A 60,169-nucleotide genomic window follows, 5' to 3' on the forward strand; every position below is an offset into this window, starting at 1 on the left:
GAAAAATTTTTCAACTATTGAATTGACTCAAGCTTGATCAAATTAAAATTAAACTGAAATTAAAATTAGAATTGAAACCTTACAGTTGGATTTAAGACCCTGAATTCTACGGATCAAAATTGGCCCATGACTAAAACCACTTGTAACTCTAATAATACTAAATTAAAATTCATTAGTTAGTATCGGTGATACATTAGCAAAGAAATGAAGAGATTTTAGAATTTTGTATTATATATGGTTTAACACGTGACGCCCCTTATCCGTCTATTGTATAGCCGAGCAAGAAGTGCCACATTTGGTGCCAGAGCATCCTATCTTGTCTTGTCATATCTATTGTAAATTTTAATGTCATTTAAATCAGGTAATTTATGTGTAGAATTTTTTTTTATATATATCTTATTTCTGTGGAGACCCGGACAGATCCTCCTCTGTTTTATTAGCATCTGGCGGGTTCCACTATCACGTGTTAATATATTCATAGTCATCTCACATATTTTCATATCATATTCTCTTTTATCATATCATTCACAACTATTTATGAGATCTCAAAATGAAGTGTCATCTATTGCGTTCATATGGAAATTCATAGATAATAAATTATAAGTTTTCATTTCAAGTCCAAAATAAAATACATCATAAACTAGTAATTACATCATGACTAGACATAATGAACCAAAATACTAGTCTACACATGGGCCCTACCAAAATACAAAAGACTGGTGAGGTGACTCTGATCGGTGGCAGATCTGGTCCGAACTCTGTCCGAATACTACTGTGGCGACTGCTGATCTTCAGTACCTACGCGATGGAAAACCAACGTGCTAAGCATAACGCTTAGTGGTGCATAATTTATTATAACAATAATTAAACAATTAAATTAATATACACAAATCATAAATTATGGGTCTTTTACATTTTTTTTATTACACTTTGGAAACAATTAAAATTATTAGGATTTTTCCTATTTACTTACTGTATATTCAGTATTAATTAATTATTATCAATGCCCAAGAAACCTATAACAAATTATAAAAGCTGGATACACGGGAGTATACGGGTTAAACTGCCATATGTCTACCCTGTATACATCTGTCAGGCATGAGGCAAGCTGTCGGGCACGAGACCATTGTCGCACGAGACGCCGGGCACGAGGCCCGTCGAACACGAGACTACCGCCGCTTGTAAAGCCGAAATAAATTAGGCACAATGTAAAGTAAGTAGGCATATAGCCTGTAGAACAATCATACCAGACATATATTGTCAGTTCATGATTTGCTCTGTAAGCAGTACTGCTATCTGTGGTCCCTAATTGGTATACCAATTTATCCAAACTAAATAAATAAGTCTAGGTATACTATGGAAAATTAAATATTTTTAATTATTTTAGCACTATTCACTGTTACTATTTTCTGATACTGTTCATTGGTACCATTAATTTCATATTAATAGGACATTAGTCCCAATTTATATATTCATATCTTTTTTAATATTTAATTATCCTTATGAGTATTTTAATTATCATATATAGCATTTTTCCCATGAACCTTTCTTTATGTTCATGTTGATGTGTTATCTTTATCTAGGAATTTGACTAGGTTAGGATGTCTATTTAGTCACACTTCCCTTATAACAATTGCTTCTCTATGTTTAAACTTGAATTTTAGTTTTTGATTCACTGAATTTGGGGTTATAGAACTCAAGTTATGGTCAAAATACCATAACTGGTCAGTTTGCCTCTAAGCTGTCCAGAATTTATAATTCCTGGTCAATAAACTTTGACCAGTCATTTGATTATTTTATGGTCATTTTTAGACTTAGGTTCCTTCACAAGATATGTTCCTCTATGTCTTAGGAACTCCCAGGTACAATTTCATAAATTTTTAAGCTTGGTATAGTGAGTTATGGTCAATGTATTAACCTGAACTCTCAGTTCTATAAGGGCAAAAACTAACTTCAGGGTCGTATGTTTGACCCTCTTTTTAGGGTCTTTACACTTAGAATTTAGCAAAGGTGTCTAAATCAATGTTATAGCCCTAAGTATCATGTTTCCAGATCATATTGGCATATCTCAAATGAAATTTCCTAGTGGGAGTTATGGCCAAATGAACACACAGGTATCGAATGACATTCTGGGTTCAACTTAACATTTTCTAGATTTCAATTCCTAACTTTGGCTAATATTTTCCCTAGGATACAATGGTTTCTAGAGCTTGGTCAAAACATAAAAATTGTTGTGCTATGTCTTATAAAACTTTTGGCACTAGTTTCACTCAATTTGCAGCTTTGGAGACCAAGTTATGGCATTTTTGCCAAAACTGGTCAAGCATACCAAAGGAACAGTATTTTTGGACAATTTCTGGGTTGGCAGTTTTAGTGACTCAATTTGTGCTAATAATTTGATTTGGTTAAAAGTAAAAATGGGTTAAGTGGTCTCCATGAAAAGTGTAGCCCTATGTCTAAACTTTACATTGATGAAATTTTAGGTCATTTGGACTAGTATAGAGAGAGTTACGACCAAATGAACATGTACTGTTCATTTGGTCATTTTCTGGGTTGGCAGTTTCAGTGACCCAATTTGTGCTAACAATTTGAATTGGTTAAAGGCAAAACTAGGTTAAGTGGTCCTCATGAAAAGCATAGCCCTATGTCTAGACTTTCCATTGATGAAATTTTAGGTCATTTGGACCAGTATAGAGAGAGTTATCACCAAATGAACACGTACTGTTCATTTGGTCATTTTCTGGGTTAGCAGTTTTAGTGACCCAATTTGTGCTAACAATTTGATTTAGTTAAAGGCAAAACTGGGTCAAGTGGTTTCAAGAAAAGTGTAGCTCTATATTTAAGCTTTCTATTGATGAAATTTTAGGTCATTTGGACCAGTATAGAGAGAGTTATGACCAAATGAACACGTACTGTTCATTTGGTCATTTTCTAGGTTTGGTGCAGGGTAATCCGGATTTGGGTAGTATTTAGGTCAAGTTTTGGACAGAATTTAGGCATGGTTTCTTCATGGAAAATGGGTTATGTTGAGTCTAATTTCACCTCCAATTGGCCTCATACCAATTGGAGTTACACATTTTTAGTTATGGGTCAATAAACCCACTGGACTCAGTGAGTCCAAACCTACAGAAAATTGAACACTCCCAATATCTCAATTCCTCCAATTTCCTTACTTCAATTTGTATGCAATACACTTCTATAAGCAACAATCTCAACTCAATAGGTCAATTTCAACATTTTACACAAATTTCTCAATATTTACACAAACCCTAGTTTTCAAAGTTTCAAATTTACACAAACACTACACAATCAAACTCCCAACCATTTCAACTCATCACACATTCTCATGGAACCATTTTTCATCACTTAAAAGCAACAAACCTCAAGTTCCATGGATGCCAAAAATTCAAGGGTTCTTTGCTCAAGATTTTCTTTTTATTTCCATGGTATTTATACTTGGCTAAACATGCTTTTCATGTTTAATAATAAGATGAAGAGGGATTAGTGCACTAACCTTACTTGAGCTTCCCTAACTTCAAATTCCTTACTTCCAATGGGTGTCTATAGCTTCCTTAGGGTGTGGGGAGTATTTTTTGTGAAGTGGGCTATGGGTTTTGGTGTGTAAAAGCTTGGAAAATCAAGCTTGGAAGCTTGACAATAATGGAGGAAATGAGGGAAAGAGAGAGAGAAGAAATGGAGGAAGAAGATGGAAGGGGGTGGGAGTTTGTCCTCTAGTGCCTATTTATAATTCTTTTTTGAATTTTCCTAAGCTTTTTCTTTTCTTTTCTTTTCTTTTCCTTTCTTTTCTTTTCTTTTCTTTTCTCTTCTCATTTTCCTAATATATTTCATAAATTTTAATTAATGTTAATTATTTTATTCCCTAATTTTTTTTTTATTTTGACATTTAGGTCAAAATTCACCTTTTGGGGTGAAATGACCAAAATGCCCTTATTGGGTTATTTTTATTATTTTTGTATCAATTTATAAATTCTCTAAACTTTAATTTATTTTTTTTTCTCTACATTTTTCATATATTTTCTTAACATTTATTTCTTCAATTTATGCCTCCTCACTATAGTCTAGGTGTAGTTCCAGACATTTTAACTGTCCGAACAGACATTAGTCTTCAGAACAGTAAAATGTACGGACTACCTTTGGTGAGGGCGTTACATAAGACATCACATATGCAGGTACTAAAAGTGGCAAACGCAATATCCTGCCAACGTTTACAGGGCACATATACCAGACTGAATAGAGGAATTAAACATGTGGTGCGATTAGTTGAAATGTACCAGCCATACCTTTTCTTCCATGGAAAGTAAGTTGGTATTCAAAACCTATTTGCCATTGTGGTTCAAATCTGTTTTTTAGAAAAAATATCTCTTAAAATTATTTTAACAATTTCTAACCAATATATTTGTGATTATACTTTTTCAATAGCTGTTAAAACAATAAAACTTTATATTTTATATATTTTGCTTATTTTTATCTTGCATTTGACATTTGCAGTTTTGACGACTCTAACTTAGAGAAATTATGAATAGCAGCTGAAAAAAATTGTGAGGAGACAGACATATTTTTCGTAGATCCTAAATTCATCCATTGGGATGACTATTTCTTAAATATAAATTTTCCTGGAGTTGTGAAATATGTTTTCTAACTAGCTATAATTAAAATGGCAATTATGTGTATTGATATTTTGCAATTCGTTTTTTTTTTTTTTTTCATTAATAAAGGATTGCATGATCCTTATTTATGTCTAGTGTTTTTTTTTTCTTTATAAGCAAGGAATTTTATTGAAAATAAATCAGAAAAAAGAACAAAAGAAGAGATGAGCTCCATGCTATACCCATTCCAACAGGCACAAATACAGTATACAAAGATACTATTGAAATTCAAAAATTTATGAAAAAAACTACAAAATCTCTTTATGATACTACCCTTTCTTAGCCAAAGAGTCAGCTACAAAGTTGGCTTCTCTTCGAACAAGATGCCTGGACAACACGGATTGAGGAAGAGCTTGAAGGCTGCAGACAATAGAGTTGATAATTGAATTAAGTGGCCAAGGAGGAAAGGTAGGATTCAAGACCCATTTGGAATTAGATTAAATATGAATACCAAATGCCTCATTACGAAGATGAGCGAAGGGGATATAAGTGAAGCCCTTTACAGGTAGTCATTAGGCAATGTGAAAGCTTGTAAACTATAAAGAAATAAAACAAATATATAAAACAACAAAATTTATGTGGTTTACCCTCTTAACATAGGGCTACATCCACAGACAAGCTATCTTTCACTATTAATAAATAAATCATATAATTACAAGCTCAAAGATATCTATCCATCAACTCAATTACACCTAAGAGAACCCTCACTAAATGATTGCTCATAGTAAATGTATTAGTAAGTTCCTCTTATTCTTCTCTAGACATAACTCAGTATATTTACTACTTTAACTACATTATATATCACAGAGGGTGCTTTTAACTACATGAATAAGAACTCTATCACCAATGAACAAAAATTCTTTTCTCTAAAATTCTATATCCTTTCTCTACCTTAGTCTGAAGTCTTTCTCCCATCATAGGAGAGCAATCTAAAATGGGCGAAAGCCGCCTCTTCATGGGCAAAAAGCCACTCTGTTCAATGGGCCAAAAAACCATTATTCTCAATGGGCAAAAGCCCCTCTATCTACAATGGCGAAAGCCCCATTCTACAGTCTGAAAATCAAATAATCTCTCCACAATACTCCTATTTATAGTGTTAGCCCTTAATACTAATCTAATTAGGAATCCCATTTCAATTTAGGAATAACACTATAATAAGGGTTCTATTCTATATAGGAAATAATCCTCCATCCTATTGAGGAATATTTCTCCTATTCAAATTAGGAAAAAGTCTCCCCAAATCTTATAAGGATCTTGAGTCACAAATCTAACAATATCTACCTTTACTCATAATCCATTGTTACTTACCTCGAATCTAACAATTGCACTGCACCAAGTTTGTTATATTAAGACTTAAAATTTTGTCTCAAAGACTAATTTATTTATCTTCATATCTTTTTAGAAATAAATAAATATTTGTCTAATTTACTGCTATCTCTAATTTTTTTTTTTGATAAGCAAGTCCCTAAATGTAAATGAATTTATATCTCCCATAAGAAATACAGATTGGGGTTAATGTAGGATATGGGTTTTACACTTGCTAAACTTGCTCTGACTCCAATAATCCCAAATTACAAGCTGATGAGAGAGAATTGCTTGAAGACATTATGACATATTGATTGGGCACTTGATATATTTGGCTATATAGGAAGCCTAGATATTGCATTTGTTGTGCAATGTCTACGTTTGTCCATACAAAAGCGAATAGAACCCCTTTATGAAGCTGCATGTAGAATTCTCATATATCTTAATAGTACACCAGGGCAGAGGGTGTACTATTCTACAAAAAAAAAAAAATCATTGATTTTAAAAGGCTATTGTGATTTAGATTAGGCTAATTGTCCATCCACCAAAAGACCAATTTCGAGATACTGTATTTTTTTGGGAAATTCTTTAATTTTGTGGAAACCAAAAAAGCAACAAACAATTTCTAGATCATTCGCTTAAGCTAATATCGAGCCATGGCTAATGTTACTAGTGAATTAACTTGGCTCAAGAGATTGCTTGAAGATGTTTGATGGGCGTATCCGCAAGTATACGAGTCGTCTCAAGTAATAGAGTGATGAATTAAGTATCGTTTCCACGAGAATTTGTCGTTTGAGTACCAAACTATGAATGAAGCAATTATTTGGGCTAATGATTAGTGAATAAATGGTAAATGTAAATGAGCAAAGTAAATTGATTAATCTAATTGGAATAGGTAAAGTGCAAGCAAATAAATTCTAAATATAGATGCAATTGAACCAAATTAATAGTGGGTAATTTGAATCAAAGTCTAATTATATTTAAAGTGATTCCAGAGTTGGGGGTTTATGCATAAATTAATTGGGATTTGTCTTGGGCATTCCAATTTTTGGGGAAAAATAGAGTTTAAAGGTGATTGATTCTAAATTGCTTTGATATCTTTTTCAAGCAAATCAAAGTATGTTGTAAAATAGCCAAACCTACTTTCTTATGTTATTTGATTACTTTAAAACCAATTAAGTTTTGTAACCAATCATTAATTCCTCTCAAAATCCTAGTTTATTTCTAAATCTACGTAATTTTAAGTTCCAATCTTTGATTATCTATCAATGACTTTCACCTTTCGGTCCTTCAATCAATGATTAACACAATACCCAATGGGTACCAATATTAGGTAAGTAAATCAAGCACACAAGGAAGGAATCAAAACTCGTATTTATGTAAAATAAGGAAATACCCAGTCCAAATCCACAAATTAATCTAAAACATATTTTCCAACTCTGAAATCCAAAGAGTTTATTGATGCATGCATTTTATATCATCATTTAGGTATGATTTTTGCACATAATTTACCCTTGTTCATAGCTATTACTATAGATATTAGCATCTATTTAGTCAATTTTACAATTTTACACTTCTTAGTTTAACTTTTGGAATTTATTTGTTTTGTAGGTTAAATTTGGAGAAATTTGGTGTATTTTGATCAGAGCAGCCATTTGGAAGAAATTAGAGTTGAATTGCAAAAATTTTGAAGTTGAGTTAAAGAGGCCGAAAGTGACACAACGTGCAACACAACCGATTCAGCTTATGTCGCAGGTTGTGTCGATTGTCAGATACACAGTTTTTCTAGGGCAGCAGGTTTCATAACCTGCGACACAACTCACGACACAACCGATTCAGCTTGTGTCGTTTTACTGAAAATGGTTGACGTGGCATTTTCGTTCCTCTAATTTAATACCTCACTTTCTCTGGAATCTTCGACCTTTTTACCCATTCTAGGGCAGATATCTGAACCATATAAAAGCTCCTTTATCTATTTCTTTCCATAAGGAGAAAGAGGGAGAGATTTTCGGCAAGAAAGAAGGAAAGGAAGAGGAGCACAGGAACCATTTTTGCAGCAGCAACAGAGGACGTTTCTGCAACTCTCCAATAGTAGATTCATCAGCATTCTACTGGGTTTTTCTATTCCTTAGCTTAGATTTTCATTATTTTCTTCATTTCTATACTTGGGTTTGTCTTGAAACTATGATTTGTGAGTAGATATTTGAGATTCTAGAGATGGGTTTGTAAATATTGTTTTGTATTGTGGTTTTGAATTGATTTAGTCATTTAAATGAGATTTGTTGCATTTTGATTTATTGCTTATGAGCTTGTTGCCTTGCTTGATGAATAGGCCGTCATTAAGTTAAGTTTTAATCCTTGACAGATGGACTGAAAAGTGAATGTTTGGGATAGATAATCTTGCAATAAACTTAGTTTTCTTGGTGTTAGAGATAAGCTAAGAGGATTAAGGGGACTTTCCAAAATCAATTAGAGCTTTAATTAGGTTTTTGTTAGGTTTGAAATACCGTGAAAACAGGGTTTGATTTAATGAATACCAATTTTAAAATGCTTGAAAGAGGTTTCAAAGAACTAAGAATTGATTTCCCTCAAAATTGAAATTATTATGTGTTTGGCTAAATTAAGGATAAACCACATGCAAATAATATTGAAAATCCTATCTCTAGAATCACTTTAATTTTTATTGAATTTAGATTTAATTCCTCCCAATTTCATAAATAGAAATTTCAAATTAAATTTTGGTAATCTAGTTAAATTAATTTAGTTAATTGTTTGATTTAGTTTAAATTCCTCAAATAACAATTTTAATTTTAAATTTCATTTTTAATATCTTTAAATTTTACCATTCTAATTAGCTTACCGTTTTATTTCCAATTTAAGCACAATTCCCTATGGGAACGATATTATTTTTAAAACTATACTACTGTGACCCGTGCACTTGCGAAAGCACACATTAAGTTTTTGGCCTCGTTGTCGGGGAATTGTTTGTTTTTAAGTTGGATTTTAATTGTTTTAAGCTGATTAGAATTTTTATTTTCTTTTATTTTCACTGCTGTTCCTTGTGTTTTTCAGGTACTTTTCTTGTTTATGAGACGATCGAAAAGCACAAGAGATACTGAATTGTTATTCAATCCTAAAATTGAAAAATTCTGTCGAGCCAACAAAAAGGAATACAAGAGAAGAAAGGAAGCAGAAAAAGAAGAACAACAAAGATTTGAGCAAGAGGAGACAATTGAAAATATGGAGAATCAAAATAGAGCTATTGGTGGAGATAATGGAGGAAATGAGCAAAATAGGCAAAATGAAGTTGTTAATCAAAATGATAATCAGAGAAGATCCATGTTAGATTATGCTTTTCCTAGATGTGCAGATGTGAGAGATAACAGACCAATTAATGGAGCTAATCAATTTGAGTTAAAGACTGGTCTTATTCAAATGGTTCAGAATTCACAATTTGGAGGTAGTCCACTTGAAAATCCTCATTCTTATTTGAAGAAATTTTTGATGATATGTGGCACACAAAAGCAGCCTGGAGTTTCAGATGAAGTGATTCGGCTCACCTTATTTCCATTCTCTCTTCGGGATTCAGCATTAGAGTGGTATGACTCACTTCCACAAGCAACTATAGCTACTTGGGAGCAGCTATCTCAAGCTTTTCTATCTCAATTTTTCCCACCTGGGAAGACCACTCATTTGAGGAATTTGATGGTAGCTTTTAAGCCAAGGGATGATGAAACTTTTTATGAATCTTGGATGAGATTTAAGGAGCTTGAAAGGCAATGTCCTCATCATGAAATACCCAAATGGATGATTGTTCAGAATTTCTACACCAGAGTTACTCCAGCCATAAGAAACACAATTGATTCACAAGCAGGAGGAGATTTCATGAGAATGACAAGTGAAGAATGCTATGATTTATTAGAGAAGATTGCTCATAATATCCATTTATGGGGAAATCCTAGAGCACTTGAGCCAAAGAAAGCTGGGATTTATGAACTTGACTCAGTTAGCTACATGAATGCAAGATTTAACCAATTGACTCAGCTTCTTAGTGATTTTTGCACAAAGGCAACAACCTCAACTCCTACAACTATGCAACAAGTTGTCTTCACAGATGGAACTCAAAGTTGTGGAGTTGATTACTCTTCTTATGGTGATGATTATTTGCAAGAACAAGCTGCTTATGCAGGAGGTTATCAACAAAAACCTATGGGAATCTTACTCTAATGTGAACAACTCAACATGGAGACCACAAGCAACTTTTGCTCAACAAGGTCAAAGCTCAAATTATGCTCATAACCAGCAGTATATGTAGCAGAATAGGCCTTAGTTTTAGCCTCAATTTCAACCCACAAGGCAGCCACAACCTGGATATCAAGCAAGAGCACAACAATCCCTTCCACCTCATGAACCGAAGCCAACCTTGGAAAGCATTATGGAGAAATTTTTTGCTAAACAAAGCAAGATGAATAGCAAATTGGAGGAAGAAATGCAACACATGAGACAAACCATGGATCAATTACAAGTCCATAATCGTATGTTGGAGACTCAACTGGCTCAACAAGCAAGCTCAACGGGAAGCAAATCCTATGGGAAACTACCTAGCCAACCACAAAACTCTCATGAACAATGTAAGGTTGTGACCTTGAGAAGTGGTAAGAAAGTTGGTCAAGAGAGTGAAAACAAGAGAGAAGAAAAAGAGAGCACAAAAGAAGAAAATTTAGTTGAGAGCAAGAAAAATGAAAAAGAAGAAGAAAGCAAAAGTGAGCAAGATGAGGGAGAGAAACCATACATCCCACCTGAGCCTTACAAGCCCACCCTTCCCTACCCTCAAAGATTCATCAAACATAAGCTAGAAAAATAATTTGGCAAATTCCTTGAAGTGCTAAAGAAGTTGTATATCAATGTGCCATTCACTGAGGCACTATCCCAAATGCCAAGTTATGCCAAGTTTTTGAAGGAGATTCTTACCAACAAGAGAAGGCTAGAAGATTATGATACCATCAACTTGGGAGAGCAATGCAGTGCTATAATTCAGAAGAAGTTACCTCCCAAACTCAAAGATCCGAGTGTGTTTTCCATTCCTTGTCATATAGGTGATAATTGTGTGGCAAATGCCTTATGTGACCTTGGAGCTAGTGTCAGCCTAATGCCACTTTCAATATATGAGAAGTTGAATATGGGAGAGTTGAAGCCCACAAACATGTATCTTTCATTGGCTGACCGTTCAATTAAGTATCCAGAAGGCATTCTAGAAAATGTGCCTATCAAGGTTGGGAAATTCTACATTCCGGTGGACTTTGTCATTTTAGATATGGAAGAAGACACAAAAATTCCTATCTTATTGGAAAAACCCTTTTTGGCAACAGCTGGTGCATTAATTGATGTAAATGGTGAGAAATTGACACTTAGAGTGGGAGATGATCAAGTGATATTCAACATCAATCCAGCCATGAAAAGGAAACATGAAGAAGATGAGTCTTGTTTGTGGGTAGACATTATTGATGAGATTGTTCAAGAGCATTTCAGAAAAAGCTATTCTCAAGACCCACTTGAAAATTTCTTAGTCCATAGTGGGAGCATTGATGATGATAATCACAACATAGCTGCTTTTGCACAACACTTGGAGAGCTCTCCACCATATCCTGAAGCCACAAATTTTCAGCTTGAAGAAGTGCAAACTTTGGAGATTAAACCACCATCATTAAAGGTAGAGGATGCCCCAAAGGTAGATCTTAAACCTCTTCCTTCCAACCTTAGGTATGCTTTTCTTGGACCAAATGGAACATATCCTGTTATAATTAATGCATCTTTGACTGATATTGAGAATGAAAAATTATTGAGAGTTTTGAGAGAATATAGAAGAGTTTTGGGTTATGCAATTGATGATATAAAGGGAATTAGTCCAACAGTCTGTATGCATAGGATTTTCCTAGAGCCAAATAGTAAACCTTCCATTGAACACCAAAGAAGATTAAATCCTACAATGAAGGATGTTGTGAAAAAGGAAATCCTGAAATTACTAGCTGCTGGAATTATTTACCCCATTTCTGACAGTGAGTGGGTTAGTCCTGTGCATGTTGTACCAAAAAAAGGTGGGGTGACAGTTGTTAAAAATGAGAATAATGAATTGATACCCACTAGAACTGTTACAGGTTGGAGAATGTGCATAGACTATAGGAAGTTGAACAATGCTACAAGAAAAGACCATTTTCCCCTTCCTTTTATGGATCAAATGTTAGAGAGATTAGCAAAGCATTCTTTCTTTTGTTACTTAGATAGATATTCTGGTTTCTTTCAAATTCCAATCCATCCTGATGACCAAGAAAAAACTACCTTTACCTGTCCCCATGGCACCTTTGCATATCGAAGGATGCCATTCGGATTGTGTAATGCACCTGCCACCTTTCAAAGGTGCATGATGGCCATTTTTTCTAATTTTATTGAAGAAATTATGGAGGTCTTCATGGATGACTTTTTAGTATATGGCACTAATGTTGACTCATGCTTAACTAATTTGTCTAAAATCTTGCAAAGGTGTGCTGATAATGATCTGGTGTTGAATTGGGAGAAATGCCACTTTACGGTCCAAGAGGGGATCATTTTAGGGCATCTGATATCAAATAGGGGAATAGAAGTAGATAGAGCCAAAATAGAAATTATTGAAAAAATGCCCCCTCCAACCACTGTCAAAGGAGTGCGGAGTTTTCTTGGACATGCCGGATTTTACCGGCGATTTATTCAGGATTTTTCTAAACTTGCTAAACCCTTAACAAATCTCTTGAATCATGATGTTAAATTTGATTTTAATCAGGATTGTATGGTTGCTTTTTGCAGGTTAAAGACGGAATTAACAACAGCTCCTATCATGCAACCCCCGGATTGGACTTTGCCATTTGGAATCATGTGTGATGCAAGTGAGTTTGCTATTGGAGCTGTCCTCAGCCAGCGAAAAGATAGAAAACCTTATGCCATTTACTATGCAAGTCGAACCCTTGATGAAGCTCAAGTTAATTATGCTACAACTGAAAAAGAGTTCCTTGTGGTAGTATTTGCACTCAATAAGTTTTGTTCTTATTTGGTCAACTCAAAGGTAATAGTTTTCACTGATCATGCAGCAATAAGGTATTTAATGAGCAAGAAAGAAGCTAAATCTAGGTTGATTAGATGGATTTTGTTACTTCAAGAATTTGATTTAGAAATAAGAGATAAAAAAGGTGTTGAGAATGTGGTGGCTGATCACCTTTTTAGGATAAAAACTGAAAATAAAGATGATGATATTGTGCCAATTGATGAGTTTTTTTATGAATGAGCAGTTGAATTGTTTGATGTGTGGGGAATTGATTTCATGGGGCCATTTCCATCCTCTTATAGGAATAAATATATCTTAGTAGGGGTGGACTATGTATCTAAATGGGTAGAAGCTATTGCTACACCTACCAATGATGCAAAAGTTGTGGTAAAATTTCTAAAAAAATTTGTTTTGACCAGATTTGGTGCTCCACGTGCCATAATCAGTGATGGTGGTAGTCATTTTTGCAATCACCAATTTGAAAAATTGATGAGAAAGTATGGGGTAAAGCACAGGATTGCCACACCATATCACCCTCAAACAAATGGCCAAGTAGAAATCACAAATAAAGAGCTTAAGCAAATCTTAGAGAAAACTGTCAGCAAGTCTAGAAAAGATTAGTCCCTCAAATTAGATGATACTTTTTGGGCATATAGAATAGCCTTTAAAACCCCCATAGGAACTACACCTTATAGGTTAGTTTTTGGAAAATCATGCCATTTGCCCGTAGAGTTAGAACATAAAGCTTATTGGGCCATAAGAGCAATCAATTTTGATTTACAAGCTACTGGACACAAAAGACTTTTGCAACTTGATGAGTTAGAAGAATTGAGACTTAATGCTTATGAAAATGCTAGGATCTATAAAGAAAGAACTAAAAAATGGCATAATAAACATATCAAGAAAAAGGACTTTAAAGAAGGAGATTTGGTGCTCTTATTCAATTCAAGGTTGAAATTTTTTTCAGGAAAATTAAAATCAAGGTGGTCAGGTCCATTTAAAATTGTGAAAGTTTTCCCTCATGGTGCTGTGGAAATTTTTGGTGAAAAATCTGGTAATTTCAAGGTAAATGGGCAAAGGTTGAGGCATTATTCAATTGGTGAGCCAATTGAGAAGATAGCAACCTGCTATCTCTCTCATTCTCCATAAAATTTTGATTGAGTAAGGTCAAGCTAAAGACCTAAACTTAGCATTTCTGGGCATAACCCACAATTTTTCATTGATTCTTTATTTCTTTCATATATATTTGTTTTAAGTTTTTCTATACTCTTTATTCAGAGTTTGACATTGTTCTAATTTTCTTATGCAGATGGGATACAATTTATTGCAAGCAAATGAGCATTAAAAAAATTTATTTTAGTTCTAGTTTTAAATTTCAGCTTTAAATTTTAGTTTTAAATTTGTTCACTTATATTTTTCATCTTTCTATTGTTGAATATTTGCTGGTGGATCTTGCTGGATTCCTTGCTCTTTTTGTTAATTTTAAGAGAAAGTTTTTCCAAACTTTGTCATCTTGGTTAAACAAAAAAGACAATTATTTGAATGTGGATGTGTGAATTGGTGCTCTGAAAAAAAAAAAATTTTATGAGTATTTGATGAACCTAACAGGTTGAGCAATTAGAATTCATGTTATGAAGGTCTAATCATTTGAAATCTAATTTGTTTTAATTTTTCAGGTACTATGTAATTTAGTCAAATTTGGGCAACAGATTTCACAACCTGTGGCACAATTGGTTTTGGTTGTGTCGTAGCTTGTGTTCACTGGGCACAATTTGGACAGAATATTTCACAACCTACGGCACAATCGATTTTGGTTGTGTCGTAGCTTATGTTCACTGGGCGCAATTTGGGCAGAACATTTCACAACTTCCGGCACAACCTCCATCCTTGTGTTCTAACTTGTGTCGTTTATTTGGTTTTACAGGTTGACAACCCACTTCACCAGAATGGGCCCGCAACTAACCAAAGCCCAAAAAGCCCACTAACCCATTTTGATATAAAAAAAAAAACTAACTAAATAAAACCCATGGCCCGTAGACTAAACCCATACCCAACAGCCTTTACCTAATTACCAAAGCCCAAAGCCCATAGCCCATCACTTTTACTCTCTAACCGAAACCCATACCCTATAACCCCACTCCTTCCTTCTTCCTCTCGACATAACCTTCGACACAAGCCCACTCCTTCTTCTTTGCCACAACCTCCTCCACCCACGATCCAAACCAACATTTTTCTTCTTTCTTCTTCTACTTCTTTCCATTCTTCTTCTTTTTCGGTCCCTCTCTTCCATTTTCGCCATGCCTGATTCCCCTCTTTCCTTCGAAAACTCCCCTCCCCATTCCTTACACCCTACGCCGCAACCTCAACTCACCCAACCCACGGATGCTGACTCGCCAGCAACCCATTCTAGTGATGCCCCCATTGCTACATACACGAAGAAGAAAGCAAAGAGTATCAAGCCACACAAAACCACAAGCAGCACCAAGAGAAAGAAATCCGAACAGCCCACACAGCCTCAACTAGTCCAGCCGCCCACTTCTGTCATACTTGGTGCTCGCCTTAGAATCCCGAGATCAGTGGTAAAGCGCCCAGGGAAATCTAAAGGTAACTTCGCTATTCCTTCATCTATGCCTACTGCCAGACAATGGGTATTGCCTACTGCCGAAATGAAGAAAAATAAAACAAGAATTGAAACTAGAGAAATGGTTCAGACTCGGTATTTGGATGTGTTTACACTTAAATCTTTGAATATATATGATGAAATGCAGAATTTGTTGGATGCTTTGGGTTGGGTGAGATTTGTTCATAAACAGGAACTGGTTTACCCAACTCTAGTGCAGGAATTCATGGCCTCCCTGTCCACCAGTAAGCATAAATATGAATTGAATAATAACTTGACAATCAACTTTAGATGCCTCGGTCAAGATAGGGTACTGTCCATGGATGATTTTCATCATATATTCGGGTTCCCCACTGATGGTTTGATTAAAATGCCTACCAGTAGAAGGGATTATAATGGGCATGAATTTTGGCAGCAAATAGCACCCTTAGCAGGTGTTTTCAAACCTGGGCACAGTAAGGCCTCTAAAATTGAGTCACTCCTTGCGATTACTCAAAGATTAATTGCAAATACAATTTTAGGAAGAGGAACAAGTGTTAGCACAATGTCTCAGTATGACTTATTTTTTTTGTGGTGTGCCAAAACTGGTAAAAAGGTTTCACCTGGTTATTACTTTTGGCGCCATATGCTCCGCCAAACTACTAGGGGTACTGGTAAGATTGTGTTTGGAGGTTTGGTCACACCCATTGCACATTATTTTGGTTTTGACCCTCAAGTTCATAGGTGTGCTGTCGTCACAACTGGCTTGCTATATTTGGATGGACTCCATTTGGCCAACCAAAAATTTTGTATTAAAAATGAGGCTACATAGCTTTATGAGATTCCGGCACCAGCAGCAACACCACCAAACTCCCCTACTGCAATTAGCTCCTCCTTAGCATCTGAGCAACCATCTGAGCAGCCTTATGCACAACCTCCATGCCAGGCTCCACCAGCTGCACAACCTGCTTCATCAATAGCTTTTGGACCTTCCATGGCAACCCTTCTGACATTTATGGAGAATCTCAGTGATGAGATCTACTCATTTCGGTAAATGATGGATGTCTCTTTTCAAACATTAAGGGATTTAGCTGATATATATTTGGATAGAAGTGCTGAAATGCAAGACGAGTTGAAAGCCATGCGAGCTAAGCTAGAGCAGATAGAAACTAACCAGGCACTCATTTTGAGCATTATTTCTCCACAGCAACCACCAAAGGCACCACCACCTCCACAAGATGGCAAGGGCAAAGGAGTTATCATTAATGACTAACCAACTTTTAGTTTCAGTTTACATATTTCATGTCTTTATTTTAATTGCTTCATTAATTAGTGTTTTTAGCGACTTGTTTAGTTAATATTTTTTTTAGTTGCTCATAAGTATATTTTTCTTTTGAATCTTTAATGCTTTGCTCACTTGCTTTTATATGCTACTTCAGAATTTCACTTGATGGGTGGATATCTCATGGTTATATTTTTGAGCTTAATCTCCCTATTTCAACTTTTTGAGTTTTAATTGCTTTAAACGATTCCATTCCACAGTCTCTTTTGTAATGAGTGTAGCAGCTGTCCAAATTTTATTTAATTAAATTGGCTGCACCTTCAATGAGGTAACAATTCTTATCTCAGCTTGTGTCATTTTCAGCACAAGTTGTGCTACCACTTATGAAACAGGGTAATAATTCTTTATGCACATATTAGTCACCTACTTTCTGCACAATATTTGAGAGAACCCATTACATTAATAGCCAAATTATCCCATTCCTTGCAATCTTTTAACATTGAGAACAATGTTCATTCTGAGTATGGGGGAGAGGGTAAATTTTTTTGCAAAAATTATTTTTCTTTTTCATTTGCATATAGTGACATACTCATTCATTAGTTCATACTTGTACATATTCACTTATATACACTGCATATAGCTTCATATACTTAGTTATGCATACTTAGTTACATATAGGTTCATTATACATTTATACATTCATGCATTTCATTTATTCATTTAAAATTTTTGGATTTTAAACCATTCTTTGAATTCCAGAAGCTGCTTATTCAAGCAATCCAACTTTCCTTTAAATGGTTAGTGAAATGAAAGTTCCAGCTGGGTACAAAGTCTTAAGCATTATTCTTTCTCTTACTTAATAGTTGAAAATTAATATATTTATCTAGGTATACAGATTTTGATTAGTTATTTTGAGTTTTTGAGTGTCTGGATAAGCCTTTAAGGAAGAAAATGGTCATTGTCGTCTCACCATTCCTAGAACAAGCATCTTAAATCTTTCAAAGCGAAATTTTTAACTTGCATTTGATAAGAATATGATTTAGGCATTCCTTCATATTTTAAATCTCATATTTAGCCTTAACCTACCTTAATTTCATTTCAACCCTTGCAAACCCCCTCGAACCTTAATTTCCTAATTTCTTTGGAACCCAAATCATTTACCTAGCCATAAAACCTAAACACTACCACCTATTTATGAGAATAATATTTTAGCAATTAAGTGCGCATAATAATAATAATAATAATAATAATAATAATAATAATAATAATAATAATAATAATAATAATAATAATAATAATAAAATAGTAAAAAAAGGGGTCACCAAAATATCCCAAAGGTAATTTTGGGTGTGACATGAAATAAGGACACATAAAAAAAAAAAGGTATAAAAAGTAGTCCCTTTATATAATCATTGAGATAGCACTTGAGATTCATCGTGAATTTCTTTCCTCTTGATTTAAAAGAAAAAAAATTATACATAAAAAAAATGATACAAAAAAAAAGAATATTGGATGCACTTTGAGTTTCATGATTAATATTATTCTCATATTTTGTTTTCCTTATTCCCTTTCTTTGTTAACCATAATTTTAGCCTATTGGACCCCATTACAACCCTTAAAAAGACCTAATAATTCTTTGAAAAATGCTTGTTACATTAGTGGAGTTAGATCTTTTATGCTTGCATATGGGTTTGGCAATATAATCTTCCATACATTACTCACCATCTATTTGAGACACATTGGCTATCTATTTCATTTAGGTTTGTTTTGGCACAATTGACTCTTGTAGCTGGTTGGTATTTGTTGCTTGGGTTGATTGGTTAATTCTTAGCTATAATGTAATTGTTGAGAGTGATTGCTTCATTCTTTGTGCTTCGCTGGTGGGAATTTGGAATGTTGGTGGCTAGAGGTAAGTTGGTGGTTTGGATAAGTGATTTTTGTGTTTTCAAAAACTGATTCTATTCCCTTCCAAATGATTTTTAATGAAATTTTGCTTGGGGACAAGCAAGAGTTTGAGTATGGGGGAATTTGATACATGCATTTTATATCATCATTTAGGTATGATTTTTGCACATAATTTATCCTTGTTCATAGCTATTACTATAGATATTAGCATATATTTAGTCAATTTTACAATTTTACACTTCTTAGTTTAACTTTTGGAATTTATTTGTTTTGTAGGTTAAATTTGGAGAAATTTGGTGTATTTTGATCAGAGCAGCCATTTGGAAGAAATTAGAGTTGAATTGCAAAAATTTTGAAGTTGAGTTAAAGAGGCCGAAAGTGACACAACGTGCAACACAACCGATTTAGCTTATGTCGCAGATTGTGTCGATTGTCAGATATGCAGTTTTTCTTGGGCAGCAGGTTTCACAACCTGTGACACAATCCGCGACACAACCGATTCAGCTTGTGTCGTTTTTACTGAAAATGGCTGATATGGCATTTTCGTTCCTTTGATTTAATACCTCACTTTCTCTGGAATCTTTGACCTTTTTACCCATTCTAGGGTAGATCTCTGAATCATATAAAAGCTCCTTTATCTATTTCTTTCCATAAGGAGAAAGAGGAAGAGATTTTCGGCAAGAAAGAAGGAAAGGAAGAGGAGCACGGGAACCATTTTTGCAACAGCAGCAAAGGACGTTTCTGTAACTCTCCAGCAGCAGATTCATCAGCATTCTACTGGGTTTTTCTATTCCTTAGCTTAGATTTTCATTATTTTCTACATTTCTATACTTGGGTTTGTCTTGAAACCATGATTTGTGAGTAGATATTTGAGATTCTAAAGATGGGTTTGTAAATATTGTTTTGTATTGTGGTTTTGAACTGATTTAGTCATTTAAATGAGATTTGTTGCATTTTGATTTATTGCTTGTGAGCTTGTTGCCTTGCTTGATGAATGGTCCCTCATTAAGTTAAGTTTTAATCCTTGACAGATGGACTGAAAAGTGAATGTTTGGGATAGATAATCTTGTAATAAACTTAGTTTTCTTAGTGTTAGAGATAAGCTAAGAGGATTAAGGGGACTTTCCAAAATCAATTAGAGCTTTAATTGGGTTTTTGTTAGGTTTGAAATACCGTGAAAACAGGGTTTGATTTAATGAATACCAATTTTGAAATGCTTGAAAGAGGTTTCAATGAACTAAGAATTGATTTCCCTCAAAATTGAAATTCTTATGTGTTTGGCTAAATTGGGGATAAACCACATGCAAATAATATTGAAAATCCTATCTCTAGAATCACTTTAATTTTTATTGAATTTAGATTTAATTCCTCCCAATTTCATAAATAGAAATTTCAAATTAAATTTTGGTAATCTAGTTTAATTAATTTAGTTAATTGTTTGATTTAGTTTAAATTCCTCAAATACCAATTTTAAATTTAAATTTTATTTTTAATATCTTTAAATTTTACCATTCTAATTAGTTTACCCTTTTATTTCCAATTTAAGCACAATACCCTGTGGGAACGATATTATTTTTAAAACTATACTACTGTAACCCGTGCACTTGCGGAAGCACACATCATTTACTCACTCATATTGGTATTTACAAGAAAGTTGATGGAAAAGTAAAGAAAAACATGATATGGTTCAGGTATCCAATTCCAAATAAAAAAGATCTTTTACAAAAACTTCATTCTGCATTTGTATTTTCCAAATTTGATATAAAATCAGGATGTTGGCAAATACAAATTGATCCAAAAGATAGATACAAAACCGCATTCACAGTTCCCTTTGGACAGTATGAGTGGAAAGTCATGCCTTTTGGCCTGAAAAATGCCCCATCAGAATTCCAGAGAATTATGAATGAAATCTTTAATCCATATTCAAAATTTTGCATAGTCTATATAGATGATATTCTTGTATTCTCGGAGTCAATTGAACAACACTTCAAATACTTAAGAACATTCTTCTCTGTTACAAAACAAAATAGCCTTGCCGTTTCAAAATCAAAGATTTCTCTTTTCCAAACCAGAGTTAGGTTTCTAGGTCATTACATATCCCAAGGAACCATTACTCCAATAGAGAGAAGTCTAGAATTTTCAAATAAATTTCCTGACAAAATCTTGGATAAAACCCAGCTACAAAGATTCTTAGGTAGCTTGAATTATGTCTTAGATTTTTGTCCAAATATTAACCGTCTAGCAAAACCCTTACATGATAGATTAAAGAAAAACCCTATTCCATGGACAGATCATCACACTGAAGTGATCCGTCATATTAAAAAATAGGTCCAAACCATTCCTTGTTTGCATTTAGTAGATCCATTAGCCCCTAAGGTAGTCGAGACAGATGCCTCAGAGTTAGGTTATGGTGAAATTTTAAAACAAGTTCAAAACGGAAAAGAACAAATAGTTCAATTCCATTCTGCACATTGGAATGATTGTCAAAAGAAATACTCTACCATCAAAAAAGAGATTCTTGTAATTGTCATGTGCAGACAAAAATTTCAAAGTGATTTATTAAATTAAAAATTTTTGCTTAGAATTGATTGCAAATTATCCAAAGAAGTTTTGCAAAAAGATGTTCAAAATCTTGCATCAAAATAAATTTTTGCACGATGACAAGCAATTTTAAGTATTTTTTATTTTGAAATTGAATTTATAAAAGGAGATACAAATTCCATCCCAGACTTTCTAACACAGAGAATTTCTTCAAAACAGGCCAATGCCTAGAAAGAAAAATACTAAGGCTGAAGCCTCAACCTCTACAAAACCAAACCCTATAAAACCAACCATATCTTCTGCAAAACCTATTCAAACCTAGGCAGACATGGTCGAAGCAGAAGAAGAAGATCAAACAAAACTCATTGAATCTCAGGCTCCAGAAATAGACAGCCAAATTCAAAAATAGATAGAATCACTGTCCAAATCTCCTGAAGTTCTTCAAGCTCTACAAAATATAACTCAGGCTAATCAGGCCCAGAAAAGTAAATCTACAAAACCTATTTTCAAAACCCAGGAGAAAGGAGAGTCTTCCTCCCAAAAAACCCTTTCTCAAAATTTTCAAAACATTTCTCAAGCCCATGAGATTTTACAAATAGATTTTCAAACCGATGTTTCCCAACCAAATTCTTCTCAAATAGTTTTGCCTCAAACAAAATTAAAAAAGAAGTCTTCGGAATGGATCACAAAAACCCATTTTCAAAATGTTTTGATCATAGAGGATGAGTTCTTACACCAAGACGCCTCTATGGCAATTTCAAAAGCCTTTACAAAAGGATGGCATTACAAACCTTGGGATCTTTCCAAAACCCGAGCCTACTACCAGGCAATACTTGAATTTACTAGCTCACCAAAATTTAAACATTTTTATCTAAAAGAAAATCATGCTGATCCGGCTTATTCAACTTGCCACATATAAAACATCCTTAATCCTTCTGATTGGGGACAAGAGCTTACAAAACAAAAAATCTTTCCTTTATCATTCCAAAACAGGGTGGACCACTGCCAGCATTTCAATTATTGGGATTACCAGCAGGCATGGTATAATACCTTCCTCATACAAAACCACAAGAATAGCCATTCTTGGCTTTTTTATTTCCAAAAAATATTTAACCCTTCCAAAACCCCTTCATGGTTTGCTCAGTGGTGGAAGTATTTTGGTGCACTACCTGAAATTCTTACACTAGAAATATTCGAGAGTTTAAACCTTTTCAACACCCATTACAAATTCTCACCCAAAGAGAAAAGGTTTCCTCCTCTTCTCTTGTTTTCTTCAAAATTCTTTTTACCTTGGGTTCTTATCTGGTTTTTTGAATTTCGACCCCAAGATGGATTGAATACAATCATCAGAAGGTTCAAAGTAAAATGGTGGGATTCATTTAATATCCCAAAAACAATTACAAACCAAGGAGTAAAAACCTGGGTTAAGGGAAAAAACCTTTTGCCACCAACTCCTATACAAAACTTTTCAAATCAATTATTTTTGGCCCAAAGATCACATGCCATGGCAAGATTAGCAGGAGCTAAAAATGATGAAGAATATTTTACAATAATGGAACAATTATTGCAAAACAGAACCAATTCTTCTGCAGCCAATTCTGATTCAGAACCCATCATAGACTTGGGAGATGATGATGAAGAAGGTTGTAGCACCTCTTCACAAATACAAAATCTGTTATAAAAAAAAAAAAGAAGAAAACACCGACAAAAGAAACTTATGGCGGCAAAATTATCCATTTTCTCTTCATTTTCCTTTTATTTTAATTTTTGTAATCATTTTTACTTTTGTAATATTCTCTTTTTTCTCTTCCTTTATTTCAAAACCAGACAGGACATTGTTCACCTATCATATCTTGTACTGTTCACTTTTTACTGTTCGCATGTAAAGAAGACAAGAAGCACTGTTCACACGTGAAGGCATCAAGTGGCAGACACTGTTCAAAACTTACAAAATTACAAAACTGCCCCTGGACACTTCTATATAAGGAGGCACCTATCCAAGGCAAAGGCAAGTCACTTCAAACCATTCTTCAAGCCTCTTGAGCCCAAGCTTCTCCCCTTTAAATTTCTTAAGCCAAGAGAATCCGAAGAAGGTCCTGAAGGAGTTTCACCCCGAGGTGAAGAAAGGAGCAAGAAGGTCATCTTCCATCCTGCCCTACCTCTACCTCACCTACAAACCCTGTACTTCCTTGTAGTAGATCTTAGGAAGCTCATGTGTTGAGCAACCTCTGTAAGTCCTATCCGGAATTACATCTCCAAAACCTTTGTACAAATCTTACAAAATTTATAAGATTTTGAAGTAAGTTTTCTTCAATTTCTTTTACAAAATTTTAAATTTATTTTGCATGCATATGGTAGGTTCTACCGCCTATCCTGCATAAATATACGTATATATATTCATAACGGACTGGCTCTGTTGCCTATTGAATATATACATGTATATTCATATTTAAATTTCAAGTTTAATTTTTATTTTTGTTAAGTATATATATATATATATTCTTAATGGACTGGCTCTGCCGCCTATAGAATACATATATTTACTCTTTAATTTACAAATTTAATTTTTATTTATGAGATTTTCCTTTCTTGTGCATTTTGTTATTTCTTTAATTATTCATATATTGTTCAAGATCTAGATTGTTACTTCTTCCCTGTTAGCTCATCCCCTTTCGATCCCGGTGCATCTTTGGTATCGGAGCTATATATATATATATATATATATATATATATATATATATATATATATATATATATATATATATATATATATATATATATATAATCATAATTTTTTAATAAAAAAATAGATGATGAATTTTATCAATAAAATTAAAAAATAATAAAACATTCAAGTTGAAATATATTTTAGACTTTTTCCTATTCATCTAAAATTTAAGATTTATAGTTTTAAAAATGATTTTAATATTATTAAATTAAAATATTTTCTAAGATTTCTTTTACTTACTAACAAGTTGCCATATGTTCATTTGGCTATTATTATAGGATGGTATTCCATGGTGTTGGAATCTATCATTGTCAAGAACTCGTGTTCCATTGGCATTATCTAATCTCATTAATGAAGTTTGTCCAACTGTCTTTGCAAACAAGCAACCTAGTGACCTTTTACTGACAGCAACAGATGATATGGAGAGAAGTCACGTTTTTTTTTTTTTTCCGGAAGATAGACACATTTAATTTAGGAAATGGACACGTCATAACCCCTCAAAATTTATTAAATTATTATTTATAATGAATAATTTTTATATGATTGACCTTTCCAAATCTTTTTAACCATAATCAAACTTACTTTATAAATTTCAATCTTTAATTTAAGAATCAATTTCCTTTTATGAGATATCTATTTAAAGAAATGAATTCTAAAACAATAATAAAGACAAATAATTTTTTTACAAGTAAAAAAAACTTACTAATAAATATTTGATGAATGTATATTCAATTTTATTAATTTTTAAATTGAATTTTATTAAATAAAAAATTATTTTTTATCCATTATATATACTTTTAACAGCAAAAAGATTTATTTTTTATCCATTATACCCATAAGAATCCCATAAGAATCACATGGATAGGTGTAAAATGTTCTGTCACCTTTTACAAATGAAGATATTTTGTAACTTTATTATTATTTATTGGAGAAATTATTAGCATTGAACACTAGCAACTTCATCCATGCACACTTGAGTTAATGTCATCCATTTTAGCTCTTTAAGCATGCCAAGTTTCTCCACCTCCACTGAATTCAATCCTTGAAGCATTTTGTTAAAATTTGGTGCTCTCATGATCACACCGTTATGAATAGCAACTAATTAATTAGATATACCTAAAGAGAATGATAGTTTTGGTTTTATTTTTACATTAATATGTTGTTCAATGACATAAAATGATATATTTTTTTTTACCTTTATGTGTATTGTAATATAATTTTGCAAAAAGAATTATATAAATTGATATTAAAAGTAATGCAAATATATCCATATCAAAAATAATATTTACAGCTTAATTTTAGGGTTTATTATAAAAAAATAATTTGCAAAAAGTTAATCTGAAATCTATAAAAAGTAATTAGTAAAATTGTTAATTATGAAAAATGCATTAATTTAATGAAAAAAAGTAAAATTTTTTAACATAAAAAAACACTTATAATCTTTTTTAGAAATTCAATAGATAAATTATATGCAACAAATTTTATTAAAAAATTGTAGAAGCAAATTATCTATTAATTTATTGTAGTAAATTGCATTAAATTAAAATAATTAATTGTATTACATATAGCTTTCGTACCAATTATTTTTAAGGTATTTATAAAGGAAACTATTTTACTAAATAGCACACTTTTGAATCTTAAATAAAAAGTTCAAAATCGTGAGATTAAGTAAATCAAAATAGACAATACTATCTAATCAGAGCAAACTTGTACATCTTTGTTTATTAAATATTTTTAATGAGAATATTTATTTTCAATAGCAATTTTATTCGGTCAAATAATACCTAATTTAATTAATTTAAAATAAAAATGAAAAATAATTGCATATGAAATCACGAAAATAATGCAAGACCAAATTAGCCTATAAGTAGGTTTGATGGAATTGACGTGGATGCAGACTAGGCCTTGGAGGGGAAATTAGAAAAGTCATTATTTTATGCTTTATTTTCATATTATATTTTATTTTATAAATAATAAATTTATAACATAATAATATTATTATTTATTTATTCAATATTTTATATATTATTTTATTAATAAAATTAGTAATATTTTTTTATTCATTCATAAAAATTCAAGTAATTGAAAAATAAAAATATCATGTCCAATTAAATAAAATATAATTTTTAAAGCATATAATAATTAATTGCACATATGGGTCCGGACACACATTTTGTCTAAAACTATTTTATAAGATTTGTGGGGAGTTGATGTTCATAATTTTATAGAAATTATTTATTTGTAAATTAATTTTACAGTTATATCAAAGCCATCCTCTTTATTCTTTGCTATTATAATGTTAAAAAAAAAAAAAAAAAACAGCTATCCCACCCTCTTTTTTTTTTTTTATTAGTTCCATATAATAATTTGTCAGCTCCCAACTACTTTGTAATTAAGGATATAAGTCCCATTAGCATCATTATTATGGAAGATGTTAGGTACATTATGTGTTCCACACAATGGTCAGCTAAAACCAATCACGCACCATCATGAATCTCATGGATGGAGCCGCATTATATTGAGTAGATCTATTGAACCACTATATATATATAAACATTTTAAAATATTTATAATATAAGAAATATTTTTAATAAATTAATTTCATTAAAACTTTATTTTTTAAAAGTATGCATTATTTTTTTTTCTTTCAATAGATAATTTATTATCATATATAAAATTAAAGTAAGCAAAATAAAAGTTCATTGATCAACTGACCCAATTTCCTAACTTCGCACTTTATTCAAAATCAATTTTTTTTCCTATCTAACCCACAAATTTAATGCCATGCATGAATAAATCTGCAAAGAAAGCAACAACCAAACATACCACATAGACATATAAATATGTAAGTACACACGAGAAATAGTGAAATTAGCACGATAGCCTCTATTTCTCTTATTATATTTTCTTTGCAATGGAATTTGGAAGCATCCTTCAGTTTCTTGAGAACAAGACCATTTTAGTCACTGGTGTAACTGGTTTTCTTGCTAAGAGTACATTCTCTATCTCTCCCCATTGCCCGTAGGATATATGGTTTTCCTCAACTTTGATCACAATACATGCAATAATTTGGTTTCTTAAAATATTTCAGTTTTTGTGGAGAAGATACTGAGGGTTCAACCAAATGTGAAGAAGCTTTATCTTCTTTTAAGAGCTGCAGATGGTACTTCTGCAAGCCTTCGCTTCCAAAATGAGGTAATTTTTCTATCTTCCTTGTTATTTATCATTCTTCCTCTTGTATTTATCTCCCATTCAATATATATAGGTGATAGGGAAGGACTTGTTTAGAGTTGCAAAGGAGAAATGGGGTGTAAATCTAAACTCTATTATAGCCAAAAAGATTGGTATTGTTCCTGGTGATGTTCGATATGAGGACTTGGGAATTAAAGACTCTTACTTGAGAGAAGAGATGATTAATGAATTGGATATTGTACTCAATTTTGCTGCCACTACCAACTTTGATGAAAGGTAACCAATAACTCAATCATTTCTTCTTTCTTTTTCTTTCCTTTTCTTGGTCATATACATACATCCTTTCTTTTCTTTTTTCTTCAACAAAAAATGAAATTAACGCAGGTATTCCAATCTCTCTCTACTTTAAGAAAGAGATATTTTCTCTCGTTCCTTTCATTTGTTTTTCCAAGAAGAAAGTCCTCTGGTTTTTGCAAGAGTTATAGCTTAGTGAGTTAAAGCTTATTGGCATTATATTTTCTTACTATTATATGTATCTAACTAATTTTAACATTTTATGTGCAGATATGATATTTCATTTGGCACTAATACAATTGGAGCTAAGAATGTTTTGTGCTTTGCCAAAAATTGCATAAAATTAAAGTTGCTTGTCCACATATCTACTGGTTAGTATTTATGAATTTTAACCAATTTCTTTTCTATATATTTTGATTTTTAATTTTTGGATACAGTGGCATATAAATAAGCCATTTATATCCACACATTAACAAATGTAAGAGGACATATGTTTTCAGCTTATGTATGTGGAGATAACTCAGGGCTGATATCAGAAAACCCCTATTTCTTGGGTCAGACACTTAATGGTGTCTCCAAATTAGATATCGAAGAAGAGAAGAAACTAATTGATGAAAAAATAAATGAACTCCAAGCTGAAGGAGCTCCAGAAACAATTATTAAAAGGTCCATGAAAGATATGGGGATCGAAAGGTACGTAAGTGAAATACAGTTTAATTATTTTTACAGAAGATAGATATAAACTGAATATATATGTTATGATTTCGAGCGTTTTACTAGAGCAAAGACCTTTGGATGGCCAAACACATACGTATTTACCAAGGCTATGGGAGAAATGCTTGTAGGACACTTAAAAGAAAATGTGCCTGTGGTGATCATACGTCCCACCATGGTTACTGCTACTTGCAAGGAGCCTTTTCCTGGTTGGATTGAAGGTGCAAGGTGAGTAATCCAAATCTTTCATCTTTTGTCAAGTATAAGAAAGATTAGTTTTAAGAGTTCTATTTTTTTTTTTTACACCATCAATTGCCAAAAAAAAAAAAAGAGTCTTTATTGGTCACTGGTTGAAAGCTGTGATAGATTTTATATTTCCAGAGATTTAGTGTGATCAAATAATAACATAATATATGATATTTGTTTGGGGTTGCAGAACTGTGGATGCGCTCACTCTTGCTTATGGTAAAGGAAAATTGACATTTTTTGTTGTTGATCTTTCAGCAGTTGTTGATGTGGTGAGCCTACATTTCCTCTTTTTTTTTTTCTGTATTTACATAGGACTAAAATCATTAAAAAAAAAAAGGCTCAAATCGTTTTACGAATTTGCAGTTTAATCCAATGATTTAATCAATTTTGACATATTTACAAAAAAATAATGATTCAGATCTAATTATTATGTAGTTTTTCCTTGCTTGGAATAAGAAGCAATCATAATTAATAAAAGTTTTGGAGAGTCATGCATTGCAGATACCAGGTGACATGGTGGTGAATGCCATAATTGTAGCTATGGTGGCTCATGCAAATCAACCTTGTATTGATATTATTTATCATGTGGGATCATCTGTAAGAAATCCTATGAGATATTCTAATTTCAAAGATTTTCTCGCTCGCTACTTCACAACGAAGCCATGGATCGGCAAGAAAGGAAAGCCAGTCAAGGTTGTTAGTAAAACTACCATATTCGAAAGCATCGCTGAATTTCACAGATTTATAAGGATTCGCTACTTGCCATTGTTAAAGGTTTGTTACAAACACCTCCAAGATACCTTCTATCTAATTATTTTTAATTTAGCATCTGAAGGACGTGTTCTAGAGATAATCAACTTTCATCATAACACATTTAATTATTAGCAAATAGATGATGAGATGGTAGAATTTAATTTGTGTTTTATACGGTTTAACACATCACATACGCAGGTACTAAAATTGGCAAACACAATATTCTGCCAACGTTTTCAAGGCACATATAGCAATCTGAATAGAAGAATTAAACTTGTGCTGCGAATAGTTGAACTATATCAGCCATACCTATTTTTCCATGGGATGTAAGTTGGTATTCAATCTAGTAGAACACATTTGGTATTGTTACTGATATCTATTTTTTTAAAAAAATACCATTTTAAATATTGTTTAAAAAAACTGTTTGAAAGAAACTATTTAAGTATGGTTTTAGAGTTTTTATAATATTTTTCTTGATAACGGCTCAAATTATAATAATGTCAATTAGACTTGTAAATTGTTTAAACTATATATTCTATAAATCCTTTTTTTTCTAATGTAAGATTTATTTTCACTTGCAGCTTTGACAACTCCAACTTAGACAAGTTACGAATAGCAGCCGAAAAGAATTGTGTGGAGATGGATATATTTTTCATAGATCCTAAATTCATCCATTGGGATGACTATTTCTTAAAAACACATTTTCCTGGTGTTGTAGAATATGTTTTCTAACTGGCTGTCTGTTGTTTCTGTGAGGGGTTTTTTCATCACCATTAAAATTTAGTTTTACTTTTGGACCTGTTGGTCTTGGGTATTCCAATGTTGGTTTTTCTCCTTATTAACTCCCCTATATTAATAAAGTGGATTAATATTTTGCAATTTTTATTTTGTAGTTTTTTCATTAATAAAGGGTTGCACGATCCTTATTTATTTATTTATAGTCATTAGATCTTGCAAAGGCAATCTATACCAAGGTGAATTTTCTTTAAATATTATTATTTTTTAATTTTTTTTATTTATTTAACTTTGATTGAAATTAAAATTTAAACTTAAAATCTCACAAATTTAGAAATGACTCTCATATAAATAAACTAATAATCATTATTTTGAAAATTTTTATCACCAATATATCACCATACATTTAACATACATGAACGTATAAAGGCAAAGAGGAATATTATTATCATCACTTTCTCTAATTTATGTAAATTTTAAATATTGACAAATTATTTGGAGAGTGTCCAAGAAAGCGTTTAAAAGAAAATGTTGCTAGCATTCTCCCAAAGGCAAAAATCTCCTTCAAAATATTACAGTAAGAATTGATTATTTTAATATAGGTACTTGGAACTTTTACGGAATTAATTAATTCATTGGCAAACTTATATTTAATATTTTGAGGATTTAAACAAAAAATAACAAATGAAATTTAGCTAAATGATAATGGAGTGATCTTCAGAATAAGGAAGTCTCAAGTGGAGTATTAGAATGCAAGAAGAGGACCGATAAAGTAGTTGTTACATTTAAAATTTGATTAAAAATTTAAATTTTTTATTTTAATATTTAATTAAAGCTTACTAGTTCCTAATAGTTTTTAATATATATATATATATATATCAATTATTAGAATTAAAATTTTATATCTATTTATATAAATATAATTTTTTTATTAAATAGTTAATATTTTACTAATAATTTTATAATTATGTTAATGATATTTTTGCTTATTCTATTATTATCCCCTCCTTTTTATATATATAATTAAAATAAATTTTATTTATTTTATAATTTTAATAAATTAATAGGATTAAGATTATAAAATTACTACACCACAAATTGTAATAAGATTTTTAATATGAATAGAATTATTATTAAAATTATAATTTATATTAAATATATTAATATTTAAAACTGAAATTATAAATAAATATGTCATTAAAAATATTCAATATAGTATTCAAACTAGTCAACAACCACTAAGTAAGTTAACTTTAATGAACTGTATAACAAGAACTCAAATGATTTCTTTCCTTTCCTTTTATTATTCAAGAAGAAGATAGAAGAAGGTGTTTTAATTCCTAACCCTACTCAGTAATTAAGAAGCTTTTCCCAAAATGTTACTCAATTATATAATTTTTATATTTTATTTTCTTTTATCAATTTTTCGCCCTTTAATAATTCTCTAATAGACTCATATTTCTCATGTTATACTTATGTATTTATTTCATTTATAAATCACTTCAAAACTAATCATTATAATGTGATATGATTTTAATTATCTTCTTAATAATATTTTCTTGTTTATAAAAAAATGTAATATGATTTTCAAACAAGAATGTTACATATTTAGTTTTCATTTTTAACATTCTAAACTTTTTTTTTTTTTAAATTACCTCAACATTTTAAACTCATCTTTACTTTTATAAAACAATAATAATAATAATAATAATGAATAAATGAATGAAATTAATATTCTACATTTGCGGGCAAAGCTGATGTTGCAATCTCTTTTCTCTATTTTATAGAAAATTTGTTTTTTGTTCGAACCTTTATCTTTCAAATCATAAATGTATTAACTTTATTGTCACATCAAAGTCACTCTTTTTTTTTTATTACAATATATAAAAAAAAAAAAGCTATCCCAACTCTTTTTATAAACATTAATTTGGTTTCTTAAAATATTTCAGTCTTTGTGAAAAAGATACTGAGGATTCAATCAAATATGAAGTAGCTTTATCTTCTTCTAAGAGCTGCAGATGCTACTTCTGCAAGCCTTCGCTTTCAAAATGAGGTAATTTTTCTATCTTCTTGTATTTATCTCCCATTCAATAGTTACAGGTTATAGGGAAGGACTTGTTTAGAGTTGCAAAGGAGAAATGGGGTGCAAATCTAAACTCTATTATAGTCAAAATGATTAGTATTGTTCCTGGTGATGTTCGATATAAGGAATTGGGAATTAAAGACTCTTATTTGAAAGATGAGACGATTAATGAATTGGATATTGTACTCAATTTTGCTGCCACTACCAATTTTGATGAAAGGTAACCAACAACTCGATCATTTCTTCTTTCTTTTTCTTTCCTTCTTTTGTTATATATACAGATCCTTGCTTTTATTTTTTCTACAACCAAAAATGAAATTAAAGCAGGTATTCCAATCTCTCTCTACTTTAAGAGAGAGATATTTTCTCTCGTCCCTTTGGTTCGTTTTTCTAAGGAGAAAGTCCTCTAGTTTTTGCCGATAATCGGCCGTCTCTGTCCCTCTGGGCAGGGAACATCCCCCTCCGCTTCCTAGTTTAAGTGGGTTTTGGCCCTCCCATTTATCTGGGTAGGGTGTAAATAGGAGTTCTTTTGTTGATTTTTTGGCAAATATGTTCTTCATGGTAGGGCTAAGATTGAGATATGTTGTTAGGAGAACCAATGCAACCCCTCATCTCTTCTGGGTATTAAAGCTTATTGAGTTAAAGCTCATTGGCATTATATTTTCTTACTAAAATATGTATCTAGCTAGTTTTAACATTTTATGTGCAGATATGATTTTGCATTAGTTTTTTGGGACCCTTTAGGTTTGTTCATAGTTTTGCCTTTGATTGTTTGTTTTGTCTCTTTCAGTTTTTTTTTTTTTTTTTTTTTTTTTACTTAGCATGATACGTCCTAATTTGGGTATATTGGAATTGGCCTGAGTTAATCGGATATTCTCATGCTAAATTTTTCTTAAATTTCCTAATTAATAAAAATTTTGCTTATAAAAAAATGTGCAGATACGATATTCCATTTGGCACTAATATAATTGGAGCTAAGAATGTTTTGTGCTTTGCCAAAAATTGCCTAAAATTAAAGTTGTTTGTCCACATATCTACTGGTTAGTATTTATGAATTATAACCAATTTCATTTCTATTTTTATTTTTATTTTTATTTTTATTTTTTGGATACAGTGGCATATAAATAAGCCACTTATATCCACTCATTAACAAAATAAGAGGGCATGTGTTTTCAGCTTATTTATGTGGAGAAAGCTCAGGGCTGATATCAGAAAACCCCTATTGCTTGGGTCAGACACTTAATGGTGTATCCAAATAAGATATCGAAGAAGAGAAGAAACTAATTGATGAAAAACTAAATGAACTCCAAGCTCAAGGAGCTCCAGAAACAATGGTAAAAAGGGCCATGAAAGGTATGGGAATCAAAAGGTACGTAATTAAAATATATTTTAATTATTTTTACAGTAGATATTTACTGAATATATAGCATTGATTTCGAGCGTTTTACTAGAGCAAGGACCTTTGGATGGCCAAACACATACCTATTTACCAAGGCTATGGAAGAAATGCTTGTAGGACACTTACAAGAAAATGTGCCTATGATGATCATACGTCCCACCATTGTTGCTGCTACTTACAAGGAACCTTTTCCTGGTTGGATTGAAGGTGCAAGGTGAGTAATCCAAATCTTTATTCTTTTGTTCTTTTAATCTATAAGAAAGATTAATTTTAATCTATGATTAGATTTAAATGCTTGGTCACTGCTTCAAAGCTATGATGGATGGGTTTTCAATTTCCAGAGACGGAGTGTGATCAAATGATAATATATGATATTCGTTTGTGGTTGCAGAACTGTGGATGCACTCACTCTTGCTTATGGTAAAGGAAAATTGCAATTCTTTGCAGTTGATCGTGCAGCAATTGCTGATGTGGTGAGCAAAGATATTTATAATTTTTAATCAAATCTCTTCAATTTGTTTTGAATTCAAGATTAAAACTTCACAAATTATTATGTAGTCTTTCCTTACTTGGAATAATTAATAAAAGTTTTCTGAGATTTATGCATGCAGATACCAGGTGAGAGTGTGGTGAATGCCATAATTTTAGATATGGTGGCTCATGCAAATCAACCTTGTAATGATATTATTTATCGTGTGGGATCCTTAGCAAGAAATCCTATGAGATGTTCTGATATCGAAGATTACCTCATTCGTTACTTCACAAAGAAACCATTGATCGGCAAGAATGGAAAGCCAGTCGAGGTATTTAGTAAAATTACCATATTCAATAGCATCGCTAAATTTCAAAGATTTACAAGGATTCTGTCACGACCCAAAATTCCGAACCGTGACCGGCGCATAATTTAAGTATTCTTAAATCATGCAAGCCTTATCAGAGTATCTTGAATGAATATATTGTCACTTACTAATCCCAAAAATAGACAAAATCCAAATAAACAAAATGCTGAATAAACATGATAAATATCACATAGGTAAACTGCGGAGTCTCTACAGATTTCAAATAAAAACTTAAACTGTTCAATAAACTAAACTAATTATTAGTCCGAGAAAACATGAATTCGGGCATACCCTGAGAACAAATCAAAGTTGTCCCTCTCCAGAAAATGGACTGAATATTTGGATCAGCTGTAGAATTTTACTGATCTGAAACAGATAACAGACAGAGAAAACATGGTTCAAGCTAGATGCTCAGTGAATGATAATTATAGCACACAACGGAATAGAAACAGGCAGACGCTTGATTAATTTCACAATAAATTTTCTATTCAATAAAATTATGCTCATGCTATCAAAATCATTAATAAAATAACTTCATAAAACATATATATAAAAGAAATTCATTCAATAAAAATTTTATGGTACAGTGCACCAGGGTGATGATACCCCGCATCACCAAAGGCCAGATGGTAAGCGCGCTATCAGATATTAGATACCTTCCTCCTCCTTCACAGATATCAATGCACATGATACTAATGCAACCCATAAACTGCAATGATGCATGACTCGACAATGCAACCTAATACCGTGATAGTCCACACAGCAGGGCTAGATAACAGAAACAGATACTGGGCACAGGTACCAATTTAAAATAGAAAATCAATTTGTACAAATCAATCAAAATCAATAAAAAATTTCAGATAGCAAATAATAACTGATAGTGCAATTCCAATAGTGTATTTCAATAGTTTCAGAGAGTCAATAAAATCAAATCAATCTCAAATCAATTCAGTATAACCCATCGATAAATTTTATAGTCAAATATCAATCAATATAAATACATTAAAGGTCTGCTTCCGGAATCCTAATGGGTCTAATGCAGAGATAGTTGACAAAATCAATTATTTAATCAAAATCGAAATAAAATTCAATAATAAAATAAAACTCTAGAAAATCACATATAAAATAATCGTTAAAATATTAATTTAAAATTTCATTTAATAACAAACTTAATGCTAAGAAATTTTAAAAGGGACTAAAATGGTGCCATGTATTATAATTGCCACTCACGTTGAATCTTCAAGACAATAGTTATTTTCAATGGACGAGAGACAATTTCAACTGACTGATTGAATATTCAAATCTCCTACACACCCAAAATATTAAAAAGAAAAAAAAATATCAAATAATAATAAAATATAACAACTTATATATATATATATATATATATATATATATATATATATATATATATATATATATATATATATATATATATATATATATCTGCAGATTTATGGATTTGGATTTGTGGTGGAGGAACGGGACACGAGGTGCACGTGGGACGAACGATTATATATATATAACAATTAGTTATTGTCCAGCAGTAATTATGATCAATCCAATTTGATCAAAGAAAAAATAAATAAATTTCTAGAGTAGTTATAACAGATCAATAAAAGAAAATAAAATTAGATTCACCCATTATTGAACAAAGAACGAGAATTTTTACCTTGAAAACAGAATCGAAAGTGATGAATTGAGAAATAAAATTTTAGGAATTTTCTGCGCACATCAGATTATAAATCATAAATTTATATATATATGTACATATATAACAATAATTAAAAGATAAAGAAAATACTTGTTGAGAGTATTTGGTAGAAAAAGGAGGTGACAAACAGGTTTTGAGAGCAAAGTTTAGCAGAAGAGATGATTAGGGTATATATATATTTCAAGAGTTCTATTAGGTGTAGAATGGGATAAGAGTTATTATTGAACTGGGTTGTTCAGATTGCAGATATATATTTAATTTCAAAAATAATATATATATCTAAAAATAAATAAGCAAACCATCCAATAATACATATATATATATATATATATATTATAAAATATATTAAATTATTGTTAGCTAATTAAAATAAAATAATAATAAATATATATATGGATTTCCACATACTTCCCCCCTTAAAAAAAAATTCGGTCCCCGAATTTGAATAGACAAAATTCTAACCTGAAGAATCAAATAGGTGAGGATATTTGGCTCGCATTTCAGATTCTGCCTCCCATGTGGCCTCACTACTTGAGTGATTATGCCATAAGACTTTGATCAAAGCCACTTCCTTAGACCGAAGTTTCCTAATTTGTCGATCTAAAATCTTTACTAGTTGCTCATCATATGACATATCATCCCTAAATTGCATGGTTTGAGGTTGTAAAACATGAGATGGATCTGGTACATACTTCCTAAGCATAGAAATATGGAAAACTGGATGTACATGTGCAAAACCAGGTGGAAGGGCTAAACGGTAAGCAACTGCTCCAATTCTCTCCAAAATTTCAAATGGACCAACAAAACGAGGGCTAAGCTTCCCTTTCTTCCCAAACCTCATGATTCCTTTCATAGGGGAAACTCTCAGAAATACATGATCACCGATCATAAATTCTACATCTTTATGCTTAGGGTCGGCATAACTTCTCTATCGACTTTGAGCAGTCAAAAGTCGATCACGAATTAGTTGAACCTTCTCTGAAGTTAATTGTATCAACTCTGGTCTAGTAAGCCTTCTTTCTCCAACTTCATCCCAACAAACCGGTGACCTACACTTTCGACCATATAATGCCTCATATGGAGCCATCTCTATACTTGCTTGATAACTGTTATTATAAGCAAACTCCACTAAAGGCAAATGATGATCCCAACCGCCACCAAAATCCATAATGCATGCACGAAGCATGTCCTCTAATATCTGTATGGTCCTTTCTGATTGTCCATCCGTCTGAGGGTGAAAAGCAGTACTAAAGTCTACTCGTGTTCCTAAAGCTTCTTGGAATTTCTTCCAAAATCGAGAAGTAAATTGAGTACCACGATCAGAGACAATGGAAACTAGAACTCCATGAAGACTAACAATCTTGTTTATATACAACTGTGCAAGTTTGGCAAAGTCATATGTAGTCTTCACAGGAAGAAAATGAGCAGATTTCGTCAATCTGTCCACTATCACCCAGATTGCATTGTAACCACCTCGAGTACTAGGTAGACCCACAACAAAGTCCATGGCAATATGCTCCCACTTCCACTCAGGGATAGGCAACGGCTGAAGTAACCTAGATGGTCTCTGATATTCTGCCTTAACCTGCTGACAAGTCAAACATTTAGCAACAAAGTCTGCAATATCCCTCTTCATGCCACCCCACCAATAATGCTCCCTTAAATCACGGTACATCTTAGTTGAACCTGGGTGTACTGTGTAAGCAGAATGGTTTGCCTCCTCCATGATTTCTCTTCTCAACCCATCAACATTGGGGACACAAAGTCTAGTGCCATAACAAAGAACTCCATCATCATTCAACATGAATCCTTGAGCTTGGTCCTGATGAATACTATCTATAATCTCACACAGCTGAGAATCCCTCTTTTGAGTAGCCTTAATTCGATCATTCAAGATAGGCCGAACTCGAAAATGTGCTAAGAATGATCCAGCTATGATTTCAAACTCTACTCCCTGATCTAGCAACCCATGTAATTCACCAATCAGAGGCCTCATCTTGGTAGATATATGGGCTAAACTACCAGAAGACTTCCTGCTTAGAGCATCAGCCACTACATTAGCTTTTCCAGGATGATACTGTATGGTGCAGTCATAATCCTTCAGCAATTCTACCCATCTCCTTTGCCTAAGATTAAGATCACGTTGGTCAAATATGTATTTGAGACTTTTGTGGTCAATGAAGATTTCACAAGTCTCACCATACAGATAATGCCTCCAGATTTTCAAAGCAAAAATTACTGCAGCCATTTCCAAATCATGAGTTGGATAATTCTGCTTGTGCCTTTTTAACTGACGAGAAGCATATGCAATAACCCGTCCATGCTACATCAAAACACATCCTAAACCAATCCTAGAAGCATCACAATATACTACATAACCCCCTGATCCAGATGGAAGGGCTAACACTGGTGCTGTAGTTAAACGAGTCTTAAGCTCCTGAAAACTTTTTTTCACAAGCCTCAGACCACTGAAATTTCACATTCTTCTGTGTCAACTTAGTTAAAGGTGTTGCAATACGAGATAAGTCTTGAACAAACCATCTATAATACCCTGCCAAACCCAAGAAACTACGAATCTCTGACACAGTTGTGGGTCTAGGCCAATGAAGCACTGCCTCAACTTTCTTCTTATCAACGCACACCCTATCCTTCGATACTGTATGGCCTAGGAAAGCCACACTATCTAACCAGAACTCACATTTTGAGAACTTGGCATATAGCTTGTGTTCTCGTAAGGTCTGAAGGACAATTCTCAAATGCTGCTCATGCTCCTCCTTACTCTTTGAGTACACTAGAATGTCATCGATGAACACTATAACAAATTGATCTAAGAAAGGCTTGAAAACTCTATTCATGAGATCCATAAAAGCGGCCGGAGCATTGGTAAGACCAAAAGACATTACAAAAAATTCATAGTGTCCATACCTAGTCCTAAAGGCCGTTTTGAGTATGTCTTCTTTCTTGACCCTTAATTGATGATACCCAGATCGAAGATCAATCTTGGAAAAATACTTTGCACCTTGAAGTTGGTCAAACAGGTCATCTATGCGTGGAATAGGATACTTATTTCAATTGCCTATAATCAATGCACATTCTCAAAGACCCATCCTTCTTCCGTACAAATAACACAAGAGCACCCCATGGAGAAACACAAGGGCGAATAAACCCCTTATCTAGTAGGTCCTGTAGTTGCTCCTTCAACTCCTTAAGTTCTGAGGGTGCCATACGATAAGGTGGCATAGATATGGGCCTGGGCCCAGAACTAAGTCTATACCAAACTCTACCTCTAGCTCCGGGGGTAAACTTGATAAATCTTCTGGAAACACATCAGGAAACTCCTTAACCACTGCAACATTCTCCAAACCTGCACCTTCTACCTGAATGTCTCTAACATAAGCTAGATACCCCTTACACCTCTTTTGCAACAATCGTCTAGCACTCACTGCTGAGATAAGATTACTAGAGGCTATACTACAATCTCCCTGAAATTGAAATTCTGCCTCCCCAGGAATTTTAAATTATTATGACAATCTAATGAAATGTGATAAGTGGCTAACCAATCCATGCCTAAAATCACATCAAACTCAAACATATCCAAAGAAACAAGATCTGCAGCTAATTCCCTATCTCCAATGTGAACTATACATCCCCTATACACCATATCAGTGTCTATTGCATTCCCCATAGGTGTTGATACAGATAAAGGATACTCTAACAAAGTAGGTGGTGTACTAAATATCATGAAAAATATGGAGAAACAAAGGAATGGTTGTGCCCCAGTCTTAGCCATAGGCGTTTATTCAGATGTCTGATTAATAGTTTAAGCTGATACCTCCCCTGTTGGATCAAGATTTGCACCATTAAGACCCTTGGCCCTAATTCTCCTCTTACGTCTAACAGACCCAGGCACCTATTCATTTTAATAATCAGGCATTAAATTTGAAAATGTGAGCCAAATTAAGACAGGTGAAAAGGTACGAAGGACGCAGACATCTAAAGCAATGATAAACTGAAAAGACGTTAAGGATCCTATGCTCCGCAAGTTTACTAGACCTCAATCGAGCTCTGATACCAACTTTGTCAAGACCCAAAATTCCGAACCGTGACCGGCGCATAATTTAAGTATTCTTAAATCATGCAAGCCTTATCAAAGTATCTTGAATGAATATATTGTCACTTACTAATCCCAAAAATAGACAAAATCCAAATAAACAAAATGCTGAATAAACATCATAAATATCCCATAGGTAAACTGCGGAGTCTCTACAGATTTCAAATAAAAACTTAAACTGTTCAATAAACTAAACTAATTATTAGCCCGAGAAAACATGAATTCCGGCATACCCTGAGAACAAATCAAAGTTGTCCCTCTCCAGAAAATGGACTGAATATTTGGATCAGAATTTGTAGATTGATCCAAAACAGATAATGCATGAGAAAACGTGGTTTGAGCTAGATGCTCAATGAATGATAATTATAGCACACAACGGAATAGGAACAGGCAGACGCTTGATTAATTTCACAATAAATTTTTTATTCAATAAAATCATGCTCATGCTATCAAAATCATTAATAAAATAACTTCATAAAACATATATATAAAAGAAATTCATTCAATAAAAATTTTATGGTACAGTGCACCAGGGTGATGATACCCCACATCACCAAAGGCCAGTTGGTAAGCGCGCTACCAGATATTAGATACCTTCCTCCTCCTTCATAGATATCAATGCATATGATACTAATGCAACCCATAAACTGCAATGATTGACTCAACAATGCAACCTAATACCGTGATAGTCCACACGGCGGGGCCAGATAACAGAAACAGATATTGGGCACAGGTACCAATTCAAAATAGAAAATCAATTTGTAGAAATCAATCAAAATCAATAAAAAATTTCAGATAGCAAATAATAACTGATAGTGCAATTCCAATAGTGTATTTCAATAGTTTCAGAGAGTCAATTAAATTAAATCAATCTCAAATCAATTCAGTATAACCCATCGATAAATTTTATAGTCGAATATCAATCAATATAAATACATTAAAGGCCTGCTCCCGGAATCCTAATGGGTCTAATGCAGAGATAGTTGACAAAATCAATTATTTAATCAAAATCGAAATAAAATTCAATAATAAAATAAAACTGTAGAAAATCACATATAAAATAATTGTTAAAATATTGATTTAAAATTTCATTTAATAACAAACTTAATGCTAAGAAATTTTAAAAAGGACTAAAACGGTGCCATGTACTATAATTACCACTCAACTGGAATCTCTAAGACAATAGTTATTTTCAATGGACGAGAGACAATTTCAACTGACTGATTGAATATTCAAATCTCCTACACACCAAAAATATTAAAAAGAAAAAAAATCAAATAATAATAAAATATAACAACTTTTATATATATATATATATAACAATTAGTTATTGTCCAGCAGTAATTATGATCAATCCAATTTGATCAAAGAAAAAATAAATAAATTTCTAGAGAAGTTATAACAGATCAATGAAAGAAAATAAAATTATATATAACAGAAGAGAATTTTTACCTTGAAAACATAATCGAAAGTGATGAATTGAGAAATAAAATTTTAGGAATTCTCTGCGCACATCGGATTATAAATCATAAATTTATATATATATATATATATATATATATATATGTACATATATAACAATAATTAAAAGATAAAGAAAATACCTGTTGAGAGTATTTGGTAGAAAAAGGAGGTGACAAACAGGTTTTGAGAGCAAAGTTTAGCAGAAGAGATGATTAGGGTATATATATATTTCAAAAGTTCTATTAGGTGTAGAATGTGATAAGAGTTATTATTGAACTGGGTTGTTCAGATTGCAGATATATATTTAATTTCAAAAATAATATATATATCTAAAAATAAATAAGCAGACCATCTAATAAAATATATATATATATATATTATAAAATATATTAAATTATTGTTAGCTAATTAAAATAAAATAATAATAAATAATAAATATATATATGGGTTTCCACATATTCGCTATTTGTCATTGTTAAAGGTTTGTCACAAACACTTCCATCTAATTATATCTAAATTTCATCATTTGCATTCTTTTTTCTTTTATTCCAATGAAGGCCCAAACTCAAGATCTTTCAACTAGATTTAAGCACGGTCTGAATTGAATTTGGTTTAAACTTTTTTTTTAAAGAAAAAAATTATTTCAAAAGAAAAATCAACTATTGAATTGACTCAAACTTGATCAAATTAAAATAAAACTAAAATTAAAATTAGAATCGAAACCTTGCAGTTCAATTTAAGACCCTGAATTCTATGGATCAAAATCGGCCCATGACTAAAACTACTTGCAACTCTAATAATACTGAATTAAAATTCACTAGTTAGTATTTGTGATACATTAACAAAGAGATGAAGAGATTGTAGAATCTTGTATTATATATGGCTTAACACATCACTTATGCAGGTACTAAAAGTGGCAAACACAATATCCTGCCAATGTTTGTGGGGCACATATACTAGACTGAATGGAAGAATTAAACATGTGGTGCGATTAGTTGAACTGTACTAGCCATACCTTTTTTTCCATGGAAAGTAAGTTGGTATTCAAAACCTATTTGCTATTGTGGTTCAAATCTGTGTTTTAGAAAAAATATCTCTTAAAATTAATTTTAATAATTTCTAACTAATATATTTGTGATTATACTTTTTCAATAGCTGCTAAAACAATAAAACTGTATATTTTATATATTTTGCTTATTTTTATCTTGCATTTTGACATTTGCAGTTTTGATAACCCCAACTTAGAAAAATTACGAATAGCAGGTAAAAAGAATTGTGTGGAGACAGATATTTTTCATAGATCCTAAATTCATCCATTGGGATGACTATTTCTTAAATATAAATTTTCCTAGAGTTGTGAAATATGCTTTCCAACTAGCTATAATTAAAATGGCAATTATGTGTATTGATATTTTGCAATTTGTTTTTTTTTTCATTAATAAAGGATTGCATGATCCTTATTTATATATAGTGTTTTTTTTTTTCTATATAAGCAAGGAATTTTATTGAAAATAAATCAAAACAAAAAACAAAGGAAGAGATGAGCTCCCTACTATACCCATGCCAATAGGCATAAACACAGTATATGGAGATACTGTTGAAATTCAAAAATTTATTAAAAAAAAAAACTGCAAACACTCTTTATGATACGACCCCTGCTTAGCCAAAGAGTCAGCTACAAAGTTGGCTTCTCTTAGAACAAGATGCATGGACAACGCGGATTGAGGAAAGGCATGGAGGCCGCAGACAATAGAGTTGATAATTGAATTAAGTAGTCAAGGAGGAAAGGCAGGATTCAAGACCCAATTTGGAATTAGATTCAATATGAATACCGAATGCCTCATTGCAAAGATGAGTGAAGGCGATACAAGTGAAACCCTGTAACGCCCTCACCAAAGGTAGTCCATACATTATACTGTTTCGATGATTAATGTCTGTTCGGACAATCAGGGTTTCTGGAACTACACTTAAACTATAGTGAGAAGGCATAAATTAATGAAATAAATATTAAAAAAAATGTAGGAAAAATTTTGAGAAAATAAAATAAAATTTAGAGAATTTATTTATTTGGTATAAAATAATAAAAATAACCCGATGAGCACGATGAAGGGCATTTTGGTCATTTCACCCCTAGAGGTGAATTTTGACCTAAATGTCAAATTAAAAATTGAGAGAATAAAATAATTAACATAAATTAAAATTTTATGAAATGAATTGGAAAATGAGAAAAGAAAAGAAAAGAAAAGAAAATGAAAAAGACTTATGATATAAAATAAAAATAAAGTACAACAAAAATATATATATATATAGACACAAGATGACAAGAGCCACCAACCATCTTCTTCCTCCCTCTTCTCTCTCTCCTTGCAGTTGGCTGCCATGGATGTTCCCTTCCACCATTTTTGTTTTCCTTAAAGCTTGATTTTCCAAGCTTTCTCCTCACTGAAACCTTAGCCTCTCTTCATTAAAAATTTAGCCCACTCCATAAGGAAGCTATAGACACTCATTGGAAGCAAGAAATTTGAAGTTAGGAAAGCTCAAGTAAGGTTAATGCACCAATCCCTCTTCTTCTCTTTATTAAATATGAAAAGCATGTTTAGCCAAGTATAAATACCATGGAAATAAAAAGAAAATCTTGAGCAAAGAACCCTTGAATTTTTGGCAGCTATGAAACTTGAGGTTTGTTGCTTTTAAGTGATGAAAAATGGTTCCATGAGAATGTGTGATGAGTTGAAATGGTTGGAAGTTTGATTGTGTAGTGTTTGTGTAAATTTGAAACTTTGAAAACTAGGGTTTGTATAAAGGTTGAGGACTTTGTGTAAAATGTTGAAATTGACCTATTGAGTTGAGATTGTTGCCTATAGAAGTGTATTGCATGCAAATTTAAGTAAGGAAGTTGGAGGAATTGAGATATTGGGAGTGTTCAATTTTCTGTAGGTTTGGACTCAATGAGTCCTGTGGGTTTATTGACCCATAACTGAAAATGTGTGACTCCAATTGGTATGAGGCCAATTGAAGGTGAAATTAGACTCAAAATAACCATTTTCTATTAAGAAACCATGCCCAAATTCTGTCCAAAACTTAACCTAAATACTGCCCAAATTCGGACTACCCTGCACCAAACCTAGAAAATGACCAAATGAACAGTACGTGTTCATTTGGTCATAACTCTCTCTATACTGGTCCAAATGACCTAAAATTTCATCAATGGAAAGTTTAGATATAGGGCTACACTTTTCATGAAGACCACTTAACCCAGTTTTGCCTTTAACCAATTCAAATTGTTAGCACAAATCGGGTCACTAAAACTGCCAACCCAGAAAATGACCAATTTAACAGTACGTGTTCATTTGGTCATAACTCTCTCTATACTAGTCAAAATGACCTAAAATTTCATCAATGGAAATTTTAGACATAGGGCTACACTTTTCATGAAGACCACTTAATTCAGTTTTGCCTTTAACTAATTCAAATTGTTAGCACAAGTTGGGTCACTAAAACTACCAACCCAGAAAATGACCAAAAGAATAGTACGTGTTCATTTGGTCATAACTCTCTCTATACTGATCCAAATGACCTAAAATTTCATCAATGGAAAGCTTAGACATAGGGCTACACTTTTCATGAAGACCACTTGACCCAGTTTTGCCTTTAACCAAATCAAATTGTTAGCACAAGTTTAGTCACTAAAACTGCCAACCCAGAAATTGTCCCAAAATACTATTCCTTTGGTATTTTGACCATAACTTGAGTTCTATAACTCCAAATTCAGTGATTCAAAAACTGAAATTCAAGTTTAAACATAGAGGAGCAATTGTTATGAAGGAAGTGTGACTAAATAGACATCCTAACCTAGTCAAATTCCTAGATAAAGATAACACATCAACATGAACCTAAAGAAAGGTTCATGGGAAAAAAAGTGCTATATAGGATAATTAAAATACTCATAAGGAAAATTAAATATTAAAAATGATATGAATATGTAAATTAGGACTAATGTCCTATCAATATGAAATTAATGGTACCAATAAACAGTACTAGAAAATAGTAATAGTGCATAGTGCTAAATTAATTAAAAATATTTAATTGCCCATAACCTAGACTTATTTATTTAATTTGCATAAATTGGTATACCAATTAGGGACTACAGATAGCAGTACTGCCTATCGAGAAATCATGAACTGACAATATATGTCTAGTCTGATTGTTCTACAGGCTATATGCCTACTTACTGGCCATTGTGCCTACTTTATTTCTGGCTTTACAAGCCCGACAATGGTCTCGTGCGACACCGCCTCGTGCCTGACAGACGTATACTGGATAGACATATGGCTGTCTAACCAGTATACACCCATGCATCCAGCTTTTATAATTTGTTATAGGTTTCTTGGGCACTGATAAAGACTTAAAATATAATAAGTAATCATAAAAGATCCCGATAATGTTAATTGTTTCCAAAGAGCAATAAAAATATAAAAGACCAAGAAATTATGAGTTGCATATATTTTTTCAAATTATTAAATTATTGTTATTATAAATTATGCACCACTAAGCGTTATGCTTAGCGCGTTGGTTTTCCATCGCGTAGGTACTGGAGATCAGTCCCAAGAATGCAAAGAAGAAGACTGAGAGTGCAATCGGTGAGCTCTGATCAGATCTGTCATTGTCCAGAGTCACCTCACCGGTCTTTTGTATTTTGGTAGGGCCCATGTATAGACTAGTATTTTAGTTCATTATGTTTAGTCATGATATAATTACTAGTTTATGATGTATTTCATTTTGGACTTAAAATGAAAACTTATAATTTATTATCTCTGAATTTCTATATGAATGCAATAGATGACACTTCATTTTGAGATCTCATAAATAGTTGTGAATGATATGATAAGAGAGAATATGATATGAAAATATATGAAATGACTATGAATATATTAACAGGTGATAGTGGAACCGGCCAGATGCTAATAAAACAGAGAAGGATCTGTCCGGGTCTCTACAGAAATAAGATATATATAAAATAATAATAATAAAAAAAAAATTTCTACACATAAATTACCTGATTTAAATGACGTTAAAATTTACAATAGACATGACATGACAAGATAGGGTGCTCCAGCACCGAATGTGGCACTTCTTGCTCGGCTATACAATAGACGGGTAAGGGGCGTCACAAGCCCCTTACAAGTTGTTATTAGGCAATGCGAAAGCTTGTAAATTATAAAAAAAATAAAGTAAATATACATAACAACAAAATTTATGTGGTTCATCCTCTTAACATAGGGTTACATCTATAGACAAGTTATCTTCCACTATTAATAAATAAATCATACAATTAGAAGCTTAAAGATATCCACCCATCAACTCAATTACACCTAAGAGAACCCTCACTACATGATTGCTCATAGTAAATGTATTAGTAAGTCTCTCTTATTCTTCTCTAGATATAACCCAATATATTTACTACTTTAACTACATTATATACCACAAAGAGTGCCTTCAATTATATGAGCAAGAACCCCATCACCAATGGATAAAAATTCCTTCCTATTAAATTCTATACCCTTTCTCCACCTTAAGTTGAAGCCTCTCTCCCTTCGTAGGAGAGCAATCTACTATGGGCAAAAGCACTCTCTTCATGGTCAAAAAGTCACTCTCATCAATGGGCAAAAAAAAACTATTATTCTCAATGGACAAAAGCCTCTCTCTCTACAACGGGTGAAAGCCCCATTCTATGAGCTAAAAAACCAAATAACCTCTCCACAATACTTCTATTTATAGCGTTAGCCCCCTTAATGCTAATCTAATTAGGAATTCCAATTTAATTTAGGAATAACATTACAGTAGAGTTCTACTCTATATAGAAAGTAATTCTATCTTCTATTGAGGATTATTTCTCCTACTTAAATTAGGAAAAAGTCTCTCCAAATCTTATTAGGATTTTGAGTCACAAATTTAACAATATCCACCTTGGCTTAAAATCCATTAATCATTACATACCTCAAGTCTAACAATTGCATTACACCGAGTTTGTTGTATTAAGACTTAAAATTTTGTCTCAAAAACTCATTTATTTGTCTCCATATTTTTTTAGAAATAAATAAACATAGTCTCAAAATAATTTATTTCTCAAGTCTATGAAATAAAATGTAATATAGCGCAAAACTCAAGAATTAAATAATTAATTTTCTAAAATATAGAGATTAAAAAATAATATAATGTAAAATTTAGAGACTAAATTATAAATTTTTTTCATCCCAAAAGAAAGTATCAATTGCTTATATATATATATATATATATATATACACGCACACACGCTTCATGGGCAAATCAATTTATTTTCATTATGTATTAATAAGTCTATTGGGTGTAGTTACATTGCAATAATTGACAAGAACATGCACAAAATGATCGCATAAATCTTGCACAGAGAAGATGAATAAATTAATTAGCACACTTTTTCAAAGAGTACTTTAGAAATGTGATAGGTGATAGTCCCAGGATCACAGATGGCAGGGTAGTAAAAACTCTTAACCACTGTGAAAAATGTTTCCTTGATGTTAGAATCCATTCCATCTGAGGACTTTTGGAGCACTAACTTCACCAGCTCTTGCATGTCACCCTCTATTTCTAGGGTTGTGCTTATCTTGCTGTCATGTAACTGAATTTTTTAAAAATAAATATATATGATTAAACATAGAAACAAATAAAAGCCCATTGGCTTGGTAGTGATGCAGACCCCACCCTACACTTCCCTTCCACAATACCAAATTCGAAGCCATCTTCACATGAGAATCCCAATTGAGTTTTGGGAGCCTTGTCAGAATCCATTGAGGACAAATATATAGGGCTTGATCTTTGATTTTTCAAAGGATTATATAATTCTATTCTTTATGATAAAATTTGATAAAGATATAATACTGACCTTGTTCTTCCTGTAATGTCCAAGTTGGTTGCATATTCTGTTTGTAAGTTGAAAAAGTTTTTCATATTGAGAATGATAGCTCAAGAGCTCCTCAGAGATCCATCTTCCAGTTGCCAGATTTATTGTTTTCACTATCAATTCTGCTTCTCCTTTGTCCCTAACTCCTTCCTCTTCCCACTCAAGGAGCCATTTTTCCCACTGCATAATTAATTAATTAATCAAATAAATAAATTTAGGGCATTGAAAATAACCACATCTTCTTCCTCTAGCTGTACAAATGTACATAAGAGATAAGGCGTTTGAAACTCACAGCATGATGTAAACTGTGGCCAATGTCTCTTCCATGAGCCACCAGTGCGTGCAAAGAGACATCATTTAGGGTTCCAAGCACTGTCCTGACTAGTTCCTGCCTTGTCTTTGCTTCCATTGTCCTGCAACCAGTATCAAGTAATACAAAACCGTATTGGTTCTCTCTAAAGTTTCCATGCTCGATGCCATTATTTTTATATACTATTTTATTATATTTAACATAAGACAAAGTAGTATAGTTTGAGACACACACACAAAGACATGTGATATCAGAAATTAATCTGATAAAATAAAGAAAGAGACACATATCCAAAGGATGTGATATTATTCTATAAAATCAATAATATATATATATGTACCTTCCCTTTACAGGTACTCGTGCACCAACCACGTTTTTAAATTCTTGGACAAAAGCTCTTCTCTGCTCAATGGAATTATTGTTGCCATCGAAATAAAAGTCGATGGTCTCGAGCAAGATTGTGGTCTTAGCCCATGCAAGCCTCTCTTTCGACCTTTCTGGCTCAAATATGCTGGCTGCTGCCAGGAAATAAGCAAATAGGAGCTCTCTTTTGCTTATACCAAAATCTCCCAAGTTGCATCCTTCATACCACCTTTGCGTTACATTGCGCCCATGTGTATTGAATTAATTAGAATCATGATCCGTAATATTATTGATGATCCATATAATATTAATAAATAGAAAATTAGTGAAAGTTACTTTTGAAAATTGTCCCATTCAACGCGATGCAATGCTTGGCAACTGTTGTAGTCAAGTCTTGCGAGCTGGAGGTACTGATTGTTGTTTACATATGGCATCCTGCGGTTAGTAAAAAATAATAATAAAAAATACAATTAATTATTAAATTGAAATTAACAACTTTTTCTTACTTAATTGGATTTTTTTTAATTTTATAATATATATATATATATATTTATTTAATTTTGACTGAAATTTAAATTGAGACTTCATAATTTTATAAATAATTTTATTATCATTAAACTATATATTATAAGTATATTTTTATGCAAGGAATTTGGTATGTGGAAAATTTTTTTAAAGTGTGGCACAAAAAAAGTCGAATGATGAAATGAAGAAAATTGTGTGGAAACTTTAATTAATTAAAACCTCCAAGATTGACTGCATCTCTTGGATTATTCCTTTCCACTATCTTTGTAGGAATGATAAAATTTTTTTACGGTCAACAATGGAATACCTGTAAAGAGTCTTGCCAATCCATACATCATCTTCGCCGCCATACTGTTCTAAGTAGAATCTCGCCTCCACTCGAGGCAAGTTCGCGTACCAAGGAACATCCAATGAATACTCAACCTCTCCTGGTAAGTCCTTGGTTATAATCCATTTATCGAGGACTCCATTAGCAGCTTGCTTTTCTTTTAGGAAACTGGATGAAAATTCCTTGGCTTCCTCGAGGATTTTCTCCCCTGGAAATAGCACCTGAGAAGCTCTATAAAGGTTGAATATGCCGGTAACGGCCTGCGTTGACTGCCCGGCTAAGCAGAAGAAAGTATCACCCTTCTTAAAATGCTTGAACACATCTGCCAATTAAGTAACAAGAATATGAGGATTACTGTAAATATATATTTATAGTTTAAGAATTATTTGTGCCCTGGATTTACCAGAAGAAACTTCATGGCCGTATAATCTAAGAACCCTGAATCCCATAGCTGTGTCGTCAATGTCATGAACCTCGGAGTTTCTTGCCCAGCAGATGCCGTCTTCTCTCCAATATCTGCAGGAACTCAAGTAAGCTTTAGGAAAGGAAAATATATATCTTCTCATTTTATAGATTCTTTAGTAATTAAGTTGTTTTGATTTGTTTGTCGGCTTCAAATGTCCTGGTTGACCGTACCTAGCAACATAGTCAACGCATTCTTTAAGCTCTTGCTCGAAGTATCTTGAAATTCCAAGGCGTTGCAAGCGATCCACAGCCCAGATGTGCTCGAATAGGTCAACCGGGTACACATTTGGTACTGAAAAATGATGAAAGTGTGAAAATTTATAACAAAAATGAACGTGGAGAGTCGACGTAAGATTTTTGGAAGATGAGGATTGATAAAAGGGAACTTTACCTCTGTTAGCATAATTACAGCAATCAGCATGATTATAGGAGATTTGTGTAACATAATTACAGCAATCAGCATGATTATAGGAGATTTGTGTAGCATAATTATAATTATTATTTTTCTTCATTAAAAATTATTCTCATATCTCATGTATAAATAGATGTAATATCTCAAATAAGATGACACACACAACAATCCTTCATTTTTTTCTTCTTTTATTCTTTTCTCTTCTTCTAACATCTCTCTTTTAACTTCTTTTTTTTTTTTTTCTTTCTCTCTTCTCTCTCTCTCTCTTACTTCTACTCATTCTAATTCTCTCTCATCTCTCTCTCGTCATGTTTTGTCAGAGAAACTCTCATTATCTTTCTCTTTTTTTTTTTTTATTCTACTCTCTACTAACCTCACTGAGCATCATTCTATCGTGGAGGCAAGACTTGACTCTCTCAATTGAAGAGCTGACTTGAATGTTTGTGTTTTAGAGAAAACTCAAACTTTAGATTTGATAGTTGATCCACCAACAAAAAAACTCCCTGTTGTTTGCAAATGGAAACAAGACAAGAGTATGGTATCGACTATGAGGAAACTTTTGCCCCAGGCCTCTAATTAACATTTATTCTTCCTATTTTAGCTTTTGCTTTGCGTATGAAACTTTTTTCCATGGATGTTAAAAAAAATTTTTTTCATGATGGTGATATAGAGAAAGGGTTTATATATCCTCCTCTCCCTATCATATCTCCTCTCTTAAAGGTTTGCAGCTTTCCCTTAGCCTTATATTACAAACTCAAGCTCTTGGCACAGTTGAATTTAGTTTTCCACTTCTCTCAACTTTTTTCTTCTCTAGTCCACATGATTTCTGATTATTCATTCCTTTAAACGAATGGTATTGTTCTATTGTCTTCTTTATATTGATGATATGATATAATAATAATAATGATGATCTTCATATTTTAGAGTTTTTATACAAATCACATTCAAAAGCTCAATTGCAAACTTACACCTCTTGATGGCACTCTCTTTGATCCTACTTTATATCATACACTTTGTTGGTCTCTTTTATTTCTCATAATGATGTATTTCATGGAGTAATTGACACATCAAAATTGATTGTCATTTTTGCACACATCATGTTTGTTGCTCATCCCATATGTTTTTTATCTCTATCTCTATATCACCAAAAATATGACCTCCTCCTTTAAATCGTTGGACTATCTTGTTTAAATATGCCAAGCAATTTTCATCTTTAGTTTGCATGAGTGCGAAGGCAGTGGAGGATGGAGAGAACAAGAATGACCCATCTTGGCACTGCAATTTCAGAAGCTTGTCCCACTCTAGGCCTGGCATTCCTTCCAAGCTATAGAGTAGTGTGGTAGGCACTTTGTGCATTGTGTCTTTTGGTATCCTATTTCGAAAAATAAAAAGATGGAGAAGATATTATACAAGGACACCTTCTATGGTGCACCGGTATAATACATTTTTAGTCATTACATGATAAAATAATGAATTTAAACCGTTAATCTATGTCATTTGTTACCTATATACAAGGTTTTTTTTTTAGGATTTTTATTTTATCATTGAGCCTTTTTTTTTTTTTTTTTGAAAAATTAATTTTTTACAAGAATATAATGATATTAAAGTAAATCTAATGACTTTAATCGCAAATAATTATAAGAAAAAAAGTAAGTAAAGCTGTTAAGCATATGATCATGCGACATGTTTTTGAAAATAGGAAGCCACATATATAGCAAGTTATTGGAAATAATGAGTTTGCTTTATATAGATTTATAGCATCATATAGATATGTCTTTTTAATACAAATGGCAAGCATGCAAGAATTTGAGAGAATTTCTTGACAAAGGCTCTCATGAATGAGTTGTTTCTAATCTTTTATTTTTTTAAAAAAAAAAATTGTCTAGATCGAAAACCGTTGTCAATAAAAAATATTTTAATTTCAAACTGTTATTACGAGTAAGATTTCTTGGTGTACTAATACACCGGTGCAATCTAGTGTTTCCCATTGTAAAAGATAATTAATAAAGCAAGCCAAGTTTGAGTAGTGAAAATTACTTAGTGAGCTTCAGATTTCTGCTGGCATAGATCTCTTGCAGGACGCGAGAATCCTCGGGAACTTCAATGTCTAACTTTTGTGCTAGTTCTAGAAGTGAAGGGAAAGCAACTTCAAAGCCGATGGGCATGTGCTCAGTATTCTCATCTTCAAGCTTACACAAATTCTCCTTAAAATATTTCATTCCTGATGAGGATACATAAAGTTGATGCCCAACGAGTTAAGTAATTAACTTAGCAAGCACGTTTAACTTAAAAACAAATTAATTAAGATGATGCTATAGATAAATTAATTAGACTGGAAATTAATTATAACTGTGTACGTTTTGCACTGTGATTAATTATATAGTATGTTATATACCTTTCTCACACTTGTCTGGATGTATATTCCATGACTTCAAGGCAACAACACAAGCTAGTGTATTGATTATCCTGTCATGCGCGGTAAAAATATCAGCATCACCCCAAGAACCATCTGGGAGCTGATTATTGGCTATCCATTCAAGGCTAGATGGGAATTGAGGAGCGCCACTCCCGTTAACATCTTCAACAAGTGCAACCCATGCTGTGTCATAAGCTGAAATGCTTATCTCTCCATCTTCCATGGAATTCAACATGGATTTAATGGCTTGAATGTGTTCGATTTTCTCGTGTGATATAGATACCTTAATTTGTATAAAAACCATACAACCACAATTAATTAAACTTAATTTGCATATATACTTAGTTCAGTAGTAGCACAGGAGAAAATCAAGGAGAAAGTAACACTTCCAAATCACCTTAGAAACTTGCTCTTCTATGTCATCCTCCACAATCTCATGCCACTTTATAACTGGCGATCCATTTTTTTGAAAGACATCCGGGTATTCTGCAGGATAATTTTTTTACTAATTAAGTATAATTAAAATGTCAACTTAACTAAAGCCAAGGATGTACATATTTATCATTCCTAACTTTGTGCTTTGCTGTTATTTTTGAAGAATCATTCTTGCCTAAACTCGGTATAAAAATTATAGAGAGACGTGGAGGGTGGTACAGTACCTTGAGTACGAGGCTTCGATATAGCACTGCATTTTGGGCGAATATCAGCGTTACCTCGTTTGTCTTCAGCTCCATACAACCGAACACCTGCAAAAACATATATGGTTGTTACGTCAATTAACTTCTTTCTTCCGTTTTAATAATTAAGCTTGGTAACTTTAGAGTAAATTATCGGATTAAGGATTACGGACGAATAAAAAGGACGAAATTAACAGAATTCTGAAAAATAATGAATGCTGTATGTGAAGCAAGAAGGAGGCGAAAAATCCAATGAAACCTTTTTTTTTTCTTTTATTTAAAACAAAAGGAAAAGAAAAAGAACTAAAGAATTGAGCATTGTCCTTGCTTTTAGTGATAGTAGAGAATTGTATCCATGATCAGGAGCAGCGTTTTTTTAAACAGAGCGCTGCGCTTGTCATAAGCCAATCAAAACATACAAAGAAGACGATTTGATCGGCAAGAAAAGAAAGTTATGAAAGAAAGTTGCAATCTTGAAATTAAAAGAATGACCGGAAAGCTTATCTTTATTAACAAAAAGGGGAAAATATTTGCGGGTTGGAAACGACAGGAAAGAAAAAGATAGACAACAAATAGTTGGGTTAGTGATGGCTGGCAGAGGTGGCTAGCTCCGTCATGAGAAAAGCAAAAAGGGAAAGAACTTACCGGAGAAAAGTTGGGAACAGGGCCGGATGGGGGAGGAGGAAGAAGAAGAAGATCGTGGGGTGGTGGCTGGTACGGTGGAGAGGAGGCAGAAGGATTGAGAACTAGACATGATGAGTGTTATATTTAATTATTTATCTTCTTTTTGGGTGGGAATGTAGTAGAGGATTAGAGAAGCTTAGGGAAAACAATGGGGTATTTAAAAGTGAAAGGGGGGGGGGGGGGGGGGGGGGGGGGGGTTGTGGGGGAAGGAAGCTTACAGAATCGACTTCCCAAGAGATTCCCGCTATTAGGTGCATGGTATCTCTAATTCATTCAGGGCAGAGCTGTCATTTTCCCTTTCATTTTCTTCACCTTTTTTAGGTTTTTTCCCTCTGTCTGCCGTTCATGCTCACTGCGAAGATAAATGTTGAGATGTGTAGGAAAGTTTGGCGTTGCTACTATAAATCTGGCCCACCACAGGGCCACAGATTTTATAACCATATATATCTTTTTTTCAGTGAAGACAGAATACATGCATTGCAAGTTCAGTGAAGGCCAAATTGATGATAGGGAATGAGTTAGTTTGAATGGAGTGGTACTGTCCCAAAGTAGTCACTTTAAATATCTAAGCTCAGTCCTTCAAGTAGATGGAGGATGTGAGGAGAATGTTAGTCATTGGATTAAAACTGGATGGTTAAAGTGAAGACGTGCCATAACAATTTTATGTGATCGCAAGATTCCTAATAAGTTTAAAGGAAAATTTTACCGTACAGCCATACGACTGGCTATGTTATATGGTAGTGAGTTTTGGGCACTGAAAGAGTCATATGTGTCTAAGATAAGAGTTGCAGAGAAGAGAATGTTAAGGTGGATAAGTGGCCATATTAGACTAGATAAAGTCCGTAATGAGAGTATTAGAGAAAAGGTAGGAGTAGTGCCAATTGAAGATAAGTTGAAAGAAGAGAGATTGAGATGGTTTGGTTATGTGAAACGTAGACATACGGAGGCTCCAGTTAGACAAGTAGAGCACATTAGGTTAGAGGATAGAAAGAAAAAAAGGAGTAAACCTAAATTAACTTAGAGGAGAGTAGCACAACATGACTTAGAAGCATTATACATTTCTGAGAATTTAACTCAAAATCGTTTAGAGTTAAGAAAGCGAATCTATATAGCCGACCCCAAATTTTTAGGATAAACGTTTAGTTTAGTTGAGTTCAGTATATATTTTTTTTTCATATATATATATATATATATATATAAAAGAAATGGCTATTGCCTAGCGGCAGCTGTGCTGTCAAACACTATTCAATTGCAGTCTTATTTTTCTCATAATTTTCTATCTAACCCACCAAACAAATAATCACGAAATGTCAACTTTCTTCTTTAAATATACTACATTGCGAAATTGCAGTCTGGCACTCATGCAGTTTTACTTTCTTTCACATTAATGGAGAGCCTATTCAATGGAGAAGCCACCTATAAGGTAACAGGTTAATTATTGCATACATAGAAAGTTAAAAAATATAATAAAATAATTTTTATTTAATTAATTATAAAAAAATAAGACTCATTTTAAAAAAAAGATGCATATACATTAATTAATAATTTCTGAAAAGTAATTCTTTCATAATTTTTTTAAATTACCATTTATAAAAATATTATATTTTGAAATTTTTTCCTTAAAAATTAATATTTACTTCCTTAATATTTGTTCTCTAAATTTTGACTAAAAAATAAAAATAAAAATATTTATAATTAGCAGAATGCTCATACCACATATATATATATATTTATATTTAACGTTGTTATTTAAAATATTAAAACTCTAAAACTTTAACAATAAATTTTAATTAAATAAGTTGATAATTGCTCTCAAATCAATGGTTTTAATGGCCATAAGTTATTCTTTGTTAATAATAATAATAAATTTAATTTATAGTAAATGTGTTTAAAAATATTTCATTAAACGATTTTGATTTTCTTTTAAAATAAATGAAATCTTGATTTTACTGACATTAACATTTTCAAATTCAAAATTAGGAAATCTTATAATGAATGATAATTATATTTAATAATTAATGTTTTTTTATTATTTAAAATTGAAAGATTAAATTAATTAAAAATTACATTTTGAAAGTTAAATTATATAATAATTATATATTATAACCGTTTAGAAAATATAGAAAAAAGTATCATCAATAAATTCAATTAAAAAATTTGTCACTTAGCATAATTATGATAGATTTAAAATCATTCCTACTCTTGAATTTGTTTTACAAAAATCTGAATTACCTTTTTATCAGAAGCAGAAATTGAATGTACATAAAATTATATATGTATTTGTTGGATGTAATTAAATTTTTTTTTTATATATAAGAAAGTCCCTAAATGTAAATGTATTTGTATCTCCCAAAGGAAAAACACACTGGAGTTATTGTAGGATATGGGTTTTACTCCTGCTAAACCTGCTTCGACTCCAATAATCTCAAATTGCAAGCTAATGAGAGAGAATAGCTTGAAGAAATTATTGGGCACTTGATATATTTGGCCATATAGCAAGGCTAGATATTGCATTTGTTGTGCAATATCTAAGTTTGTCCATACAACAACCAATAAAATCATTGATTTTGCAAGGCTATTGTGATTTAGATTAGGCCAATCGTCCATCCACCAAAAGATTAATTTAGGGATACTGTATTTTTTAGGAAATTCTTTAATTTTGTGGAAAGCAAAAAAGCAACAAACAATTTCAAGATCATTCGCTTAAGCTAATATCTAGCCCTGGATGATGCTACTGGTGAATTAACTTGGCTCAAGAGATTGCTTGAAGATTTTCACTTGAACTCGAGTTTTTTTTTTTTTTTTTTTGTGATAATCAACATGCAATACGTTTCTCTCAAAACTCAATGCTTCACAAGAGAACAAAGCATATTGAACTTGACTTTCACCTTGTAAGGGATAAAATAGAAGATGGTTCCATGGCAACAACATCCGTTCAATCAAGAGATCAAAAAGCTGATTTGCTGACAAACGCTTTAAGTAAACATGATCACTGGTATTTACTAAGCAAGATGGAGATTCAAAATTTATTTGAACTCCCATCTTGAGGGGGTGTGTTAATTAAGATCGATTAAGCTAACAATTTAGCTAATATGTATATTAGTTGAGTATTCTTTCATTTGTATAGTTGGTAGTTTGTTACCACTTTATTCTCTAGTGTGTGTGTGTATATAGCCTTATATAGATCATTTTTTTTTCTCAATGAAATGAAACTTTGTTTCAATCCAATTAACAAAAAAAAAAAAGTTCTACTTCGATCCAAAATTCATTAATTAAGGATGATTACTTCATGAATATTCATATTCTTGGCGTGGTTAAATATGTTTTCAAATGATGTTAATATTAGGAAAAGTGTGTGTGTGTGTATAAATATATGTGTAAGTTTTATTAATAATAAGAAACACGAGGAACGACTTAGCATGCCAAGTCAATCTAACACAAATCGATAGACATACTGATAAGGTTTGTCCAATAGTTACAACTGATATCTTGTTGTAACAGATCATATTTGTTGTTATCTCTATCTCTATCTCTAATAACTTAGGATAACCTTAAGTGTATATCTTGCACCTCCTCTGTATATCCAGTAGTTGCTATACATATATATATATATATATATATATGTATAGTTGTAACCTCTAAAGTAATTAATAAGAGTAAGAATTCTACATGGTATCAGAGCCTTGAGCTTTACAGCATTTTGGCACCACGTCTACTGAACAACAACTCCTTTCTCAGCCGTCCTCCTCCCTTTCTGCCTCTAATTCTAGTATTGTCTCTTATCCCAATGCCTCACCTTTTCTGAATATTAAACTTAACGCCACAAATTATCTGTTGTGGCAGGCACAGCTTCTCCTCTTGTTGAATAATCACAATCTTGCATCGCATATCTCTCCTACAGTCACTCCTCCAAACCCCAAACTTGCTGATGGTTCTGACAATCCTGATTATGCTAGCTGGTTTCGATATGACCAGCTCGTCCTTAGCTGGCTATTCTCTTCCATTACTGAGAATATATTTCCGCAGATTATTGGCCTAACTACAGCTAAAGAAGCCTGGCAGAAGTTACATAGTATTTTTGGTACTGGTTCTCGCACCCAAATGCAACAGTTGCGCAAGCAACTTAAACATTTACACAAAGGCGAGGATTCTATTGAGGTGTACATGAGACGTGCCAAGTCTATCTCTGACCAACTCGCTGCCTTACAATGTCCTATATCTGAAGAAGCCCTCGTCAGTGATGTTATGGAAGGCCTTGGTTCTGAGTTTCGTCCTTTCACCAGGGCAATTGAGGCTCGCAATTCAGCAATTTCCTTTGATGATTTGTTTGCTTTATTGCTTAGTGAAGAGAGCCAATTAAAGATGGAGAAACTCCCTCTTGATTCTTCTGTATTAACCACGGATCAAGTTGCTACTGCCCCCTCTCGTGGGTGAGGTTTCTCCAAGGGTTGAGGACGTAGACATGGACAAACTCATCCAGTCTCTCCCATCACAACTTTTCCCAGTTCCACTACAATTTGCTACAACTGCAATGGTCATGGCCATCTGGCCCGTCAATGTCCCACACCTAAATCTACAATGTCTTCTGCTATACCACCATTCAACCCTCAGTCTCATTTTGTCTCCAACACATCTCATCCTACTCAAGCTTGGACTATTGACTCAGGTGTAAACTTTCATGTCACAACTGATGAAGGGAACATCATTCACCCTCATTCTTATACTGGTCTAGATACCATAACTATTGGCAATGATAGCTCTTTACCCATCTCTCACTTTGGTTCTTCTGTTACTCATATTCATGATCGTAAATTTTTTCTCAAAAATATCCTGCACTCATCACATATTGCTCGTAATTTACTTTCAGTTTCTGCTTTTATTGCTCATAATAATTGTTCTCTTGAATTTTATCCTGAAAAATTTCTTGTGAAGGATATCTCCAACAAACAGGTTCTTTACCAAGGCCGGAGTGAAAATGGTCTCTACCAGTTACCTCTTCAAACCAGCTCTTTGTCATCTCTGCAAGCTCATCTTGTGCAATTCAGTGTCTTGCAAGATCGGCTAGCCCATGCTAATGCTCGAATTGTTAATAAAATTTTATCTTCTAATAATTTTCCTGTTAATAAAACTGGTTTTGATTTGCCTTGTAATTCTTGTCACATTAGTAAAAGTCATAAACTTCCTTTCTTTGAATCACACACTCGTACTACTCAGCCCTTGCAACTTTTTAGTTCTGATGTCTGGGGTCCATCTCCTGAACCTTCAGTCGATGGACATCATTATTATGTGATTTTCTATGATCACTTTACTCGTTATTGCTGGATATATTTTATGAAATAGAAATCTGAAGTCTTAAATATATTCATCAAATTTCATCACATTGTTAATCGATATTTTGGTTTA

At 32.6% G+C, this 60,169-nt stretch overlaps 2 protein-coding genes, 1 non-coding gene and 1 pseudogene across 3 annotated transcripts; 2 read left to right on the forward strand and 2 right to left on the reverse strand.

Moving 5' to 3' along the window:
• Positions 1-9,662: 9,662 nt before the first annotated feature.
• On the reverse strand, positions 9,663-9,769 carry LOC131181119 (small nucleolar RNA R71). The gene has a single exon (XR_009149747.1). It is a non-coding gene; the product is annotated as a small nucleolar RNA R71 (small nucleolar RNA).
• A 17,213-nt stretch (positions 9,770-26,982) lies between these two features.
• On the forward strand, positions 26,983-30,159 carry LOC110647131 (alcohol-forming fatty acyl-CoA reductase-like). The gene is made up of 10 exons (XM_058149261.1): positions 26,983-27,092; positions 27,191-27,294; positions 27,365-27,567; positions 27,856-27,956; positions 28,086-28,278; positions 28,366-28,527; positions 28,736-28,817; positions 29,050-29,322; positions 29,500-29,627; positions 29,883-30,159. Exons 1-10 carry the CDS (start codon positions 27,014-27,016, stop codon positions 30,031-30,033), a joined length of 1,476 nt encoding a protein of 491 aa, XP_058005244.1. The 5' UTR covers positions 26,983-27,013; the 3' UTR covers positions 30,034-30,159.
• A 1,133-nt stretch (positions 30,160-31,292) lies between these two features.
• On the forward strand, positions 31,293-43,399 carry LOC110647126 (fatty acyl-CoA reductase 3-like; annotated as a pseudogene).
• A 4,570-nt stretch (positions 43,400-47,969) lies between these two features.
• Positions 47,970-54,836, reverse strand: LOC110644361 (ent-copalyl diphosphate synthase 1-like). Its single transcript, XM_058149237.1, has 14 exons — positions 54,728-54,836; positions 54,065-54,151; positions 53,803-53,891; positions 53,385-53,688; positions 53,027-53,210; positions 52,147-52,361; positions 50,749-50,869; positions 50,516-50,628; positions 50,092-50,434; positions 49,596-49,694; positions 49,237-49,488; positions 48,879-48,999; positions 48,569-48,766; positions 47,970-48,304 (listed from the first exon to the last, which is right to left on the reverse strand). Exons 1-14 carry the CDS (start codon positions 54,834-54,836, stop codon positions 48,092-48,094), a joined length of 2,448 nt encoding a protein of 815 aa, XP_058005220.1. The 3' UTR covers positions 47,970-48,091.
• Positions 54,837-60,169: the final 5,333 nt, after the last annotated feature.

This window comes from Hevea brasiliensis, chromosome 6 (genome assembly GCF_030052815.1).
Source record: "Hevea brasiliensis isolate MT/VB/25A 57/8 chromosome 6, ASM3005281v1, whole genome shotgun sequence".
Lineage (NCBI taxonomy): Eukaryota > Viridiplantae > Streptophyta > Magnoliopsida > Malpighiales > Euphorbiaceae > Hevea > Hevea brasiliensis.

Excerpts from the sequence above, each read along its gene's own strand:
- LOC110647131 (XM_058149261.1), top strand. The coding sequence starts at position 27,014 with ATGGAATTTGGAAGCATCCTTCAGTTTCTTGAGAACAAGACCATTTTA. Across the intron at positions 27,295-27,364 it reads GCCTTCGCTTCCAAAATGAG|GTGATAGGGAAGGACTTGTT; the intron begins GTAATTTTTCTA and ends CAATATATATAG. Across the intron at positions 28,818-29,049 it reads TTTCAGCAGTTGTTGATGTG|ATACCAGGTGACATGGTGGT; the intron begins GTGAGCCTACAT and ends CATGCATTGCAG.
- LOC110644361 (XM_058149237.1), bottom strand. The coding sequence starts at position 54,836 with ATGTCTAGTTCTCAATCCTTCTGCCTCCTCTCCACCGTACCAGCCACC. Across the intron at positions 54,152-54,727 it reads CTGTTCCCAACTTTTCTCCG|GTGTTCGGTTGTATGGAGCT; the intron begins GTAAGTTCTTTC and ends ATGTTTTTGCAG. Across the intron at positions 50,870-52,146 it reads CCAACGATTTAAAGGAGGAG|TACCAAATGTGTACCCGGTT; the intron begins GTCATATTTTTG and ends ATCATTTTTCAG.